The 72089-nt window shown below is 34.9% G+C and overlaps 1 protein-coding gene and 1 long non-coding RNA gene across 2 annotated transcripts; one reads left to right on the forward strand and one right to left on the reverse strand.

Moving 5' to 3' along the window:
• Positions 1-4660: 4660 nt before the first annotated feature.
• On the reverse strand, positions 4661-5687 carry LOC114192460 (thaumatin-like protein 1b). The gene is made up of 2 exons (XM_028082193.1): positions 5605-5687; positions 4661-5490 (listed from the first exon to the last, which is right to left on the reverse strand). The coding sequence occupies exons 1-2, from the start codon at positions 5654-5656 to the stop codon at positions 4814-4816; spliced, it is 729 nt and encodes a 242-aa protein (XP_027937994.1). The 5' UTR covers positions 5657-5687; the 3' UTR covers positions 4661-4813.
• Positions 5688-11361: 5674 nt separating this feature from the next.
• LOC114190056 lies at positions 11362-14209 on the forward strand. Its single transcript, XR_003605762.1, has 4 exons — positions 11362-11732; positions 11835-12259; positions 13848-13872; positions 13948-14209. It is a non-coding gene; the product is annotated as an uncharacterized LOC114190056 (long non-coding RNA).
• The last annotated feature ends 57880 nt before the right edge of the window (positions 14210-72089 follow it).

Consider the following 72089-nt stretch of genomic DNA (forward strand, 5'->3'; position numbering starts at 1 on the left):
CAGATTTAGAATACACACAATTATCAGCATCATTAGGTATGAAACTATCACATAGTAAGCCACTATTTAGTTTTTCATGCCATTGTTTTGGTACTCATTTTAACCCATACAAAGATTTTAAAAGCTTGCATACCTTATTTTCTTGACCAGGGACAACACACCCTTTAGGTTGAGTCATATAGATTTTATCCTCTAAATCACCATTTAGAAAAATAGTCTTAACATCCATTTAATGTATCACTAGCTTATGGGTAGCTGCTAAGGCTAACAAAACTCAAATTGAGGAAATCCTAGTCATAGGGGCAAAGGTGTCAAAGTAATCTATGTTGGGTTTTTGAGTGATACCTTTTGCTACTAACCTTGCTTTATACTTATCTATGGATCCATCTGGGTGATACTTTTTCTTAAAGATTCACTTACAACCAATGAGTTTTGCTCCTTTAGGAAAATATACTAAGGTCCAAGTATTATTTTTCTGAACTAATTCAATTTTAATCTTAATGGCCTTATCCCATTGTTTTGAATTAGGAACACTAGTAGCCTCTAGAAAGCTTGTTGGATCATTTTCAACTAGATAGGTATAAAAGTCATCTCCAAAAGAAGTTTCCTACCTTTGTCTTTTACTTCTTCTCAAAACTTCACACATGTAATCACTAATTTTATCTATAGACTGTTCAGGTGTCTCACAATAGTATTATGTTCAATCACACCACTTTTAAGAACAAGAAACCTATAGGCAACACTATGTTCAGCATAGCCTAGAAACATACAATCAAAGGTTTTAAAGCCTATTTTCCTTTTCTTAGGATCAGGTAACATTACCTTAGTTAGACACCCACACCTATTTAAAGCCTATTTAAGATTAGGTTGATAACCTCTCCACAAATCATAAGGAGTTTTACCAATTTTCTTATGAGGTATCCTATTTTGTAAAATCATGCAGTAAGAAGGGTTTCTCCCCAAAGGTTATCAGGTGCACTAGAACTAATAAGCATGACATTCATCATTTCCTTAAGAGTTTTATTCTTTCTCTCAACTACTCCATTAGACTCAGGTGAATATGGCGGGGTTACTTCATGGATGATTCCTTCTCTAACACATTATTCATTAAAAAAACATATTCACCACCTCTATCTGATCTAATCCTCTTAATTTTCTTATTCAATTGATTTTCTATTTCTGCCTTATACTTTAAAAACACATAAAAAGCTCCATCTTTATGCTTGATTAAGTACACTTTGGTGTATCTAGAATACTCATCTATAAAGGTTACAAAATAATTTTTACCAGCTCTAAACATAGTCTATTTTAAGTCGGCTAGATTAGAATGAATTAGCCCTAACAATTCAGATTGACGTTCTACATGATAACAAGTTTTCTTTGTTATTTTAAATTCTACACATATATCACATTTACCACTTTGTTTATCATGCATATTAATTAATCCTAGTTGTTGCAATTTCATAACATACGGAGAATTCACATGTCCTAGTCTAGCATGCCACGTATCATACGAGTCAACGATATAAGCAGAAGAAGATTCATTAGTAATTTATGAAATATTGAGTACAAAGAGACCTTGATCACAATATCCCTTCCCCACGAAAAAATTATTTTTTATCATTACAATCTTGTCAGATTTGAATGACACTTTAACCCCAACTTTTCCTAATAGTGCTATAGATATTAGATTAACTCTAATAGAAGGCACATGTAGCACATCACTCAAGGCTATAGTCTTCCCAGATGTGAGTTTTAGAAGAAACTTTCCTTTCCCTAGGACAAGAGTTGTCCTAGAGTCACCAAGATAGACGTGTTCTTCTCCATCCCCTACATTGGTATAAGAGGTAAAAGCACTTATGTTTCCACAGATGTGCCTGGTAGCACTAGAGTCTACCACCCACTTACTCACATTGGTCATCAAATTTACTTGTGAAACGACCGCAACTATAGTATCTTCTGCTTGCGTAATTTTGCCCTAGGAGGATTGTCGTTTCTTGCTCTACGCCTGCACTGAGGTGCATGATGGCCATGCTTCCCACATACAAAGCAATTTCCCTTTTTCTTAAAGGTGGGGTTAGATCCTTTGGGACGGGAATTTGAAAAATTACTTTTCTTATTGTGATAAGGTTTATTCTCATACCTTTTTGGTGCAGGTTTTTCTTCTACAATATACGTTTTTGCAAATAATGCTTTGGCCCTTGTAGTAGCACATTCCTGCCTATTGGTATCTTCAACTATAATGTGTGTAATGAGCTTTTGAAGCGGCATCTTCTTGTGCTTGTGTTTCAACTGTTGTTTGTAGTCAGTCCAAGATGATGGTAGTTTCTCGACTAGGAGTTCTAAAACAAACTGATCAGGAAGGATTATGTTTGCTGCTTTGATATCTTTTAGCATCTTGTGATATTCGTTGATTTGGATCTTAATGTTCTTATCTTTAGTCATCTCACAGTGGTAGTAATTCCCTATGATAAATCTTTGTCTGACTACGTATTCAACAGTATAGTTGAGGATCAAAGAATCCTAAATTTCTTTTTCTTCCTTGTATGAATAGGTCATTAGACAATGAACTAAGTAAAGTGTGTTGACATACCTTATTTGCATGACTCCAGTCTTCAACTTGTTTTGAAGGGATATTAGAGTTGGGTTTTGAAGATGTGAGAGCAATAACAACTCCATAAATGTTTAAAAGGGTAGACACATGTTCTTGCCAGCGTCGAAAGTTTTGTCCAGAGAATACTTCGATTTTTGACACATCCGGAAAGGTTTCGCAAAGACCGTTTGAGCTCCGGAAATAGTATTTGGATTCTCCATAGAGGATGAGTTGTTGTTGTTGTTGTCAACCATAAGTCTTTAAGATTGTTATATTAGCTGACAAAATCATGAACACAAAGACTTCCCGAGGCGTGTACATTCACTGCCTTTAAGGACTTATCCACGGTATATTGCGCAAGCCCCTAGGATACAATATGAACTTCTCAAAATTTCTGAGGAACTTAGAAACTTGCAAGATACCTCTTAGATAGAGTAGGTATAAACAGGATATAAGAGAAGAGATAAAAGAAAGAAGATAAGAAAATGAGAGATGAGAAAAGGTTGTGTTTTGGAAGAAGATTTAAGCACCTATTTATAGGTGATGAATGATTTAAAAAATCCATGCTCCGTAGCTAAAGCCTGGTATGAAAAATAATATGCCATAAAATGTGGATGTTGGATCAACTTGTGGAGGAGATCTCGCTGGAACGACATGCACCATCCGAAAAGGAGGGATGCTTTCTAACGTTGCAACAACTGCAATGTTATTATTTTTGCAATACACTTATAAATATTTAAAAATCCTTCACATATTGCAAAATATAAGAGATAGAAAGAAGGAAAGAAAATTCTGGGTTTAAACTAAGATGTAATGCATCAAAGCTAGTATAACAAACTATATGAACTAGTCTTAGATTGATAAACTTAACACACAATGTAGTTGGTATAGTAAGCTATATGAACCAAGGACACTTGATGTGTGTTAGTGGTTTATCAATCACAATAACATATTTAAAGGATAGAAGATTGATTGAATGGAGAAATATGCCAATAATGTGTAACTCAACTCAACTCATCAACTTTGCACTGAGACCGATTTCCTTAAGTTCACTCCATCAAATTTAATATAATTGAACAAAATTGACGATAATTAGGGGACCTATTTGAGCACAAAAAAAATATTAGGACTGATTTGACAAAACTTGATGAAAATTGGGATCAAAAAGGTATTTTAACCATAAAATAAACCATATGTTTGTTTGTATATTTGTAAAAAAAGAAGTTAAAGTGTCTATTAAATCTAACTTCTAAAACTATAATCAAACTAAGAAATCCAATCTAATATAAAATTCTACAATCCTAGGCTATTCTAGAACTAATTGTAAGACTAGCACTAAAATTTCCTAATTAAGCTAAATTTATAAAACTCTACTATAATGCATTCTCTAAACTAAATATAAGATAAGAACCGAGAATTAACAACTTAAATCTACCTAAGAAAATGCAATTACTGAAAAAAAATTCATATAATCATGACTTATGACTTTACTATTTTTATTATTATAATATTTTTCAATATACAAACTACCTAGAACTAGTCATAGGATCTCCTAATAGCATGTAAAACTTATGTAGAAACTACCTAGACTAGCCTAGTTTAACTATACAAATCACCTAAGTAGCAAGTAATATCTGGTGCTTCTTGCTTCTTTCATTCTTTGGTTTTCTTTTATCTTTCTATTTTTCTCTTTATTCTTTTATGAGTATTTTGTCATAACATAAATCATATGTTGTTTGTGTATTTGTAAAAAAAAAAAAAAAATTCAAGGTGTCAATTAAGCACACACACAATTACTTTTCGTATTTTATTTATATTATAATGTTTTATATGTATTGTTGCATCGGTTTGGCCGAACTATTCAATTTTAAATTAAAATCAATGTCTATTTAAGTATGGTAAGATAAAAGCTGTGATTGAATTTTAACATATTTAAAGGATAGAAGATCGATTGAATGGAGAAATAAATGAAAGTAAATTAACGGAATGAAACAATAGTTAGTGATTTAAAAAAAAAAAAAAGCTAAAGAAAATGATTATATTAGTTAAGAGTCTAAAGTGCAGGAATTATAAAAGTTAAACTTTATTGGATGATATAATTGATCGATACAATCACCAAAAGACGTGATTCCTTATTCATCATGAGATGTATTTGTGGGTACACTTATTTTTACTGCGAACGAAGGAAGTGTGTGTGTGTGGATTTATAGTGTGAGGAGTTCAAGGGCAAAAAGTGATGACGTAGTCAGGTCTGTTGGAGCAAGTGAAAGTGCTGTTCTTGTCATCGTAAGCATAGGAATAAGCTTCAGGGCACTGATTCTCGAAGAACTCAGAGTAGCTGGTTGGTGGACATGTCTCAGGCTTGTCGTATGCTCCTTTGCAACAATACTTATCATCTCCGAAAGCCAAACAAGCACTCTTGCAACCGATCACGCTGCCATCAGACCCTTTCATTTGAAGGTCTGCAGGGCAAGCAGCGTTGATGTTGTTCCGGCAAGTCGAGGTTTTGCATTCGCCGCTGCCACCTTGTGGGGCTACGGACATCGGGATGTTGAATCCGTCCACGTTGCTCACGTCGTAGAAATCTTGCCCTCCGTTCTCTGCAACCGTTATTTCTACCAAAGTTGCCGGTGGATTTCCTCCTGCGCCGTTGCACGTCACTTGACCGGAGCCGCAATCTGCTGTGGCGCAACTGAACCTTCCGTTGTTGTTGGAGCATCCTGTTCGGGCCCAGAACCTCCCTGACCATGGAGATGGAAGGTCCAAAGAACTTGATGCTCCTGAGCCCAATTCGAAACCGGTTGATGATAACTGTGCCTTTTGGTCTCCGGTTAGGGTTCCTGGCCATACTGTGTATGTGCACTTGTTTGTGAAAGTAACCTTTGCTCCTTCAGACACTGCATATATACCGAACCCAGTTTATGCATAAACATAAACGAGTCTAACAAGTAATATGAAACATCATCATAAAGCAAACAGGTAAATAAATTGAAAAAATTAGATATATATACCACAGAAGAGGAATGCAAAGCAAAGGAAGAGAGCAACACTTGTGGTCGTCATTGTTGGATATTTGTGGTTTTTCAGGTGCAGTGGTGAGTTTTTCATGTTGGGTTACCCTTGCTATAAATAGGCTACGAGGCTTTGAATCTTCAACAATTGCATTTGTTACGTGGAACAATTCTATGGCATAATGACATTACTATGAGTTAGTCAAGTTGAAGGCTGCTGTCATCGTTGATCATCATAATGTTTTATTACCCGTATACGTTGCGTCTACAAATGTCTAAATTTCTTAATCTTCGAAATCTCCCGTGATCCACGGCGTGAATGTTTTCATAGTTCTTTCGCAGAGAAAATTCCTTCGCCTTCATATTCTATCGTCTATACTTATGCTGAAAGTTCAAATGCAAATTACTAAGGAGTCTGACTCTTCATTCCAGTTTACATTCATATTCTTCACTTTTAATCTAGACCTATACGCATGTAATAGTTTTGGTTATGACCAATTCAGTTAAACTCATACACTAAATAAATGTAGTTTCGAAACATTAGCTACACTCGAATATTAACTACTGTTTTTATTTTCTCTTCATTTTCCACTTCCTCATTTTTCTCTATTTAAGCTTGCCATCATCATCGCACCTCCTTCTCCTCATCTTCTCTTCCTCCACCTCCTCCTTCTTTTCTACCTCTTCTTCCTCTCTTCTTTTCACCCATCTCCCCCTAATATATAAAAGATCCCATCAAACTTGATAGAAAATTCACCTCTCAATGACAAATTTACTCACGAAAAATCCAATCAAAAATCATAATTATAAGTTACCCATGGAATAATCTATTGACAAAATTGACTATCGATTAACTAGTTTCTCTCTCATTGCTCTTACACGTATAAAATGTTTAAATTAGCTCTAAGATTATTTGAAAGAATATTCTAATCTATTTATTGAAAGTCAAAATATTACTTATTAAACATTATCTCTTCATAAACAGATTCTGAAAAAAAAAAGTTTTTAAATCAAATGGTCTTTTATATGCATCTATGAAAACATTCTATGTGATTGATGATTAATTTGATCCTTATTGAATCAATAATTATTTACAATTCTAACAACTTTTCAGAATATGCTTCACAAAGTTTCCTCTAGTAGAAAATGTGAATGCGGGAGAGAAGAAGGAACATCAAAAGATTCCAAATAAAGCTTTAACTACTTCAAGAAAGGAAGGAGAAAAGTTGAAAGCATCAATAAAAGCAATTCAAAGACCAGAATAATCAAATTAAAGAAATTATCAAGAAATTTAGAAGTGCAAATTCTAAATGCATAAAATGAAATTTATAGAGAAATAATCTTGTGAGATATAATTGAGAAAAGCATAATGTAGGCAAATATATATGGTGAGTTTACCTTTTTCCATAGCTTGTGTAATTTGCCTAATTTGAACAATTTTTGTTTTTGCAGATTATATAGCTCAACATTATGCTACGGTGGGTCAAGTTGAGGAGACAAATGATCGAGGCTGTTTAGAAGGAGGGACAAGCCAACGTTTCAAATCTGACCCAGGTCGTAGTGGAGACTCACCAACTTGAGATTTCCATGAAGACGACTGCTCCTTTCAGCCAAAGGGGAAATGGCAACAATAAGAAGAAAATTAGGTTTCTAACCAAGGGTTGCATGCCAGGTTCTTGTTCAGTTGCTTCAAAACCTGGCGATCTTGACGATTCCAGCCTCTACTTGAGGAAAAGCATAAACCTTAATCTTACTGATTAAGAGTTGGAGCTTATTGACGCGATGGAGTGGAATGTCACCATTAAAGGCTTTAATGGATTTTGAAGCGCGATCGATGGTTATGAGCTGGAAGGTAGCTAGTTTGATATAGAAGGAGCTGCTGATGAAAAGAATAATAAGAAGGTCATGAATTGTGTACCTTTAATTGTTGGGGTCCACTCTTATTTATAAAAGACTAATTTCATTTACTTTAGTTAATCCATGGGTTGGACTTCGACTGTGTTCATTTTGGCCCAACTTATCGGGCCTGATTGGACTTAATTTGGGCCCGACTACAAGCCCAATATTCTTTGAGAGTGTTTAGCTGGTTTTTACCTAAGTCATAATAGGCTTGCTAACATATCAACACATTGGACATTATTGTTTCCGTACATTGTTCCACGGATATGGCCATCTAATGGGGTCATGTTGTAGACTAACTTTTCCTACTATGTGGGGTAGTTTATTTGTATATGACTAAATTAGCGATTAGATGCCTTGTTATTCGCAATACCGTTATGTATCTTGCTATGGTGTTCGTGGTATATACTATGTTCAACGATTACTTTAGGTTAGCATCCTTTTGGGATAGCGGCCAATCCGACCTCTGAGAAGAGACTTAAGAGGAGAAGAAATAAGTTAAAGAGGATATCAAACAAAATGGGGCGACTTTGAAGGAAGTCAAGGTTGAGATCTATACTCTTCAACATTATGTCATGGCTTCCATAAAGCTTTAAGGTAGGAAAAACTTTTATATAAGGAGGTGTCGACTACTGATGCTCGCTTTAGTGTCAATCTAGATATATATGACAGTCATATACTTGATGTTGAAGAGATAATGGTTGTTAAGGCTGCTAAGTGTGCAATCGACGATGCTGAGGGTTATCATGCCAATGAGGGGACAGTTAGGGTGAGTCCTTCTCCTACTACCGACCATACTGTTGAGGAAGAGATGGAGAATGAGGAGGATGCAACTGATGAGTAGTATTAGCTTATGTGGTGTTTTGTATTGTAGTTTTATTTGTATTTCAGCTTAGTATATTATGATCGTTTTTTTGCGTACTTGATGAACATAACAAAATTTTCTTTTGACTATGGCCAGTGTTTTTCCTTTTATTGCTTTTCTTCTTTTGCTTGCTTGAGTGACTAGTTTGGTTAGTACAACTTTAATTGGCAAAGGTCTAAGTGGCGAGTTCGACTAGCACTACTTAGATTAGTTGCTAGGAACTAAGTTATGGGTTCGACCAATACTATTTAGATTAGTGGTCGGGAACTAAGTCATGGGTTTGATCAATACCACTTACATTAGTGCTTGGGAACTAAGTAATGGGTTTGACCAATACCACTTATATTAGTTTCTGAGAACTATATTGATGAAGCGAGAATAAAGAATAATATAATTTTGCAGTATCCACTTCTTTATTAATGATATGAGTGTCTTATTAAACCCTAAACCCTGTGAAAAAAAGATCGGGTAAGGAACGAGTACACTAAGGTTACAAATGTTGCACTTTGTTGAATGAAGTAATTAACTAAAATTAAACTTTAAGTGGGACATGTCCCAAGTGTTATGGACGAGTTCACTAGATAGCCTTTCTAATTCGTAGACGCCTTTTTCGATATCTTCAAGTACCCGGAAAGGTCATTCCCAGTTTGCCAAGAACTTGTCATCATGCTTTCTTGCATTGCTTACCATCCGCTAGACTAGATCCTTTCTATGGAATGATCTCGTATGCAACTTGGGGTTGTATTTTCTTGACGCTCTCTACATAGTTGTCGCTTCCTGTATATGGGTTTTTTCTCCTCTTCCTACTAGTAGGTCCAAATTATTATTGAGGTAGTTGTCGTTAAGCTCTTCACTGTAAGGCTCTCATCGTAAGGTCAACTTTTTAATTTCCACCGATATCATGACATCTGTAAGCCCACAAGACTTCTAACAATTCTTTTGGCCATTTACCCTGGGTTGTATCTAGCCTGTTCTTTAACTCAACTAAGATGATCTTGTTGGCGGCTTCTACTTCCCTATTGGAATGAGGGTGCTCGGCCGAACTTGTTTTATGCTTGACCCCAAGGCTGTTATACAAGTTGGCTAAGCCTTTATTAATGAATGTCTTCTGTTGTCAGTAATGATAGTGTGTGGGACGCCATACCGGCTAACGATGTTCTTCCATATGAACCGTTGTACTTGCTAAGCTGTGATAGTTGTTAGGGGTTCTACTTCAATCCACATAAAGAAGTAATCAATGCCCACAAGGAGAAATTTGACTTGGTTTGTACCTAGCATGAAAGGTTCGATAATATCCACCCCTACTTTGAGAAAGGTCGTGGGACAAATATGTTATGCCTCATGGTTGCTATAGATGATAATATTGTGCTTCTAACATGGAATACACTTCCTCACGTACACACCCCACATTACTAAGTTTTTTTTGTTTGATTTTGGGCTAGAATACTTTCTTCTCTGCGTACCACCATGTTTTACTGATCATACAATCCATTAGTGTTTTATTTTTTTATCTTGGACTTGTTTGTTATTTTACTGACTACAACCCATGTCTTATTGTGCACACCATATTTACTTCATGAACCTCACATTGCTCATGCACCCTTATTTTTAGTTTTTTCACTTTTATCCTTTTTTTAATTTAATTCCACCTTTTTATTTTTATTTTGCTAAAAAGAAAAAAACGAAAATATTTGAAAATTATAAAAATACAAAAAAAAAATTAAAAAATGAAATGGTTTTCTTTCTTCTTTTGGTGTCTATCTGGCCACTAGCATTGTATGACACTATTTTTCAAATCATTTAAAAATACCAAAAAACAAAAAAAAAATGAAAATACATTCTAAAAACAAAAATATCTCTTTAAGAACTACATGATCCTTGATTCTCCATTGTGAGATACGTAGGAGTAAGGCCAAACCTTGTTAGGTTCACTTCCAAAAAATGAAATCATTTTCCAAATAGTTTTCTAGATCGTTTCTCTAAAGAACTACATAACCCTAATTTCTCATTTTTAATGAGAATACATATGACCAACACAACAAGAAAAATTCTATTTAGCTACAAAAATTAGTGAGAAGAAATGTTAGTAGCTAATTCCTCTCTAATTTGCGAGGAAATAACAAAAAAATTAAACTGTAGCATGTCTGTAGCAAAATAGCTACAAATTCACCTAAATATTTATTTGTAACTAATTTCTCACTAATTTGCGAGGAAATAACGAAAAAATAAAACTGCAGCGTGTCTGTAGCAAAATAGCTATGAATTCACCTAAACATCTATTTGTAACTAATTTCTCACTAATTTGCGATGAAATAGCGAATAAATAAAATTGTAGTCAGTTGGTAGCAAAATAGCTACAAATTTACTAGAAAATATGTTTGTAGTTAATCTTTCTCAATTAATTTTTTTTAATTTTAGTATAAAAATATATTTTTTAATTTAAATATTAAAAATTATTTTTAGTTTAAATATTTTAAATTATTTTTAAATTAAGTATTTAAAAGTTATTTTAAATTTGAACATTTAAAAATTATTTTAAATTTAAATATTTAGAATTACTTTTAGTTTAAATATTTTAAAATCATTTTTTAAAATATAGTATTATATATTAAAATGTAAATGATAAATATAAATATTAATAAATTAATTAAAATATATAATAAAATAAGAAAGAAAATGATTTTGTCACTAATCTATAACTAACAAATAAAAATTATATTTAAAATATTATTCTGAGGAAAATAAATTTACAAAAAACAATAAAAAACAATCAATATACTAACAGATTATTATGTGAAAATTTGCAATTCGTACAGTAATAACATCATGATTAAACATACACTTAGGAAAAACCATATTTTAGTAGCCATTATTTTCTAACGGTTAAATAGACTGCTAAAATTATTTTTATTTCTGTTAATTTTTTCTTGACCGCTACAAATTGTTTGTATTATTTTAAATTTATCAATTAACTCCTGATCTTTCATCGTCTTTCTTCATTTTAATTATCAATTTTTTTCTCAGATTAACTTTATCATAGTTTTCTCCGCTCATTACTTTTCATTCCTCATATTCTTTAGTTCGCCGATTTCTCTCCACATTCTCTTAATCCCAACGTCGACAACAACCACTGCCATGCCCCTTTTTCGTTGTAGGTTGAATCCACGACAACCACCTCACCGTCGCTGACGACACCAAGATCGTCGTGACAAGTGGTGCAAGGTTAGTAGGGACCGCACCTAGGGAATCAGCTGATTTCGCGAGGGACAATGTGCGCATGGTGGACAATTTCGAGCATGAGGCACCACTTTGGGAACCCTAGATTCGAGCATTTGCCCAATCAACTTCTGAAATTGTCAAACAGGTTAACAATCTGACTTACATAATAACCGAGTTTATTTGTTCCGTATAGAATGAAAATGCAAATGGAACCATTGCCATTGTTGCTCACACCTTAGTTTTGTAGTGACTCAATGGCTGGGTGGTGCGCAATGGATGCGATGGCGCAGGAGAATATTAGAGTGAGGGAAAGGATTGCGAAGACGGAAATTGTTGTGGTGATTATGGGTTTTGAGATTTGGGATTTAGAGCTTCGTTGCTGATCTTCGATTTCGTGTTGGTGATCGCGTTCTATTTTATCGTAACCTTTGAACATTTTCAGAGAATCCATCTTTCTTTCTTACTCTGCTGGGACTTCCAAATTGTCGTTGCTATTATGACTGTGTGCTCTACTAAATTTTTGTGCTCTACCTCAGGTTTTGGGCACGCATTGTAGTTGCTTATGCATTTACCTTTTGGACATGCTATATTTTATCCAAGGAGTATGAAAAAGTTGCCGTAATGAGATTGCAATTTCTTGCGTCAGAAAAACGCCGTCCTGATCAATTCACGGTAAATTTGATTTTTCTCCATTTTAACAATGAACTTTTCTTTGTTTATTGTTGCGTACTTTGGTTCTGTTTTTGTCTACCACACTCACTTTTTTGAGGTTGGGCAGCTTTGATATTGAGACGAAGTTTGGTTACATCTCCATTCTTGTCATCCCCTAAAATCTTAAGGAATCCTAAGCAGTTTGGTTACATCTTTAGCAATTAAATCTCTTAGTTGTAGTAAGTTGAATAGTACCACTACAATCTAAGTGATTGTTACTCGTAATTGGCAATGCTACAGGGACAACATATTTTCTCATTTATGAAGAAGGTACCGGTGGAAAGGTATTGTTGAGTGAATGAAGCCATACATGTTTATTGTACAAGATATTGATTTTCTCTGTCACGCAGATCACACAGAGAAAACAGAGTCCAAATAAGATAAAGAAGAAGTTCCTTTTGTTGTGAATTGTTTCATCCCGCAGAAGCAAAATAACTGCTACATGAAAGTGCATATGGAAACATTATGTAAAAGAAAATAAAGGGCACTAAATGAAACAAAAACCAACGACAAAGATAACATGAATCATCGATAACTCTGTGTTTAATAGGGAGAGATCCAAATCATCAAAACCAGAATTGTTGTGATGTGATTTGGTATAGAGGGAGGAATAAAGATGTGTGTCGGGAGAATAGGAATTATGTGAGACCAAGATAAAGATAACAATTAACAACACAAACTTCTTAGTGCTTTTTAGGTTGTGTTATATTATATTATAAAAATATACAAGGAATTGCAATGGAAGAAAAAGGAAGGATTTAGATAGATTTGTTTATAAAACTCTTGAAAAGCTAGATTCCCGGAGTAGGAAAAGATTGACATGTACAATGATTAACGTAATACTCAGAGTGTTTGCATGCATTAAAAAATGGATTAAATTAAACCATTCACTGTTCAATGATTTAGTTTATTATGTGCAGGTGTTTGCTTCTTTTAAACTAATAGTTTTGTGCGTTAGCTTTACTTCAAATTTTAATTTACTCTCATCTTTATAGTAGTGGGGTATTTGAGTAGTTCTCATGGAGTCCAAATTCAAACCTTATTGCACAGGAAAACAAAAACATTATTAATGTATTCCGATGTCCTTTTTTTATATATGTTAACGTCGGTTTCATTAACAAAACAAGACATGTCCCATGAAAAACAATAATTTTTAGTTTTTGTTGAATGGATTTTTTTAAGCTTACATTATTTAATAGAGTTTTGGTTTTTTTTTTCAATTGTGAGCATTGAATTTTTTTAGTAAATGATATGGCTCTGAGAATATTTTGATGTGTAGTGTCATGTGTGTACCTTCCTTCTCAAAGCTATTGAGAGATAAGAGAGATAGAAAGAATATATTGGGGAATGAAAGTCTCCTATGATTCTGCTATGACTGTTATGCTGCTTTTAGAATAACTGTTACACAATCCATCATCATTTTGATCTTTTAACAAGTTTTGGGAAATTGTAGTGATGGACTGAACTGTTACACTAGTTACATGTTGGTATTTAGATGTGAGATATTTGATCAATCATATTTTGCTTATAGAATTTATTTCTTCTTCAGGCCGGACAACTATCTTACTCACCAGGTTGGTTCCACCTTTTGTACATTGTAATATCTATCTAGAATTTTATTTTGACGTCCTATTTCTTGTTCTCTTTAGGTTTCATAAGCTCGTAACTAGATGCTATTGTCCTACAACAGATGTTGCGCAAAGGGCGTTGAAAGCAGGATTGCATCAATCCCAAATAAAGATTTTTGGTCTACCTGTTCGGCCTTCCTTTGTTAAGCCTGTCCGGCCAAAGGTGTCATTCTTATAGCTATTACTTAAATTATTAGCAAGTTTACTAACAATTCTGTAATTGTAACACAGAATTATGTGCTATATATACTATTAGCAAATGAATGCCTCTGAATTTTTGAAATTCTGTGATAGGATAGTAGGATTAGTAATTTATATTACGTTTTGAAGTTATTGAATTGAAAGTAGATAATAGCCATTTCCATGTCAACAGTACTGCACACTTTTGCTAATGATTTCCTGTAAACTATTTTTCCCCTGATTTTGTTTAAGCGACAGCCAAATGTATAGTATGATACTAAAATTATATGCTTTGGTGTTCTGTGTGGGTTCTCCGATTCTATTACTACAGGCTGTAGTCAAGTATTATAATTTTTAATTAGTGTCCATCATAACAGATATACTCGTAACTAATTGATGCATATATATGAGTGTATTATGTATACTTTAATTGTAAAACTTGGATCTGATCTGGTTCCACTATTATTACTTTTTCATCAAACATACAATTCAATACACTTTATTTTCAAATGATCTAAGGTTTCAGTTAATTGTTTGTTGAAGTGTGGATGTTTTAAATTAGGCTAGTAATAATGCTGTATAAGGTTAAGGCTAATTTTTTGGACAGTCTTTTTGTTGGTAAAAGAACTTTTTGATATATTGTAATGATAAAAAGAACTTTGCATTTTAAAGCCAGTTATAAATATAATTCCATTTTTTTTTCAATAGTAAGATTAACAAGTTAATAATTTTTCTATATTTGACCTTTTAAGGATGAAAAGTTGTTGATATTGCATTCTTTTATCCAATTTCTTTATCTTATGGGCATAGGTTTATGGACATGACTCATAAAAGAGAATGAATAACAGTGAAGTAATTGCAATTAACAAAATAATATTTGTAGGAGATTAATAGAATTGTAATAAATTAACTAATCAATTGTGATACAGATTATTGATAAAAGAATTGCGACAAATTAGCTACGGATTAGTGAGAAAAGAATTGCGACAGATTAGCTACAGATTAGTGAGAAAATAATTGTGACAAATTAGTTACAGATTAGCGAGAAAAAAGTGCGACAAATTAGCTACGGATTAGCGAGAAAAGAATTGCGACAAAGTAGCTACGGATTAGCGAGAAAATAATTGTGACAGATTAGCTACGGATTAGCGAGAAGAGAATTGCGATAGATTAGCTACGGATTAGTGAGAAAATAATTGCGACAGATTAGCGAGAAAAAATTGCGACAGATTAGCTATAGATTAGCGAGAAAAAATTGCGACAGATTAGCTACGGATTAGCGACAAAGAATTTGCGATAGATTAGCTACAGATTACAGATAGATTAGCTACACATTAGCTAAAAATTTTAAAACTTTTTTACTTCAATTAGAGATGGAATAGAGAGGGATTAGCTATGAATTAGCTAGAAATTTTAAAAGTTTTTCACTTTAATTAGAGAGGGAATAGAGAGGGATTAGCTATGAATTAGCTACAAATTAGCTACGGATTATATCCCTCTCTAATTAGCTACCTGTATTTAGCTACGAAAAAATCTCTAGCAATTTTATAGGTAATCTGTCGCAAAACGTTTTAGCTACGGATTAGTTACGGATCAACTACGAAATATTTCGTAGCTAATGTATAAAATTGTTGTACTGCAAGGTCAATCCTTGTCGGGCCCAAAAAACCAAAAAATATTTTTTTTTCTTTTTAGTAACATTAGTCTTATTATTTTTGGGGAAAATTAATATTTTTAAAATCAATCAACTTGCATGTTTAATTAAAGATATCGTCCTCGAGCGGGCGTTGTAGGGTGCTTACACCTTCCCTACGTGTAACCAACTCTAGGACCCAAAAATCTAGTTTTTCACAGACTTGCTTTATATTTATGGTTTTCCATAATTTTTCAGAAATGACTATGGTGGCGACTCCAAATTTCTTTTAAACCCGTTTTATTTTTTGGTTTGTCGTCCTGTCGCGATTTCGGTTGCGACACATTGAGACACATCTCTCTTTCCTGGAAGTCTACTTCACAAGCTTTCAACTTATTTATTTTCAAAAAAATTCTTTATAAAATGCAAAATCATTTTTCATACAGAAAATAATCAACAATGTAATTTTCAAATGGATTACAATTGCTATCCACAACAACCATATGTTCCACATAGTTTTCTGCAACAATTTGTACCACTACAGCAAGTTAAAGCAACCAATGGACCATCCTATAGGGAAGTGATGATACTAATGGGTGAAGTTATAGAGAAATTAGAGTCCATTGATGAAAGGTTGCAAGTTGATCAAAGATGTAAAAATATTGTGCAAGAGTGGTATGAAAATAAGAAAATGTTGTCTGATATGTTGAGGGATGCAAGTAATAACAACTTTATAGAATTACTTGCAACTATTAATACCACCCTCCAATCCCATCAGAGATTTCCTAAAACTCAAGAATTTAACGGACATCGTCATGAAATTTAAGATATGCTTCTAAAGGTTGCCATTTGAGCTGAACAAATGTCTGAAGGTTTAAGTCGGCTAATGAATGATACAATTAGAAAGGTCACTTTGGTAGATATGATGAATATGACATGAAGATGAATCAGACAGATCAGAAAGAGATGATGAATGCTGCCACACAAAGCTTGCAGAATCAGCCAGAATAACCAATAGCGAAATCACATCACATTTATATATTTATTGATGGATATAATGATGATCATAGTAATATGTCTACTGATGGACATATTAATTTTACTAACAATGTTGTTGATGAAGAAATTGGAGATTTTCACACTGATATATCTACTGATGGATATGATGATGCTCACTACCAAAAAAACTCATTTTCTGCCAATTTTGTTTTGAAATATTTTTGTGGGAACTACTTACGAATTTTGTTATGAAAAGAATTGCAAGAAATTGCTGCCAAATTGTTTGCAAAATATTTTGTATAAAAAAAATTTCACAACAAATTTTGTAGGAAATACTTACGAATTTTATAATTTTGTAGGAAATAATTACCCACAAAGGAATTATCTACCAATTAAGATTCTTAGAAAAAATAACAGGAAAAAGCTTCTGAAACTTTCATGATACATTAAATGTTATTTTGCACCATTAATTACTTTTTTGCTTATGGTAATATTTCGGGGTACAATGTCAAGGGTCATAAAATATGTCCTATATGTGAAGAAAACATTGCATCTCATTAGTTGAAAAATGAAAGAAAGATCGTGTATCTGCGCCATCAAAGTTTTTACAAGTTAATCATCCTTACAAAAGGTTAAAGAAAGCATTCAATGGACATCAAGAGAATGATGAAGCACTAATTCCATTAACTGACCTTCAAATTCATGAAAACGTTAATAAAGTACATTATGTATTTGGGAAAACATCCAAGAAGTCATCTGTATCAAGCCCTTGGAAGAAAAAATCAATATTCTTTGATCTTCCATATTGGTCAAAGTTACATGTTAGGCATTGCATAGATGTCATGCATGTAAAGAAGAATGTGTGTGATAACTTGATTGGTACACTATTTATCATTTAGGGAAAGACAAAAAATGGAGTAAATGCTCGTTTGGATTTGGTTAAAATGAAGATCCAAGAAGACTTGGCACCAAGGGAGGTTGGTAGGCATACTTATTTTTCCCCTGCATGTTACATTATCTCCAAACAAGAGAAGATAAGTTTTTGCTTATGTTTAAAGAGTGTCAAGGTACCTCAAGGATACTCTTCAAATATTCAGAGTTTAGTGTCCATGCAAGACTTGAAACTTGTTGGCCTAAAGTCTTACGATTGCCACATCTTAATGTAAAAATTATTACCTGTAGCTATTCGTGGAATTTTACCAAAAATGTTAGACAAACTATAATGCATTTGTGTGCATTCTTCTCTTCAATTTGTAGCAAAGTCATTGATCCTTTAAAGTTAGATGAACTTCAAGCCGAGATTGTTATCATCTTGTGTCAGCTAGAGATATTTTTCCCTCCATCATTTTTTGACATCATGGTACATTTACTTGTTCATTTGGTAAGAGAAATAAAGTTTTGTGAACTGGTATACTTAAGATGGATGTATCCTATTTAACGTTACGTGAAGATTTTGAAAGGGTATGTGAAAAATCAATACTGTCTAGAAGCTTCAATGATCGAAAGGTACATTAGTGTAGAAAGTGTCGACTTTTGTTCATATTACATGGCAAAAGCAAAACCGATAGAAGTTCCTAAGAGATCCTGGTTGAACATGTGTTTTATAAGTAACAACATCTCAAGTGTGAGTGTGGTTAGCAAAGATCGCGAAGAGTTGTTGCAAGCACACCATACATATTGAACAACACAGATGTGGTAATAGAACAATCTAAGAGAACAATCCAAGACAATCAGAGAAATGTCATTTGATAGAGCATAATAGAACATTCATGCCTTGGTTTAAATCTGAGGTTTTGAAAGATCCACAATGTTTTGAGACTTTGATGTGGTTAGCGAATGGGTTGAAATTTGATGTCATTTGTTGTATAGGTTATGGAATTAATAATTGCACATTCAATATGTCAACACCCAATTTCGTCTAGGTGAATGCATTTATTTTGTTAAATAAAATAAAATAAAATAAAAAATATGTTTTTGACTGAAAGTAAGTTTTAAACTTTAATTCTACCATGAAAAAAAAAGGAGAAAAAAGAAAGAAAAAGAAGGGAGAATCTAATTTGTTTTTAATTATCACATCCTTTTCATGAGCCCAAATGTTTTGTACAAACTTTCACCCCCACTGTTTGCTATATACACTCCACACATGACATGTCAGAAAAGGACATTTTATAATATTTGTTTTTTAGAGAAGGGTATAATATGTGATGTGTCTCATTGATTTTTCAGTCAGATAAGATATTATTTTAATAATTAGAAGCAAATATTCCTGATAATAATGCCTTTTAGAGAATGGTACAATTTTAATAATTAAAAGAAAATATTCTTGGTAATAATTAGAATCAATTATATGAATAATATGTTATGATTTGATCAGGATCTTCATGTACCGGAAAATAAATGATTATAGTAATTACAAGCAATATTTTGTTAATAATTATAATCAATACCATTATACGACAATTTAATTTCTATAATATGTTTCATAGGCACCAATTCCTTCCTCATATATTTTATTATAATTAAAGACTAAGATTTCAGTGGTATCCAAGGTATCTATATAAACACAAAACCTCTCCAATGCAAGACACTCAAAAAATTTGATACTTCTCTTCTTTTACGAGAGCACACACGCACGAGAGATCACCTCGCTATCCTTTTAGTCAGGATTTGCTCAATTCGTTGCCTTAAAAAGTAAGTTATTTTTTTCTCCTAATGTTATTCATGTATTGGTGAGCATAATAAAATTAATGGGTTGTGAATCCTAACCCCTTACTCTGTTACAATATCAAGTGTATTGATTGACTTAATATATTGCTAAACGTGTTTGGGGTCTAATGTTATGTAATTTTGGGGCTGAATTCATAATTGATATTGTCGTATGACAACATTATAAACTCATTCGTAAGATTTTAATTCCCCTTTTTTAAAAAAATAAAAATTATAATGTACCACACCTAGCCAAACTCGACCAAATAAGTAAATGATACATACATACCAAAACAGTCAAGTATTCAACCTAGGCCGAGTTAGCCTAAGTCTTATCAGATCTAACCTAAACATCTAGAGGAATAACCTGCACAAGATAACATATAACCAACCTAAGCCGTCAAGGAAAGTAGCCGGCCTAGGCCGACTACTCTAATAGACTCAGTAAGATTAAAGCCCCCTAGTGTTTCAATAGGTCCTAAGGGCCTGGGCTAGGGCCCAAGCCCACTTACAGCCAAAGCCCAAGCCAAGGCCCGGCCCATAGTATAACCAGACATAATTAATGCTCTATAAATACGCGTGGACCCCAGTAATTAAGGGTACGCATTCATTAATCACAGATTTGACCTTTTTGAGAGTTTTGACTCACTTGAGCTTCGGAGTCCCTTCTGCAGGTAACCCCTTATGGGTCCAATCCGACATGTATCGACCGGGAAGAGGCCAACTGAGGAGATAGGGGACTACATGGTAAGGTGACGCTTGTGCCTAACTCATCTTACTTGTTCTCTGCAGGAACATATAAATTATACTTTTTTATATGATTTTTGGATATCATGTCAAGTCTTGGATTTGTTTGATAACTTAAATTTTTTATCATGTTGAATCTCGGATTCCCTTGATAATTAAAAAATATTAAAATTTCAAAATTTAACTCATCATCTCAAATAGTTCATTTTTTTCAAAGAACTACGTTATCTCTGATTTTCCAAATGGAAATACGTATGAGCGAGGTACAATCCTTGTCGGGCCAAAAAAATAAAAAAAATAATTTTGTTTTTATCTTTATTATTTTGTACTTGTATTTATTTTGTTTGATTTTTTGGAAACAACAAATATTTTAAAACATCTATTTTTTATCTTGCATACTTAATTAAAGGGAACCGTCCTAGGACAAGCGTTATGGGGTGCTAATACCTTCCTCACACGTAACCGACTCCAAAACCTAAATTTGGTTTCAAAGATTGTTCTTTTTTAAATATTTTTCTATAGTTTTTCATAATAAACTATGGTGGCAATTGTACCTTTTAAATCATTTTTGTCGTCCCGTTGCAAGTTCGGTTGCAACACTCTATGAAGTCTCTGGCAAATAAAAGCACAGTACAAAATAGTGGAATCAGTCTTGAAGCTAAGTCGCTACAATTTTCTAAATCTAAAGATTAACATCCTGTATTTGGGTCAATGACATACTATGGTGTAATACAAGAGATATGGGAGGTTGATTATACCATGTTTACTATTCCATTGTTAAAATGTAAATGGGTTGACAATAAGAGATATGGGATGTTTTCATTTCACAAATATATGGTTGAACATCATAGTTCATCAAAGGATGAAGCACCCACTAAGAGACCCATCAGAGGAGCCACTAGGTTGGGACAACTCTTAATTAGAAGAGCTAATTGTCAAAAAACACCTATTGATATTGACGTCGACATTAGAATTCCTAGAGGTCATTATGTAGACGTCTTCAAAAGTTATTTAGGAATGTTGGCAGGAGAGAGAATATCAATCCCTACTCCATCTTTTGATCATGTTATTGAAGTTGATCGGGACATGATATGGTAGGATTTTGTGTAACTAATATTAATGTTATTAACCTTATAGTTTGATTTTGTTGATAATATGTTAAATATTATTGATGACATTTTCTATATTGCAGCTAACATTTGATATTCCAAATGTGGTGACACTAAAACACAAATGTTTGTCATCGATGGCTGAGAAATTTTGTGGTTTTAAGACCAAGTTGATGTCTAGGTATGTGTTTGGATCTCAAAAGAATGAAAATCCACTACAATAAAAAAGCTAATTTGCAAGGGAAATTAGCAAGAAAAAAGATTTTCACTAATTTCTTGCTATTTAGTGAGGGATTAGCGACAAAAATAATTTGTAGCTAATTTGCGAGGCAATTAGCGAGAGAATTTATTTCTCACTAATTTCTCGCTATTTAGCGAGGGATCAGCAACAAAAAAGTTTTATAGCTAATTTGCGAGGGAAATTAGCGAGAAAATTTATTTCTCACTATTTAGAGCGGGATCAAAGACCAAAAAAGTTTCGTATCTAATTTGCGAGGGAAATTAGCGAGGAAATTTATTCCTCACTATTTAGCGAGGGATCGACGACAAAAATGATCTGTAACTAATTTGCGAGGAAAATTAGCGAGAAACTTCATTCCTCACTATTTAGAGAAGGATCAGCAACAAAAAAAATTGTAACTAATTTTCGAGAGAAATTAGCATGAAAAATTATTCCTCACTATTTAGCATGAGATCAATAAAAAAGAATCTGTAATTAATTTGAAGTTGATTAGTTATATTTTGGAGAGAGGTAAATCATTCTATTAACAAAAACTATTTGTAAATTTTAAAAAAATTACAAATTCTTTTTCAAAAATATATCAGTAGAAAATCAATATTAATACATACAAATTTTATAATATTAATAATATTAATTAATTTTTATTATATTATATATTATTAGGAAATATAACATTTTAAAAAATTGTCTATAAGAACTATTTACAAATTTTATTATAGAATATGTTTCTTAAAAATGTAATGTAATTTTTTTAGAATTGTTTTGCAAAAAGTATTTACAAATATTTGTTTATATCTTTATAAATTATGATTTAAATTAAAAGGATTATTAATTAATTTACGTTAGTATAAATTTATTATATTTTACTATTTTATTTCTTTTATATGTTTATTTATTTTTAGGTTTTTAAATATTAAATAAATTATTTGTGATACATTGTAAAATATGAATATTTAAATATTACATTGTAAAAGTAAATTATATTTAAATATTTCATTTATAAAATATGAATATTTAACTTAATTTAATATAATATTTACTTAACTTTAGTAAATAGGTAATTTTTTTATAAATAATCATTAATATTAGTTTTTAACTTTTTAATATTTATATAAAAACCTATATAAAAAAATAATTACATAAAAAATAATATTAAATATGAAATAAAAATCAATAAATTGAAAATATAAACTACCGTAACTTTTAATCTTGTATCTTGAGCATGTCGAAGATACAACCCCAAATTTTTAAATCATTGTACAAATAATGAAGTATTCTAAATCATGAAAGCTCAGGTTTTCTGTGAAAAATTGAAGCTGTGAAAAATTGAAGTGATGGAAAAATTGAAGGCAACGATGCAGAGACCGTGGAAGAGAGTGACGAGATGGAAGAAAGATTGGAGAGGTTGCAGATTGACTACGTTGTCTACACCGAGTTTGGTTCCTAATCAGGTTAATTATCTCTCTCTGCCTCTGTTATTTCTCGTTCACCTTCTTGCTTTTCATCGATTGGTTCTTCTTCTTGTTGTTTGGTAGATCGGAAATGAGACGATTTCGGAGCTGTCGAAATCCTGTATTTGAACGGAGGAGTCAGTGTTGTTGCGTTTCGTCGAAGTGAAGGAGGAGGTTGTGCTATTGCCATTACTATGTGAACAACACCAGATTGGGGGATTAGGGCAAATGTTGATTTCGTTACCTTCGCCGGCAATAGGTAATCATTTGTTTCTTTTCCTTGAGTTCTTAGTTTTGTAATAGTTTGCAACAAAGTTTCTTAGTTTTATAATCATCTTAAATTCGTTGAAGTAAGACATTACGATTTGGGAATGCTTCTTTTCTTCTTTGTTCCATAGGTGCAGTGAGAATAAATGTACTATTTCATTTGTTGAAATACTTTCTCACAAGTTTCATATCCATATTTGTCATTCACAGTGAAAATTTAACTCTGCTTCTCAGGTTATTTTAATTGCTTTGTTTTATTCACTTTCTCGATTTCTAGTTCCTTGTTTCTGCAAATTTTGGTGGATTTGCCGTTTGCTATGGATTTCGAATTGCTGAAATGGCTTTCAATGCTGCATCTGAACACGCGTGCCCGACACTTGTGACAGCCACATCAAATGGTGTGTTTCATGGCCACGACTCTTTTGATTTTTCGCTTCCCTTTGCCATTTTGTATATAAGCCTTGTTCTTGTGGTCTCAAGGGAACTGGCATATCTTCTAAAACTTTTAAAGCAACCTAGAGTTATTGCAGAGATAATTGTAAGTCCATTTCTTTTCTTTTAGTTTTTAATCAATATAGGTGTATGTAACATATTTTACTATCAATCTTTACTAATGTTGGTTGTCTTTCTTGACTTTAGACGTCACTGCGTTTCACTTCTAAATGGTTTAATATGAAATTTATTGTGTAGGATGCAATATGATTTGAAACAACGCATTAGTCAATATAAATGTTATTAACTGCGTATTTGTCTTAACACCACAAAATTTATTGTCATGAACTAAGTATATAGTACTGCTGCTATTCACTCACATGCTGTCCTTAATTGCAGATTGGCTTCTATAGGTGTCTTTTGTTTCAAATTTTGTTTCATTAAAATCTCTTGTCTAATGATCCAATTAAATTTACTCACCTTCCCTATGAATTCTATGTGCTGCAATTGCTCATGATGACACTTTTAATTTAATTCTTGGTGGAAACAATATTTGACACTTATCTATAGAACAAACTATATCAGTGCCAAATGAAAATTTGAAACATTAGTTGACAACACTTGCAGGAAAAAAAATTCTAATTATATATTTAAGGAGAAATATGTATAATTAATGTCACAAATGGAAGGGAATCAAATCCCTTTGTGATTTTGTGTGATTGTAATATTCATGTGTATAAGAATAACATTGTTAAAAGACATCTATACTTTAGTATTTAGTCACTACAAGAAAATGCTTCATTAGTAATCAATTTTAATGACCAAAAGTTGTTAGTTACTATAATTACTAATTTAGATACAAGTTTACAAAGTAAAAAAAATCATTGGTTACTAAAATAGTTACTATTATGAATAAAAAAAATTATAATTGGTCACTAAATTGGTTTTTAAAATTAGCTACCATAGTTTTGGCTACCAAAGAAAATTGGTCACTAAAAATTAGCTACCTAAGTTTTGGCTACCAAAATAACTTAGTTACTAAATTGCTCTCTAATTAATTAGTGACAAATTTAGGGACCAATTATAATTTTTTATTTATATTAGTGACTATTTTAGTAACCAATAAATTTTAATTTTATAAATTGGTATCTAAATTGGTCACTATAGTGACTAACAATTTTTAGTCACTAAAATTGGTTACTAATAAGACATTTTCTTGTAGTGAGTGTATTTCCAAGCTAATTTCTCACTTATTAAATGGGGAGATATTTAGATAATAAAATATAAACAAAAATTAAAAAATATAGAACTGTGTATATTAAAGTAAAAATAAATTAAAAATTGAAAGAGAGAACTAATTCATTAAAATGACATAATTTTACTTGTAATAAATTAAAATATAGAATAAATAATATGATATGAAAAATACCAAGTTATATGCGTTCCAGAGTTATAATAGAGGTTTTAGAGTAGGATATAACATTTTTCAAAAAACTTTTTGTTACTATTTTTATTATTCTAAAATATTATGTTTTATGATCAAAATAATAATATGATATATCATGTTTATTAATTGATGTTATGTAACTAGGTCAGCAATAATAAGAGTTCTGAAAATTACAAATGAATAATATTTATATTCTAATTTAAAATTCATTGTGCAGAGCATGGATTACTTGAAAATGCTACCTTATTTCGGTCTTTTCCTGGTAGATCAACAACCAAAGCAATGGGATTTGCATTTGCAGCTGGAACAACAAATCATGCACTTTCAACAAAAGATGATATATATATATATATATATATATATATATATATATATATATATATATATATATATATATATATATATATATATATTAATTTTAATCATGTATGTCAACAATTGTTCTAATTGTTATGATTAAAAGCTTTCATTATGTTCTTGACTTTGAATATTTTGAATATGATAAAATTTGACATGATTCATATAAATTGGGTGGCAATATTTATTATATTTTTATGTAATATTGCTAATTAAATGCATTTTATAAGTTACAAAAATAATAAGAGCATGAAATATGTTTGCTTAATGCAATTTGCTACAATTTTTCCTATATTAGTTAGAGATAAAGTATTACAATTGGCGAGGGATTAGCTAGGGTTTAGCTAGGGACCAGTTTGCTATGGTTTAGTGAGAAATTTGCTACAATCATTTTGTTAGGGATTAGTGAGTGTTTAGCTAGGGATCAATTTGCTAAGGATTAACGAGGAATTTGTTACAATCTTTTTGCGAGGGATTAATTAGGAATTTGCTACAACTAATTTGCTAGGGATTAGCTAGGAATTTGTTACAAATATTTTGCTAAGGATTAGCTAGGGTTTTGCTACAACTAGTTTGCTAAGGATTAGCTAGGGATTTGCTACAAACATTTTGCTAGGAATTAGCTAGGGATTAGCTAGGGATTTGCTACAAACATTTTGCTAGGGATTTGCTACAATCAGTTTGCTAGGGATTAGCTAGGGATTAGCTACAAACTAGTTCCCTCGCTATTTAGCTACCTATAATTTAGCTAAGGTTTGGTGTCCACGCTATTTCCTCATTAATCCTTCGCTAAAACGTTTTGCGAGGGATCAGCGAGAGATTAGCTAGGGATTATTCCCTCGCAAATATGCAAATTTGCTGTAGTGATCCATTGTTGATATACACATGGATTGATGAAGACACATGGGGTTAGTTTCTTGAGCTTTAGACATCTGAGGGATGGTAGATATGTTTATTTGAAATCATCAATTGCTCAACTGATAATTCTGTACAATTTGAACTAATTCATAAAGTAGGTTTTATATGTTACAAGAAAAGAGAAAAAAAGCTCAAATTATAAGTGTTCAAAATAAAAACCCGTACATATTGTCTCCTGGTCGGTATAAAAAATTTGACGAAAAGATAATGTTAGAAAAGAAAAAATCTAGGCCTCCACCTTCTGAGGGTGAAGATATTGAGCCTTATTCACCACCATCACGTCATCAAAAGTAGAAGTTAGCCCGTCTACGCACATCGAGTAACTACATTTCTGAATCTGAACGTGAAATCTCTAAGAAAATTGTAAGATACAATTCTTCTCTAATAACTCATTCGTGTTTTATATTGTATGATTTTTTATAACTTTTTTTGTTACATTACAGGATTCGTTGGTTGAGTAGAGCTCCCAATGAGGATTCACTCCAGAAGGGCGTCATGACATACTTGCTGCTACAATTGGATGTGAGCAGCCTAAACGTGTGCATGGTGTTGGATCAGGAGTCAACATACGCCAATTTTTTGGTTCATCCTCTCGTCAATCTTCATGCAGTCATAATGCTGATTATGAAGAAAAATTGATGGAAAGAATCACTATGAAGGTGAGAGAAGAACTTATGCGCCAATTTGTGAATTATGACATCCGTTCGCCAATGGATCCTCCACCAGAACTAAAGCCATATGTGCCTCCCACGGGTAAATCTTTTTTCTATAAGTTATGAATTGAATAAATGATATTTAATAAAATAATTGAATAACATTAATAAATTATTGACTCTAATAGGTAGAAGCAGAAAGAGGAGTTGTTTAGCTCCACCCGGGGATGACATGGACGACACTTATTCATGTTAGCTATATATTTGGGATGGTACAGAGAAGACACTAGTGGCTTGTGGAAAAGTATTTGAGGCAACCATAGTTCTTCATGGCATGGAGTTATCAGAGGATGAGGTTAAGGTCACGGTAGAGGAGGTTCTCGTGCCGTTTACTTTAGTTATTGTGCTAACATATGAGGTATATATTGTGGCATAGGCATTCTAATGTTTCCTCGCCTGGCCTAGAGATTTGGTTGATTCTGACCCCTTTGTACAAACTCTCAAACCCACCATATACTAAATTTTTATGTTAACATGTTTATTATATTCAAACTTAAATTATATTCCATTTTAACTTAAATTTTATTGATATAAGAAAATCCTTAATCAAAGAAGATTCCTCTCTCTTCGAACGATCCTCTTGGTGCATTACTCCAACTTGCTCAAATCATAGATGATAAGCCGATGCATGTTCCTTGGGATTCTATCATTTTTAGGAGAGACCTTGAGATCCCACTTTATTTGCATTCCCAAGATGTCTTGGAGCTTCCACGGGGACAAGAGGAAATAAATATTACCATTTTCAATTATGGATGATGTAAGTCTTTTAGTCATTATATATAGTTATTTGATATATTTATCTATTTACTTATATCAAATCAATTTTATGTTTATGTATCTATCTGGTGTCACTAAAACTATAGGGCTAAATGATTTATATGGCTTTGTAGACCCCCAACTCATTCTTGAATTCAACAAGTTTGATGACACCCAAGCATATGTGACCAAATGCTTTCAATGCGGAAAAGAAATTTATTTTTTCCCTTATATTGTTGGGTAAGTCATTTTTGTTAACTTCTGAATATAATCTGTCATTTTAATGCATAACAATGAATTTATTTTCTTCTTAGGCGTCATTGGCAGTTACTTGTGGTTTCCCTAAGGGATAACCTTATTATGTGGTTTTGCTCTTTGCATCGCCCTTCCCCTAACCATCTTAAATAAGTGATAAATTGATAAAAACCCAATGTCAATCTTATGAATATGACATGTTATATAAAAGTATCCTAACTTATTCCCTTTATCATAGTTTAATTGTTGGACATAACATATTGTTAGGGAGATCAACGACTAAGGCAAAATGTCTTGCATGGTGTTCCCTCCAGGTTTGATATTTCTATCCATATACTTATAATTGTTTGATTTAATTTTCTTCCTTAATTAATTGTAATGTTGTTGATACAATGTAGTGTAATTGACAAACCAGCTCATATGAGTGGGGTTACTGTATAATGCAATGGATGACAGCCATTATGCGTGCTCGTATTACAACTAATTGGGAAACGGTAATATATATTGAAATCAAAACGAATACTTTACAGCATTGTCTTTCTATATACTAACTTAAGTTAACGTCTTATATAGCAGACATTAAAGAGTCTTGCACCAATTCCCACGAAGCCCATAAAGTATGGTAAGATAGCATGTGCAAAATTTATAATTCAGATGTACAATAGTATTGATTAGAATATGTATTTGGATTGATTTCCAATTGTCTTTTAAATGTATTTGGATTGTGGATGTTTCATAAAATATTTTGTTTTGGTTTGTGCTGGTTTCTGAAAAAAATATGCAGGTTTAAATGTGGGAATAACTATAAAACAGAAAATGTATTTAAAAAAAATAGTATATTAGGCCTTGGTTCTTACCATAACCAAGGAAAAAAGGTGGCCTATGGCTTCGATCACTCTATAATCGAGGCAAAAAAGTGCCTTTATGGCTTCGGTTCGCACTCGAGGCCTCGGTTTTAAAACTGAGGCAGAATATCAAAAACAATTGGGGCCAAAAACCCTTACTACACTAGTGAAAGAACAGTTTCAATCAAATTTTACTTTTCCTAATCATGTCTATTCTGTTATCTCTTCACCAAATTAAAAGTTTAATTAATTAAAAAAAAGTCTTGACTAATTTTAATTAGAATAATTACCATTAACCAAAGTAAAGTCTCAATTATTGGTAAAAACTCATTTAATCACATGAAATTTTCTAAACAAAATCAAAATAAAGTCTCAATTAAATTAAAAAACCCTTGGACTCATATGATCAACATGTATATAAATTTAAAATCATTACTTTTTACGTGATTCAAAGATAAAATACTTAGATGAATGAAAACCACAACAATAATAAAAAGAGTAAAGAAATTATTTCTTTCTAACCTCAAAATCCATAATGAAATTACAATGGAACCAACCTAAGAAGCTTAACACTCCATGGAATGCAAAATAAAATAAAAATAAAAAAATGGGGAGAAAAAGAAATTAGGCCCTCTTAAGGGTTCCTAAATTCCGAAGTTCTGAGTTTCCCTTTTTTTGCTTCCCCTTGGTTTCTTTATATAGGCTTTGATTGAACTTGAATCTTATCTTTCTGTTACTAAAATCTTTTATCTTTTGCTATAATATCTTTCAAATAATTAACCAATTTTATCAATTTCTAAAATATTTGGAAGATTTTATCTATTGATAATTTGAGATATACTAAAGATAATTAATTAAAAATCTTTAATTAATTATTCAGCAACTTAATTTCTATTCAATTTCCAATTCAGCCTTTGTAGTTTGACCATTTGACCAACTTTGACAAGTTTTCAATATGTTGACCCAGTTTTGACCATTGTCTATCCATTGAGAGGCTGACACATGACAACATATGGTTGGCCATATTTGAAAGTGGTGGATTGATAACATGGCGTGATTTTGTAGCTTTGAACAATTCAATCTCACACCTTTAATGAACCAAATTTAACTTTAGCTGTATCAACAAACGTTAGGATATCCAAGAATATTTTATGCAACTAAAATCACTTTTAAGTCATTTTTATCGCACAAGTTCAATAAATCCGATTATAAAAAATTCCAATTAAATTATCTTTCAAGAACAAAATTCAATTAAAAATTCATAAATAAACATTAAATGAAGACGAAAAATATGCATTCATCCATTTCTTGCTATCAAATAATAAATATGCCAAATCAAACACTATCTAAGTGATTAGACGATACGATGACGTGTATATCAAACTTGGTACCAATACTTTCGTGGAAATTGAATTCTTTTTGCTAAGGTGGTATACGACGACTATTGCTTTCGAAAGAAACCTCTTCAAAAGACCAATCTCCATTCTTTCTCCTTATAGTTACACCATAACTCTATATCAAACGAAAACATAAACTTTCTCTCTCTCCGACATCATTTGCCTTTTTCCTTGAAATGGCTTACATTCTTAGAACCCATGCGCGTTGTCGTTGCTACACATTGCCTACCACCTCACCAAACTGGACTTCCTGATGGGCTTTTTTGTTTTTGGCTTTTAACCCTTGGCTTATGAATTTTGTTCCTATAAATAAGGCTTTATGCCTCTTCATGTAAAGTCAAGTCACAACGACCACTTTCATCAGTAACAACTCTTTTCTCTTTTCCTTTTGAGTCTTTTTCTTCTCTGCCACGCTTTCGTTGTGTTTGTTGTTTTGTTATACCGAGCTACTCATTTGCAAAAGTCTTTATCTCCTTGCAAGGGCATGATTTCCAAGATGGTACCAGAGATTTTCAATTAAAAAGAATCGACTCCGCTGGTTTACTCTGATCTCTTCTTTTCTTGTTTCTTTTATCTATTTCTTTCTTTTCTCTTTACCCGTTATCTTACCATCATGACTAAGGAAGAAAAGTCTGAAAAGAATTCTTTGTCAAATGAGAGTTATTTGTACTTACATCCTGGAGAGAATCCAACCACTTCCCTTGTTTCACCTTTGCTAGATTCAGGTAGCTACCATTCTTGGAGCAAATTTATGCTAACAGCTCTAAGTGCAAAAAATAAGCTCCAGTTTGTCAATTGCTCCATGACTGAACTAGAAAAGAATGACCCTGCACACGATTCTTGGATAAGATGCAATAATATGGTAGGTTCCTGGTTAGTACATTTTGTATCACCTCAGATCCAATAGAGTATTTTGTGGATGGAGAGTGCTGAAGAAATATGGAATGATCTGAAAGCACGTTTCTTTCAAGGAGACCTTCTCCGGATATTTGATTTACACATGGATGCAGCTCAATTGAAACAAGGTGCTCATACTATTAGCGAGTATTTTACCAAGCTTAGAATAATATGGGATGCACTAGAGAACTTTAGACCAAACCCAGTTTGTAGGTGCAAAGGTTCTTGCAAAGTATCAAAATATATAGCACAAAGAAAGTCAGAAGACAAAACAATGCAATTTTTAAGAGGATTAAATGAGCAATACGGTAACATCAAATCTCATGTTTTGTTAATGGAGCCTTTGCCGTCCATTTCGAAGATCTTTTCCTATGTTTTACAGCAAGAAAGACAATTGATGGGAAATAACATGATTTCTAATCTGGAAAACAAAGTTGTGGCTATTGCTACAAATGTTACAACCTGTTTTTTTTTTTTTTTGCGGGAAAGGTGGACACATGGACAAGAAAAATGGGTTCCCAAATAATAAGGGAGGAGTAAAACACTATAGTCATTGTGGCAGAAACGACAATATCGTAGATGTTTGCTATAAAAAGCATGGCTTTCCACCAGGTCACAAGGTCCTTAACACCAAAACCAAATCAAGTAATGACAAAGTAGATGATGAACAAGAAGTCAAATTCACCCAGTGATGAAGGCGTGACCAACCATGATACCTCCATAGAAGCTCCCTCAAGAAGAATCACTAGAAGCATGTCTAGAGAGGAGTCTTCTATTCGATCACCTTTATCTTTGTTTAGCATCACTTTAGTTTGAATTCCCTAAGTTGGTCTTTAGTTGACTAAATTTGGTTGACTTGTTGACTTTGACCCAAAGTTGACATTTGACCAATATTAGATTAACTTAAACCAACATGGTAATCTTTGTTTGTCTTGTTTTGTAGGTAATTAAGAGAAAGTAGAGCATGCTAGGTGGCACATGGTGATTAGAGCACATGGATGATGTGGAAGAGAGAGGAAAGCAAAAAGCATAAAGTAAAAGCAAAAGTAGACATGTACGTTGTCTCCTTTTCCCTTTTTGGTTTATTCTTTAGAAGGCTACTTGGTCTCCTCCCTCTTTTGGCTTAGAATCCTCATGGAAATGCATCCACCAACCACATTCCTTCACTTGGCCGAGAATTACCCTAGCTTAGGTTTTTAGGGTTTGTTAGTTAGTCCTTTTCATGTTTTTGTATTTGCTAAAGGACCCCTATGAACTCCTATTTAAAGGGTGTTCCTTGTCTTGTAAAAGGGTTGATCATTTGTTGCTATAAACTTTGTGTTTCAACCATCATTTTGTCGTGAGCTCTCCTTTCCAGAAGCGAACTCACCTTTGCCTTATCTTGCTTGCAAGTGGCGGCACCATCATTTATCTCTAAGGTTTGGTTGGCTTAGATCCCCCCTATGAGTGTCGTGCTTCATCCATTACTCATCTTCTATGCTTTCCATTTTTATTGTTTCTTCTTTCATTTTGTTCTTTAAGTGTTTTGAATCTGTTTGTGTTAACTTGACTCCAACTCTCTTCTTCCTTTCATGAGCTTGAGAAATGAACCTTCACATCTAGATAACTTGTTATCTTAATGTCTAGTGGGAATTTTCAAAAATCTTTCTTAAACAACTTCACCATATTCATAACTCTAAAAAAAACAAGATAATCCTTCATCATTTGGTATTAGAGCCTGGTTATCTTGAATATGGTGTTTTTCTTGTGCTAACCTTTGTTTTGGTGGCTTGTTTGGCTTGGAGACCTCTCGGCCTTGTGGTGTTCAATATGGTGTGCACATAATTTTTTCCACTTCACTTGAGGTTAAAGTATCCAAAAAATCTATTTCTTGATATATGTTGCTTGGTGAAGTGAAAACATGAAATTTTGGTGCTTATTTTTCCTTTGGCCGAGAGCTTGCTAAGTTGTTACCATGCCAAATTTTTTCTTCACATGTTGAAAGTCTTCTTAAAATGTTCCCAGCTACATTTGAGTCTCTTGTGATATGCTTATTTGAGTTTTCTTGTCCTTGTTTCTAAGTATTCGAGCTATTGCATGAGATCTATGCTTTGTATTATTGTATGCTCCTTAAAATTGATTTTGACCTAATTTTTAAGGAACTAAGTGTCCAAGACACCCTAAAATATCCTTCTCATCATCTTAAGTACCTAGTTTTGAAAAGAAAAAGTAATTTTCATGGCAAAAATTAGTTTGGCCGAAAGCTAATGTGTTGTTCGGTGAATCCATTTGGCCATTTTTACTAGGTGTTATGCTACCAAATTTTATACTTAGATTTTGGGTGATATTGGCAAATTAGTTCCATGCTTTAACTTGGTTATGATCTTTCTTTGTGTATGCATCATTGGAGGTATAATCTTGGCTTGTTCAAATGCTTTCCATGGAGTCTTTAAAAGTGTTTTTCATTGCTTTAGTCTTGTTCAAGTTTTGTCTTTAAAGCAAATTTCCTTAGAAGTTAAACTTTCTTGTTTTTGAGTTTTGCTTGCTTGTCTTTAGGTAATCTTTGTTTTGTCTTAGTTGTTTTCATTTCCTTGTTTTCCTATAGTGTTGTGGTCGAGCCACTTGTTTTGCTTTTGAAAGGTTTTCATCAATTTCAAGGTGTTTTCACTTGTTTGGAAGGATTTTGAGTGCTAGCCTTGCTTGTGTGTTTTGGGAGTGTGATAAAAAACACTTGGGTGCTTGTGAATACCACACTTAGTCTCGGGTTTGGCGTGTTTTATTGTCTAACATCTTTCTTGTCTCGGTTTTTGGTGAAGAGGAGGAGGAATCGACTTCACCTTATTCCCCTCCCATGGTGACTCCTATGGCCCAAGAAAGTGAACAAATCACCCTTGCCAACATCCTACGTGACATGGAAGTTAGTAGAAGGGAAACTTTTGATCAATTGAGGACGGATAGGAGACAAAGTGAGATCTTCCTTCAAGAGCACATCCAAACACTTTAGCTTAGAGAAGATGAGAGGAGAAAAAGGAGATCTTCTTCCGAGGACTCTAGCCATGGTGGAAGAAGAAGAAGGCACGACCATGATGGTGGGGGAAGGCGCAATCAACTCCCACAAAGACAACCTCCACCAATCAAAATTCCAAAGTTCAAGGGGGAGAATTGTAACATCCCGTCAGGATATTACTAATTTATAAATAAATAATTGGAATAAATAAGACAACATAATTAATAATACCTCATTTTCCCAAAACGCAGGAAAATTTAAAGCTTTATTTAATTGCTGATAAAAACTTAGAACGTTCATCACATAAATTAAAACCCAATGTTATTAAGTTACCCATCCGGGTTTACAATTATTTCAAAACAACGTAATACAAGTAAAAAGTTTCCCCAGATCAATCCCCTCTCCGCGCCTAAGCTGCACCTGAGCCACCTGCATCATCAGCATCTGCTCCCGTGTACCGCGTACACGATCATCGCCACACACACGCAGATAGGGTGAGCTTAGCAGATAAAGCACTTATATATAAATACAAAGCTATTACACATATATATAAATCAGTAATCATAAACATATCATCACTTTAAATTAACTTCCCACATTGCCCTATATATATATATTTTTTTATTCTCTCAATTCAATCTCCAATACGTTTATTCGTGTTCTACTTCGTCTGCTAATTACTTCAAGGTGACTTGCTGCCATACCTATCGGCCACAACCGACAGAGCACGTGCGGGAATACATGCTACGGATCATACACCGCAACGCCAGGTAGAGTTCCCACATACGAACAAAGTTCGTATCGTCCCAAGACTACCAAACTCGTCAGCCAACAACTGAGGAGGGCAATCTATCTGGACCCATCCGTACTGGCCACAACCAGCACACTCATACCGGCCACACTCGCCAACCCGAGCCACAACTCAAGGGTTCCTCGTGTTCGTCCGCCATCCCGAGCCACAACTCAAGAGATGCTATTCCGAGCCACAACTCAAGGAATACCACGTGCTTAACCCCTATCCCGAGCCACAACTCAAGGGATACGTTCCGAGCCACAACTCAAGGAACTCCAGCAACCTCACCTCTAAAGCACTACCAGAAGCCTTGTAGAACACCTTATGAAGTCCAACAACTGGGACTTACAGCAGCTAAACCGCCTGGCGGGGGACACGTACCGCTAGGCGCCACAGCTTCCAGACCGCTTGGAAGCTATGATGAGTCGAACCTTGGCTCACATTCAATAATTAACTTTTGGGGAATTTAATATTATTTTTGCGCTTACAAATTTGATATTAGTTGCATCAAATTTATTATTAGATATTCTTGAGTTTAATAATGCAAGTGTAATTTAATTTAGGTCCTTAAGGGTGTAAATAATGAATCTTTTAATTCATAAATTAAGTCCCAAAATAGGAATTTTGGAGAGAAATAGTTCAGGTACTAAATGCACCCCCAATTCTCATGTTTACACCCCTTTTTCAAAATGGAATATCTATTATTAAAATAAAATATTTCTAGGGCTAGCTGCACCCCCTGATTTCAGGTTTACACCCCCTTTTGTAATTTAACTTTAAATTTCTGCTTTGCACCCCTCCTTTTTACTAAGCTGCACCCCTAATGTCACTTAAACTCTAGTCCACCAGATTTCGCCACGTGGCAATCCTCCACTTACTAAATCAACCAATAAAATTTTGCCACGTCCTCAATCTCCCACTCAATAAAATAACCAATCAAAACGTGACACCTCATCACTCTCTCTCCTTCCCACAACCAAAACCCTAACCCTAATTTTTCCTTTTCTCTCTCTTCCTCACCAACACCATCCCGCAGCCGTCATCTTCCATGGCCGCCCCGACCACGTCCGACCACCGTAGCTCACGCCAGAATGCAGCTCCTGCCAGACTACAGCCACCACGTCGCGCTCGCGCCGGAACGCCGCCACCGTTGCGCTCCAACATCTCAAACCTGCCACTCCCGCGCCGCCGTGACTCCAGCCGCTGCGTCTTCTTCCTCGTGCCTCCATCACACCTCCATCTTCTGCAACTCTCGGGCCTACATCGCGCCACCATCGCGCCTCCATCGCTGCACCATACTCGAGCTCCTCCATGCTTCCTTGCGTCAGAACAACGTGCTCTTTCATTCACGTCGCCGGCAACCATCATTGTTGCGACACTAGCGAGTCCTGCAGTAGCCAACGCGAGCTCCGTTCCGTCGTTCTCGCGCCTCCATCGAAGCCATGGAAACCACCACGGGTTCTCCATGGAAGCCACCACGAGTTCGCGCCTGCACCTGCGCCCTCGTCGCGCTCACGTCAAAACTGCGTTGACCCCGTTCACTCTCGCGCCGTCGTGGACGGCATCGCTTCCATGGCAGCCACCACATCGCACTCGCGCCTCCTTCTTCCACCACCATAATCTCGCCTGAACCACTCACGACCACCAAACCCTAATGGGGAGAGAGACTTCCCTGACACGTGGCAATCTCTCAATGGCTGTCAAAAAGTCAAAACTGGTCAACTAGTCAACTTTGGACAAGACTTGGTCACAGTTGGTCAAACAGACTATGTGTCACTATTTTTGGCAGGTGGTTCCTATGTAGGAACCCTAATTGGCCTAGCAAGGAAAAGACAGTCTGGCAGCAGTTCCCTACCAACTAGACTAATTCTGGAAATTTCCCAGAATCACAAACTTAAAAAAAATGGAATATACAAATCGTACATAATCATACCAAATTCAGCATACCAATCAGAATTAAATTAATCAACGCCAGAAATTACCCTATTTAGCATGCCATTCAAATTTAAAATAAAGTTAACGCGTAAAGCTCCCCTAACCTGGTTCCTTAGCTTAAATTAGAACAATTGATGAAGCTCTCCCTTGATCACCAATGGCCACCCCTGTTTCCCCTCAATTCTGTCTCCAACTCCCTCACGTCAGCCCCTCTCACTCACCCTTGCCTCTGTTTTTCTAAGTCTAGGTTCAGCCTTGCCAAAAACTTGCCTAAACTCTAACTTTTTTCCTTTTAAACTAGTACTTTAGGTTACTTAAAAATATTAAAACGAATTTAATTTCATTTACCTTTTAATAACCCTCCATCTCTCATCATGAATGAGAATGCAGCCCCCCCCCCCTTTGGCCGTTCCCATTGCCTCTGTTAACCTTTCCCATTTCCCTCTAAAGTCACCATTAGCAAAATAAAAACAAGCATAATTTCCATTTAGCCTTTCCAAGGTTTGAACCCATGACCCCATTGTTACCACTCAAATGCATAACCATTTCAACCAATCATGTTTCATGCTAACCATCGCAATTCAAATATCATAACATACAAGAACATGTTTACATAGATTTAAATAATAAAACAATAACACAAAAGTTAGCATACATAGGACTCGAACCCAAGTCCTCTCACACAATCAAAGTACTCTCAACCACTTGAGCTAGTACTTTTCCACGTCATACCAACCATAATTTAATGTCATAATTATTTCCCCTCCCGTATTTATTAATTAATTATTTAATTAATTAATTAAATTCTACGGGTCTTACAATACTCCCCCCTTTTTAAATTTTTCGTCCTCGAAAAAGAGAACTAACCAGTGAAGAGATGAGGATAGGACCGCCTCATGACATCGTCCATCTCCCATGTCATTTCTTGAGTTGCCTCATCCCACAGGACTTTTACGGTTCTGATTTCCTTCCCTCTGAGCGGTTTTGTTTGAGAATCGAAGATTCTCACTGGTCCAACTCCCACTATTAGATCCTCACGTACCTGAACGTCGTCCTCCTCTTACACAAGTGTAAAACTTGCAATGTACTTCCTTAACTGTAAATCCTATATACAAGTTTGCCAAGTGCGGTGGTAAAGCGATCTCATAGGCTGCTAGACCTATCTTTTGTGTTATCTGCTAAGGTCCAAAAGAATTTTTTTTTTTTTTTTTTTTTTTTTTTTTTGAGTTTGATCGTTCTTTCGTTGCCAGTAATTGGAGTAATCTTGAGAATCGCATTCTCTCCATCCTTAAACTTCCACGACCTTCTCCCCATATTTGCATACAGCTTTTGTCTGCTCTGTGACGCGTTCATCTAGTCTTGGAAATAACAAGATTTCTCTGTGGTCTGCTACAACAACTCAGCCTAATAATCGCCAACTCCCAATCCAAGTATTCACACATCTAAATTTTGCCTCTTTTACCACCCACCGCCTCAGATAGTCCGATTCTTATCTTGATTAATACTTCACTTAAGTGGTTTAACTTACTGGTTTCTTCTTAGGGATCTACTAAAACTTGCAATCATTATAGTGTTTACACTAAGTCCTCATCATCAAGTTTTTTTTTTTTTTTTTTTTTTTTTAGTATCTATTCCTCTGCTCCTCTTTCTTCTCATTCCCCGCGACACCATCCGATTAGAGAGTATTGACACCATCTCTTCCTCAGGTACTAATGCGATAAAGACTTCACCACTCCAAAGTGAAATTCTAGCATCTACTTGATAACGAGTCTATGACTCTTCCCCCATCTAGATGCTCTACAGCTATTCTTCTTTGGTCTTTGCTAAGTAACTCTAGTTCACACGACATTCTGTCCTCACCTTTCTGCTCCATTTACCATCGATACACCATCGTCGATTTGTCTCTTTGGTTCATCGAACACTACCTTATTGAGTACCACACTGTTCCAGCATGAGATTGGAAAATAACCTATCCATTCTCGTGTTGGTGTCCCATTCTCACAAAAGAGTCAATTCCAATTAACCTTGAGTATAAATTCTTCGATCATCTCGAGACACCACCAAACCCAAGTATTCCGCACTTAGCCGCAACTGTAGAGTAAACCAACATCTCACTACCAATTCCCTCTTGCCGAAAACTAGAACCTAATTCTCATAATGGCGATACCAAGGGGTATCTAATCTCGATTAAAACCAAAACGCATACCCCAAACACCACTTTTATGCCTTGTATCTTTTTAATTATTTACTTTAACCGATCCAACACCAATTAGTAGAGACACTCCTTCAGCTACACAAGAGTTTTCCCTTTTCCTTTCATCCTCCCTTGTGCCATGACCTTACCAACTGCCTCATTCCCATAAGAACAACTTAACGAAGTACTTCTTCTTTCGATACTTGAAACTGTTCATCTCATGCCCCAAGTCAGACCTTTCTCTCTCGTGAGCCACCTTACTTAGGACATCCATTATACTCCTGACTTAAATTATGGTTATTGCCGAGAATATTTAACTGCCTCTCATTGAGGTTGACCGGCATAAAACCTTGAACATACGGTATTCTTACCACGTGATTGGTTCTCCCCCTTTCTTAGAACATTTCCTGGTCGACCTAACCTTTCAAGCTCTACCTCAACTTTACCTTCCGCTGGAGATTCTCACTTCCTTGTCTCGACCCTTTTAGTTTAGCCTTAGCCTCATACGTTTCACTACTTTCCACTCGTACCTTTGACTCATGTTAGGATGTAGTACCAATTTGACTTCTCAACTTTGCTGCACAAGCATGCACTGAACACCTCTCCATATTCTAACCTTTGAATTTGATTCCTCTCCCAAAACTTTTGGTATTCGTTCCAAGAACCTATTCTTGCCCTCAGTTTAACGCGATGTTTCTAAACTCCTTTAGTGATTTTCGCCTACAAATCCACAATTTAACTTCACTCGTACACTGATACACAACCTTCTGCATATTCGTATCTTCGGTCAAGAGGCTACCTTAAAGGCCCTACACTAACCCTTGCAAGGCAAACAGGTCAAGTTTAACCTTGAATCTGCATTCCTTTGCCACCATAAATAACAAACACATACCACATGAGTGCAAACATAAAAGGAAAAGGTATAGGAGAGAAACTCAACCTATAACTTCCCTCTCTTTTACCAAAACCTTTAGAATTAAGAAAGGAAACTATCTCTGATATAGTCATGAGTGTGCACCCTCATCACTTTACCAAGAAATTTTCTGTTCTTAATGCTTCCAGTTTCACAACTTTACGTAGTCCGCAATCAATAGTATGATCGATAAACTGCAAATTCATTCCTACACGATTTCGCAACCGAAACACGACAAGCTCACTCCCCAAGGCCCAAAAATCATTTGAAAACCATTGCTCTGATACCAAATGTAACATCCCGTCAGGATATTACTAATTTATAAATAAATAATTGGAATAAATAAGACAACATAATTAATAATACCTCATTTTCCCAAAACGCAGGAAAATTTAAAGCTTTATTTAATTGCTGATAAAAACTTAGAACGTTCATCACATAAATTAAAACCCAATGTTATTAAGTTACCCATCCGGGTTTACAATTATTTCAAAACAACGTAATACAAGTAAAAAGTTTCCCCAGATCAATCCCCTCTCCGCGCCTAAGCTGCACCTGAGCCACCTGCATCATCAGCATCTGCTCCCGTGTACCGCGTACACGATCATCGCCACACACACGCAGATAGGGTGAGCTTAGCAGATAAAGCACTTATATATAAATACAAAGCTATTACACATATATATAAATCAGTAATCATAAACATATCATCACTTTAAATTAACTTCCCACATTGCCCTATATATATATATATTTTTTTATTCTCTCAATTCAATCTCCAATACGTTTATTCGTGTTCTACTTCGTCTGCTAATTACTTCAAGGTGACTTGCTGCCATACCTATCGGCCACAACCGACAGAGCACGTGCGGGAATACAAGCTACGGATCATACACCGCAACGCCAGGTAGAGTTCCCACATACGAACAAAGTTCGTATCGTCCCAAGACTACCAAACTCGTCAGCCAACAACTGAGGAGGGCAATCTATCTGGACCCATCCGTACTGGCCACAACCAGCACACTCATACCGGCCACACTCGCCAACCCGAGCCACAACTCAAGGGTTCCTCGTGTTCGTCCGCCATCCCGAGCCACAACTCAAGAGATGCTATTCCGAGCCACAACTCAAGGAATACCACGTGCTTAACCCCTATCCCGAGCCACAACTCAAGGGATACGTTCCGAGCCACAACTCAAGGAACTCCAGCAACCTCACCTCTAAAGCACTACCAGAAGCCTTGTAGAACACCTTATGAAGTCCAACAACTGGGACTTACAGCAGCTAAACCGCCTGGCGGGGGACACGTACCGCTAGGCGCCACAGCTTCCAGACCGCTTGGAAGCTATGATGAGTCGAACCTTGGCTCACATTCAATAATTAACTTTTGGGGAATTTAATATTATTTTTGCGCTTACAAATTTGATATTAGTTGCATCAAATTTATTATTAGATATTCTTGAGTTTAATAATGCAAGTGTAATTTAATTTAGGTCCTTAAGGGTGTAAATAATGAATCTTTTAATTCATAAATTAAGTCCCAAAATAGGAATTTTGGAGAGAAATAGTTCAGGTACTAAATGCACCCCCAATTCTCATGTTTACACCCCTTTTTCAAAATGGAATATCTATTATTAAAATAAAATATTTCTAGGGCTAGCTGCACCCCCTGATTTCAGGTTTACACCCCCTTTTGTAATTTAACTTTAAATTTCTGCTTTGCACCCCTCCTTTTTACTAAGCTGCACCCCTAATGTCACTTAAACTCTAGTCCACCAGATTTCGCCACGTGGCAATCCTCCACTTACTAAATCAACCAATAAAATTTTGCCACGTCCTCAATCTCCCACTCAATAAAATAACCAATCAAAACGTGACACCTCATCACTCTCTCTCCTTCCCACAACCAAAACCCTAACCCTAATTTTTCCTTTTCTCTCTCTTCCTCACCAACACCATCCCGCAGCCGTCATCTTCCATGGCCGCCCCGACCACGTCCGACCACCGTAGCTCACGCCAGAATGCAGCTCCTGCCAGACTACAGCCACCACGTCGCGCTCGCGCCGGAACGCCGCCACCGTTGCGCTCCAACATCTCAAACCTGCCACTCCCGCGCCGCCGTGACTCCAGCCGCTGCGTCTTCTTCCTCGTGCCTCCATCACACCTCCATCTTCTGCAACTCTCGGGCCTACATCGCGCCACCATCGCGCCTCCATCGCTGCACCATACTCGAGCTCCTCCATGCTTCCTTGCGTCAGAACAACGTGCTCTTTCATTCACGTCGCCGGCAACCACCATTGTTGCGACACTAGCGAGTCCTGCAGTAGCCAACGCGAGCTCCGTTCCGTCGTTCTCGCGCCTCCATCGAAGCCATGGAAACCACCACGGGTTCTCCATGGAAGCCACCACGAGTTCGCGCCTGCACCTGCGCCCTCGTCGCGCTCACGTCAAAACTGCGTCGACCCCGTTCACTCTCGCGCCGTCGTGGACGGCATCGCTTCCATGGCAGCCACCACATCGCACTCGCGCCTCCTTCTTCCTCCACCATAATCTCGCCTGAACCACTCACGACCACCAAACCCTAATGGGGAGAGAGACTTCCCTGACACGTGGCAATCTCTCAATGGCTGTCAAAAAGTCAAAACTGGTCAACCAGTCAACTTTGGACAAGACTTGGTCACAGTTGGTCAAACAGACTATGTGTCACTATTTTTGGCAGGTGGTTCCTATGTAGGAACCCTAATTGGCCTAGCAAGGAAAAGACAGTCTGGCAGCAGTTCCCTACCAACTAGACTAATTCTGGAAATTTCCCAGAATCACAAACTTAAAAAAAATGGAATATACAAATCGTACATAATCATACCAAATTCAGCATACCAATCAGAATTAAATTAATCAACGCCAGAAATTACCCTATTTAGCATGCCATTCAAATTTAAAATAAAGTTAACGCGTAAAGCTCCCCTAACCTGGTTCCTTAGCTTAAATTAGAACAATTGATGAAGCTCTCCCTTGATCACCAATGGCCACCCCTGTTTCCCCTCAATTCTGTCTCCAACTCCCTCACGTCAGCCCCTCTCACTCACCCTTGCCTCTGTTTTTCTAAGTCTAGGTTCAGCCTTGCCAAAAACTTGCCTAAACTCTAACTTTTTTCCTTTTAAACTAGTACTTTAGGTTACTTAAAAATATTAAAACGAATTTAATTTCATTTACCTTTTAATAACCCTCCATCTCTCATCATGAATGAGAATGCAGCCCCCCCCCCCTTTGGCCGTTCCCATTGCCTCTGTTAACCTTTCCCATTTCCCTCTAAAGTCACCATTAGCAAAATAAAAACAAGCATAATTTCCATTTAGCCTTTCCAAGGTTTGAACCCATGACCCCATTGTTACCACTCAAATGCATAACCATTTCAACCAATCATGTTTCATGCTAACCATCGCAATTCAAATATCATAACATACAAGAACATGTTTACATAGATTTAAATAATAAAACAATAACACAAAAGTTAGCATACATAGGACTCGAACCCAAGTCCTCTCACACAATCAAAGTACTCTCAACCACTTGAGCTAGTACTTTTCCACGTCATACCAACCATAATTTAATGTCATAATTATTTCCCCTCCCGTATTTATTAATTAATTATTTAATTAATTAATTAAATTCTACGGGTCTTACAAGAATGATCCAAACCTCTACATTGAATGGGAGCAAAAAGTGGACCAAATCTTTACTATTCATTTAGTTAGTTATCAAGAGCAAGTAGACTTAGTAGTTTTAGAATTTGAGGATTATGCCATGACGTGGTGGCATCAATTATGTATGGACAATATTAACCAAGAGCCACCTGCGGCCTCTTGGATGGACATTAAAACTTTTATGCGCGTTATATTTGTTCCTTCCTACTATAGGAGGGAGACTTTTTTGAAGCTTCAAAGGCTTCAACAAGGTTCCATGTGTGTGAATGAGTATTTTAAAATGATGGACTCCATGCTTTTCAAAGTAGGACTCCAATTTGAAAATGAAGAAGAAAAGGTAGCTAGATTTGTGAGTGGTCTTAAAAGAGAAGTTCAAGATGTAGTTGAGTTGTATGAGTACCCTACTCTTGACAAAATTTTACACTTGGCCTTAAAAGTTGAAAGTCAATTGAAAAAGAAACAAGAGGCCAAGAAGAGTACTCCTTACAATGACTACTACTCTAGGACTTGGAAAGGAAAAGAAAGAAAATATGAGAAACCTTCTTCCAAAGACCACCCACCTAAGACCAATGCGTCTAGAAACTCCCATGAAAGTGCAAACTCTTCCTAAGGTTCAAGAACTAGTTCCATAAAATGTTTTAAGTGTTTGGGATATGGTCACATTGCTTCAAATTGCCCAACAAAAAGGAACATGATCTTGAACCCTAAAGGAGAGGTTGAAAGTGAACATTCTTCTCCCCTCTCCCCAAAAAGTTCTTCCTCCCACACTTCTTTCCAATCTTCAAGTGAGGATGAAATCAAACCCAATGAAAGAGGTTTGTTGGTGGTTAGGCACATGCTAGGCCAAGTGCCTAAAGAATTTGAAAACCAAAGAGAAAATATTTTTCACTCAAGGTGTCAAATCAACAACAAAACTTGCTCCCTCATAATTGATAGTGGAAGTTATGTCAATGTGACTAGCACAAGGGTTGTGGACAAGCTTGGCTTGAAAACCATCCCTCATGCCAAGCTCTATAAGCTATCTTGGCTTAGTGAGGAAGGTGAGATCAAAGTTATCAAAGTTGACAAACAAGTCCTTATTAACTTCTCCATTGGAAATTACAAGGATGAGGTGTTATGTGACTTAGTACCTATGGAAGCAACTCATATTTTACTAGGAAGGCCCACTACAAAAAAAACTAAAATTACCGACGGAATTTTGTCGACGGATATACTTTTGTCGGTAAATTTGAATTATCGATGGATTTTACCGACGGATTCTTAAATTTTAATTACCGACGGATTTTTTTGTCGGTAAAAGAAGCGAAAATTTCACACCCAAATTTGAATTACTGACGAATTTACCGATGAAAAAATCTGTCGGTAAAAGAAGCAGAAAATTTCCTGTCCAAAATTTGAATTACCGACGGATTTGTCCATCGGTAAATCTGTCGATACTTATATAACTTAAAATTCGTCGGTGAAATTCGTCGATAATTTAATTTTTTTTATCGACAAATTTACCGACGGATTTATCTGTCGGTAAAAGAAGCGGGAATTTTCGCCCAAATCTCCTTATAAGAAGACGAGAAGAAGAAGAAAAGAAGGAAAAGAAGAAGAGAAGAAGAAGAAAAAGAAGGAGAAAGAGAAGAAGAAGGAGAAGGAGAAGAAGAAAAAGGAGAAGAAGAATAAGGAGAAAGAGAAGAAGAAGAAGAGGAAGAAGGAGAAGATGAAGATGAAGGAGAAGAAGAAGAACAAGAAGAAGAAGAAGAAGACGACGACGGCGGCAGCGGCGGCGACGATGGGGGCAGCGGCGTCGACGGTGACGGCGACGGCGACCACGAAAAAAAAATGAAAAAAAAATTGAAAGAGGGAGGAGGAAGAAATTGAACAGTGCAACAAATTTACTGATGGATTTTTTGGTAATTACCGACGGATTTTTCTGTCGGTAATTACTGGCAGATTTACCGACGGATTTTTTCGTCGATAATTATCGACATATTTACCGACGAATTTTTCCGTCGGTAAAATTTTACCGACAAGCATTTTGTTGACATATTTTTGACCGTCGATAATCTGTCGATAATGTTGATTTAGCGACGGATTTTGACCATTACCGACGGATTTTGGTCCTCGGTAATATTGATTTTTCTTGTAGTGGCCATGGCAATTTGATAGAAAAGCTTTTCATGATGGCCATGCCAACAAGTTTTCCTTTAGCTTCCAAGGCAAAAAGATTACATTACTACCTCTTTCACCAAGAGAAGTCAATGAGGACCAAATTCAAATGTTAAAGAAAAGAAAAGAAGAGAAGGCGCAAAAGAAGGCGCAAGGGCATAACAATGAGTCAAGTAAGAGCATGATCTCCCTCAAAGGGTGAAAAAGGTAATGCTTGCCCAAAAACCTATTTTCTTAGCTTATCCTAGTGAATCTTCCCCCTCTTTCCAAAACCCTCACTCTAGATGTCCCCAAGACTTGTCATTAGTCTTAGATAAGTTCAAAGATGTTTTTCAAGAATCTCCAAAGGGTCTGCCACCCCTAAGAGGTATAGAACACCAAATTTATTTTATACAAGGCTCATCTTTGCCTAATAGGCTAGCCTATAGGACTAGTGAATGAGTTGTTAGAAAAGGGGTGGGTGCAACATAGCATGAGTCCTTGTGCAATGCCTGTTATTCTTGTCCCCAAAAAGGATGGAACATGGAGAATGTGCATAGATTGTAGGGCTATCAACAATGTAACCATCAAGTATAGACATCCCATTCCTAGGTTAGATGATTTAATTGATGAGTTACATGGTGCAACCATATTTTCCAAAATAGACTTGAAGAGTGGGTACAATCAAATTAAAATTAAAGAAGGTGATGAATGGAAAACCTCTTTCAAGACTAAGTTTGGATTATATGAGTGGTTAGTCATGCCTTTTGGCTTGACCAATGCACCTAGTACATTCATGAGACTCATGCACCATGTTCTTAGAGAGTTCTTAGGGAAGTTTGTTGTGGTGTACTTTGATGACATTCTCATTTATAGTATGTCTCAAGATTACCACTTGCATCATTTGAGGAGTGTGTTAGAGACCTTAAGGAAGCCATCCTTATATGCTAAGATGGAAAAATGTGTGTTTGGGATGGATCATGTGATCTTCCTAGGTTTCAAAATAAATCAACATGGGGTCCATGTGGACCAAGAAAAGGTGATGGCCATCAAGGATTGGCTTCCCCCAAAGAATGTGAGTGAGCTTTGGTCCTTCCATGGGTTGGCTAGTTTTTATAAGAGATTTATGCCAAACTTTAGCACCATAGTTGCCCCTCTCAATGAATTAGTCAAGAAAGGTGTGGTCTATAAGTGGGGCAAAGATCAAGAAAATGCTTTTGAAACTTTAAAACAAAAATTGATCCATGCACCACTCTTAGCCCTCCCTAACTTTTCCAAAACTTTTGAAATTGAGTGTGATGCATCCAATGTAGGTATTGGGGTCGTGCTTCTCCAAGAAGGACACCGCATAGCCTATTTTAGTGAGAAACTCAAAGGGAGTCACATTAACTACTCCTCCTATCAAAAAGAGCTTTATGCTCTTGTGAGGACTTTGCAAACTTGGCAACACTATCTTCTTTCAAAGGAGTTTGTGATACATAGTGACCATGAGTCACTCAAATTTTTGAAAAGCCAAGACAAGTTAAACAAGAGACATGCTAGGTGGGTAGAGTTCTTAGAGCAATTCCCATATGTCATCAAACATAAGCAAGGAAAGGCTAATATTGTGACGGATGCACTTTCAAGAAGGCATCCCCTCCTTTCCATTCTTGAAACTAAATTTCTTAGTTTTGATCATATTAAGGAATTGTATCCAAAGGATGTTGATTTCTCCCCATTCTTAGTGAATGCCACCAAGGGGCTTACAAAGACTTTTACCTTCTCAATCAATATCTTTTCAAGGGTAAGAGACTTTGCATTCCCCAAGGTTCTTTAAGAGCATCACTCATTAGAGAGGCACATGAGGGAGGTTTAATGTGGCATTTTGGGCCAAATAAGACTTTGGAAGTCTTAAAGGAGAATTTCTATTGGCCTCACAAGAGGAAGCATGCAGATAAGCATTGTAAAAGTTGCATAGCATGCATGAAAGCCAAGTTTAGAGTCCAACCCCATGCTCTTTATACCCCCTTGCCCATCCCTTCCAAGCCTTGGGTTGACATTTCTATGGATTTTGTCTTAGGCCTCCCAAGGACCTAAAAAGGTAGGGATTCCATTTTTGTGGTTGTGGATAGGTTCTCTAAGATGGCCCATTTCATTCCTTACCATAAGATTGATGATGCAACTTATATTGCAAATCTTTTCTTCAGGGAAGTGGTGAGACTACATGACCTACCTAGGTCCATTATGAGTGATAGGGACTCCAAGTTCCTAAGCCATTTTTGGAGAACTTTGTGGGGTAAACTTGACACCAAGCTTCTTTTCTCCACCACTTGCCACCCACAAAGTGATGGCCAAACCGAGGTGGTTAATAGAACCTTAGGGCAAATGTTGAGGTGTATGATAGTGCAAAATATTAAAGAGTGGGAGGAACTTCTTCCCCACATAGAGTTTTCCTATAATAGGGTTGTGCATTCCACTACTTCTCATTCCCCTTTTGAGGTTGTGTATGGGTTCAATCCCCTAACTCCTTTAGACCTCCTTCCCTTACCCACTCATGAGGCATGAACTTGCCAAGATGGTGAGGCCAAAGCCAAGTACATCCAAGACTTGCATTTGCAACTCAAGGAAAACATTGAAAGGAGAGTTAAGAAACAACAAGAGGATGGTAATAAGGGAAGAAAGGAAGTCATCTTCCAAGAGGGAGATTGGTATGACTTCACTTGAGAAAGGACAGATTCCCTACTCAAAGGAAGTCTAAACTTCTCCCTAGAGGGGATGGCCCCTTTCAAGTCATTAGGAGGATTAACAACAATGCTTATGAGTTAGACTTACCCCCAAGCTACAATATAAGTAACTCATTCAATGTTTGTGATCTTTCTCCTTTTGATGTAGGCTTTAAGAATTTGTAGTCGAATTCTCTCCAAGAAGGGGAGGATGATGAAGGCGTGACCAACCATGACACCTCCATAGAAGCTCCCTCAAGAAGAATCACTAGAAGCATGTCTAGAGGGGAGTCTTCTATTCCATCACCTTTATCTTTGTTTAGCATCACTTTAGTTTGAATTCCCTAAGTTGGTCTTTAGTTGACTTATTTTGGTTGACTTGTTGACTTTGATCCAAAGTTGACCTTTGACCAATATTAGATTAACTTAAACCAACATGGTAATCTTTGTTTGTCTTGTTTTGTAGGTAATTAAGAGAAAGTAGAGCATGCTAGGTGGCACATGGTGATTGGAGCACATGGATGATGTGGAAGAGAGAGGAAAGCAAAAGTAGATATGTACCTTGTCTCCTTTTGCCTTTTTGGTTTATTCCTTAGAAGGCTACTTGGTCTCCTTCTTCTTTTGGCCTAGAATCCTCATGGAAATGCATCCACCAACCACATTCCTTCACTTGGCCGAGAATTATCCTAGCTTAGGTTTTTAAGGTTTGTTAGTTAGTCCTTTTCATGTTTTTGTATTTGCTAAAGGACCCCTATGAACTCCTATTTAAAGGGTGTTCCTTGTCTTGTTAAAGGATTGATCATTTGTTGCTATAAACTTTGTGTTTCAACCATCATTTTGCCGTGAGCTCTCCTTCCTAGAAGTGAACTCACCTTTGTCTTATCTTGCTTGCAAGTTGCGACACCATCACTCATATCTAGGGTTTGGTTGGCTTAGATCCCCCCTATGAGTGGCGTGCTTCATCCATTGCTCATCTTCTATGCTTTCCATTTTTATTGTTTCTTCTTTCATTTTGTTCTTCAAGTGTTGTTGAATCCGTGTGTGTGTTAACTTGACTCCAACTCTCTTCTTCCTTTTATGAGCTGGAGAAATGAACCTTAACATCTAGATAGCCTTCTATCTTAATGTCCATTGGGAATTTTCAAAAAGTTTTCTTAAACAACTTCACCATATTCATAACTCTAAAAGAAAACAAGATAATCCTTCATCACCCAGTAAAATATCAGGCTTTGATGGCCTTGATCAAGCATGGAAATGATTCATAAACAACCAATAACTCCAGTCACATTTGTAGCATCTTGTTTAGTATAGTTGAATCAGGTAATATCCTTTTTTGCATCAAACCTTTAAATAAAGAAGATAAATGGATTCTGGATTCAGGAGCCACTGAGCATGTTACGATGAATATTCAAAATTTTACTACATATCAAGAAGTAAAGAATATTAAAGTGAATCTTCCCAATGATAATTGTGTTGTTGCCACTCATAAAGGGGATGTGAAGATACATGATGATATTATCATGCATAATGTTCTTTTCATACCTGATTTCCATTTTAATTTGATATCAATCTCTAGACTTATAACTGATTCTCATGTTCACATTGTTTTTACTAATTCTGAATGTTTTATCTAGGATCAAACGAGCATAAGGATGATTGGTTCAGTTAAATTTTGTGAAGGATTGTATGTCCTGACTATTTTGTATGATTTTAAGAAATCTGTAAACTGTGAATTTTGTAAATAGTGGCATTTGGCACAAAAGACTTGGTCATTTGTTTGATAAAAGATTACAATTTCTTAGAAATAAGCATGATTACATTGAATCTGGGAATGAACATTGTGATATATGCCACATGTCAAAACAAAGAAAGCTTAATTTTTCTAATAGCAAATCACGTACTGATAAATGCCTTGATCTCATTCATGTTGATATTTGGGGACCCACTCCCAATCCTTCATTGCATGGTCATCGATACTTTCTAACTATCATAGACGATTGTAGCAGATTTTGTTGGATTTATCTCATGCATAATAAATCTAAAACTAGGATGCACCCTACCAATTTTGTTAATTTTGCTGAAAACCAATTTGAAAGCAAGGTAAAAGTGATTAGGAGTGATAATGGGCATGAATTTAAGATGGAAGATTTTTTTGAACTCTAAGGGCATTATACACCAAACTACATGCATTGAGACTCCCGAGCAAAATGGGATTGCTAAGAGAAAACACCAGCATTTATTAAATGTGACTAGAGCTCTCATCTTTCAATCCAAACTATCTACCTGTTTTTGGTCATATGCCCTCATGCATGTTGCATTCTTAATTAACATCACTCCTAGTGCCTTTCTTCAAAATTGCACTCTTCATGAAAAGCTTTATGGAAAGTCTTATAATTTCATAGATCTTAGAGTTTTCGGTTGCTTATGTTACATACAAACCATATTTGCTAAACGTTCAAAATTTCAGCCTCATGCTAGATTTGGAATATTTCTTAGGTTTCCTCTACATACAAAAGGTTATCTAGTCTTTGATTTAAAAAATCATGCTATTAAAGATTCTAGAAATGTTTTGTTTAATGAAAGTATTTTTCCCAGCTGTTACAATATTGATAATAATGATGTTGATCACAATGATGTTTGTCTACCTGTTAGTCAATCTTATGATACTGTTTTAAATGATAAACATGATAAAGAAATTATCAATAAAGTTTCTGATTTTTCTGAAATCAATATTGACCAATCTAGAAATACTTCTAACCTAAGAAGGTCCAATAGACCTAGGAATATACCCACATACTTACAAGAATATCAAATTGATTTAGCTCTTGTAAAAACTACAAAATATCCTCTTCAATCTTATGTCTCTTTGTCCAGATTATCCACTAAATTTCAGAATGTTATTTTGAATATTGATAGCAACAATGAGCCGAGATCTTTCAAAGAGGCTATCCAAATTCTAGAATGGAAAATAGTCATGGATGCAGAACTATCTGCATTTGACCAGAATAAGACTTGGACCATTTTTGACCTTCCCTCAAATTGTACCACTATAGGCTGTAATTGGTTTTTAAGCTAAAGCACAAGGCTGATAGGACCATTGAAAGGCATAAAGCACGCCTAGTAGCAAAGGGATTCACACAACTTGAAGGGTTGGATTTTCATGACACATATGCACCTATGGCAAAGCTTACACCAGTCCATTTTGTGCTACCTATTTAAGTTGCAAAAGATTGGAAGTTAATCTAATTAGACGCCAATAATGCATTTTTGCATGGGGAACTTAATGAAACAATATATATGGATCTTCCTCCCATAATGACTAGCACTGAAACAAATCAGGTATGCCTTCTGCACAAATCCCTATACGGGCTACGCCAAGCAAGTCATCAATGGTATGCACAACTTTCTTCTTTTCTCTTTAAACATGACTTCAAACAATCTTTTGCAGATCATTCATTATTCATTCAATATGATCATGATAAAATTACCATCATCCTTGTGTATGTTGATGATATCATAGTGACTGGGAATAGCCCTGAAAGAATTCAAAATATAACTATGTTACTTAATCAAGCTTTCAAACTGAAAAAACTTGGAGATTTGACTTATTTTCTCATATTTGAAATAACTCGTAGTAGTAAAGGAATAAATCTTTCACAAAGAAAGTATACCATTGATTTACTTAATGAAACTGGCATGCTAAATTCTTCTCTTGTCAGTACACCTATGAATTTTTCTACCAAGTTTCATGCAGATGGAGAGCTTCTGCCTGACCTAACTGTCTATCGTAGACTCATTGGCAAACTAATATACTTGGCCAACACCAGACCAGACATCACATATGTTGTGAACCATCTTAGTCAATATGTTTCATCACCAATAAAAGACCACCACCAAGTTGCCTTCAGAATTTTACGATACTTGAAAGGATCTGTTGGTCAAGGACTCTTCATTGATGCCAAAAATGATTTCCATCTTAAAGCATATAGTGATTCAGACTGGGTAGGCTGTATTGACTTTAGAAAATCTATCACAGGGTATCTCATCTATCTCGGTAACACTCTGATTGCATGGAAATCAAAGAAAAAAACTATTATCTGCAGAAGCTCATGTGAGGCAGAATATCGAGCCTTGGCACAAACTGTTTGTGAAGTATAGTGGATAACTCATCTTCTACACGACATTAGCATTCCCATGCTCTAGCCAGGTACTATATACCTCTGCCATTAAAATTGCTAACAACCATGTGTTTGATGAATGTACGAAACACATAGAAGTGGACTGCCACACTATCAGAGAAAAGGTCCAACAAGGTCTCGTAAAGCTTCTCCCCATCAGAACCAACCATCAACTTGTTCACATATTGACCAAAGCGCTTCCTCCTAGTATTTTTTTCTCAGCTAAATTCCAAGCTTGGTAGCCATAATATATACTACAAGCTTGAGGGGGGGGGGGGGGGGGGGGGGGTCTTAGAACCCATGCATGTTGTCATTGCTACACGTTGCCTACCACCTCACCAAACTGGACTTCCTTTTGGGCTTTTCTGTTTTTGGCTTTTAACCGTTGGCTCTTTCTTTTTATGACTTTTATTCCTATAAATAAGGCTTTATGCCTCTTCATGTAAAGTCAAGTCACAAAGACCAATTTCATCAATAACAACTATTTTCTCTTTTCCTTTTGAGTCTTTTTCTTTTCTGCCACGTTTTCGTTGTGTTTGCTGTTTTGTTATAACGAGCTACTCGTTTGCAAAAGTCTCTATCTCCTTACAGGGGCATGATTTCCAAGATACATCAACCCCATTGATATCTCTGAGATACTCGCTTCCTCCAATGGAAGAAAAAATGAAATCAAGTTGTTGATTGAACATTTCATCAACCTTGAAAACTTTGAGAAAAGTATAAGCAGAAATTTCTTTTGTGGCCCTAGAAAATCTTTCATGAGATTGTTAGAGAATTTTGGAGGAACATAAGGTTCAAAGGAAGCATCGACATTATCACAATTGTTCTTCATACTAAATTCACCTTAAATCCAAAACCTATCTTAGAAGCTATAGGATGTGGGAATTAAGCTAAGAAGTAACTTGTGTTTGGAGGTGAAGCTCGCAACTAAAGAAAGGGAAATTGGGACTTCACATGCACTTGCTTAAAAAGTATATGTTGTGTAAAGCTTGCTACCAAATGATCTGGAAAAGACTGAACCAGAAAGCTACACCTGGTAACGGTTGTGAAGAATCCCATTGGACACTTTGGAAGATATGCAACACCTTTCTATAGTTATATCAAACTAGAAAGACAAATATAGCTAGATACTTAAAAAGAAGATGGAACATAAGAGCTAGAGACACACATTTCGTAGATTTTCATTTTTCAGCAGTGATGTAGATTTTCTTTGAAATTTGCAAGGAATTCTAGACTGCATAGCTAGCTAGAAGACATTGCGCTTCAAATCAGTTGTATTTTAGTTTAGTTTTTGTTGATTCATTGTCTAAGAACTAGAAATATAGTTAATAGATTGTGGATTCAGTATTCTTTTGTAACTTTTGTGATTTAATCCTCCCATTACATGTTTTCTCTTTAATTTTACTGATTGTTTCATCTAAAATCTTTGTTCGAACATGTTCTTCTGCATTTTCCATCTCAATTCAGTTTTCCTTTTTTACTTAAGTTTGAATTAGGTTTGCTTTTATAAAATGTTGAATTAAAGTATGTGCAAAGTAATTACATTGATTTAGTGAGCACACAGAGACCAATTCTAAATTCAAGACGTACATAGTGACTCTTAAACATCAAAAGCAGAACCTAGACCAGCTGAGGTTAATATTTGAGTTGATTGCTCTTTTTGTTATTTTCTTTGTTTCATTTGTTCTTCATCAATTCATCATTTTCATTCATTCCAATTGTGAAATTGTGTTATATTTAGGTTCTGCATAACCCCATAAGTCACCAAAACTCTTTTTGTAGATATAGAATTAAGAATAATGATTTCTAGATTTGTAGTTAATTTTGTTAATTAGGGTTCTTAGATTAGAAATCATTATTACATGTTTAATTGTTAAATTCTCATTTTTTTATTCTTAGTTATTGTTATTTAGTGATTTTTATCATCAATTTTATGTAATTGACTATACGTATAAAATGCATCGTTCATCCTTACATAAGCGAACACATTCATTTCATTTTCTTCTTTTCTCTGCATTTTAGTTTGAATTGTGTGATTTATATGTTTATTAATAGTTTTAATCATAGATTTTTGCTGTGTTTAACATTAAGAATATTCCATACATGTTCATTGTAAAATTCCACTCAAGTTCTTAGAAACATTTCATAATCTTAGAGATTCACACTATTAGAAATTCCCATATTACATGGGATTTTTCTTGTAAATTTGTTAAAAAATTTTGCAAGAAAAGACTTTTTTCTGCCATTTTTTCTAAGAATTTTAATTGGCAGGTAATTCCTTCTTGGGTAATCATTTCCTACAAAATTATAAAATTTGCAAGTATTTCTTACAAAATTTGTTGCGAAAAGTGTTTTATACAAAATATTTTGCAAGAAAATTGGTAGCAATTTCTTGCATTTTTTTTTCACAACAAAATTTGTAGGTATTTCCTACGAAAAAATTTTCAAAACAAAATTTGTGTCTAATAGTATTATAAAGAAAAGATGGGGTTTTGATATGCAAAAATAGATAACAAGTATCTGAAAGATTGTAAAAATAATAATATTAAAATAGGTCAATTCCATTACTTTTTCAAAATAGATTCATTATTGATTATCTAAAGATTATTGTTAAATTAATCATTGTTGTAAATTTGCAAATTAATCAATGTAAAGTTCCAATTAATTTGTTGGCATTTTTACTTTTAACCAAACTATAGATTATCCACAACAAATTTAATCAAAGTACAATCTCAATCAAATTTTACTATGTCTAATCATGTTTATTCCTTACTCTCCTCACCGAATAAAAAGCTTAATCAATCAAAGCCAGATCTCAATTATTGGTAAAAATTTATTTAATCACATGAAAGCTTCTAAATTAAATCAAAGCAAAGTCTCAATTGAATTTAAAAACCCTTCAACTCATTTGATTAGTATGCATATAGATTTAGACACTTTGCTAATTAGCTAGAATTTAAAATCAGTAGTTTTTATTTAATTCAAAAATAAAAGGCGTAGTTAAATGAACACCTTAGAATCCATAATGACATTAGAGTTGAATCAACCCTATAAGCTTAGCCTTCCATGGATTGGGTGGAATACATAATGAATGAAAGAAAAAGTAAAAATGCGTGAAAAGAAGGTGAGAAATGTGATGGATGGCAGCTGCACCAAAACTATAGTTGTTGATGCTTGTTCTCTAGTTGCACATGGTTGACGGTGGTGAACACTGACGATGGAGCTTGGTGATTGAACGACATGGACGTGGGTGGAGAAGCTAAAAATGTTTGGTGTTATGGTTCTATTAAAGAGTATGCTAGATTGAAGACGATGATGTGATAACATCTGATTGGTTTGATTTTTTGTGTTAGGATGCTGCCATATGGCAACATGTGATTGGAAAGATTTGATAGTGGTGGATCATGACACTTGGAAGCATTGGATTATAGCTAATTATGTGAGTGGTAGGAGGGTTGAAGATAGAAAGATATGGAGGTGTAATAGTGAAACTTGATTGCATGGCTTATTGTTGAAAAAGGGGAGTGTATAAGTAAATGAAGGGGTATAGGACACAATTTTCTAGAATTTGTTGATTTTGGCCTTATTCTAGAGGTGTTTGTAACTTTAATCAATTTACTTTTACACATTGAATGACCTAAACTTAACTTCAGCTACATCAACAAATATTAGAATATCCAAAAATAATTTATGCAACTAAAATATACTTTTTAAGACATTTTTATTTCACCAACTTAATATGTCTAATTATAAAAATCCTATTTAAATTAATCTTCGAAGCACAAAAATTCAATTAAAAGTTTAAAATTAAAGCTTAAATAAGGTCAAAAATATGCATTCATCAATCCCCCACACTTATCCATTTACACTCTTGAAAAAATATTAATCTTCTAGAAATCAATTTACCGTGCACATACAAATGGAAAAGTTCTATTTTTCACACAAGAGTTAATCTTTTGAATTTACAAGAAAATCAAATATGAAATATATCACTCAAGTTTAAAATGTATATTTTCTTTCCAAAATTTGCTCAAGTGTTTTAGGTTGTGTTTTCACTTAAAATACCCATATAAGTAAACATTCTTGATATTTAAAAGGATTCTAATATTCACAAACTTTCAGAAAAAACATGCAATAAAAGATCATGAGAATTTTTTACAAGTTATAATGAGGTCAGGGCAAAGGTAAGGAAATTTTTTAGTATTTTTGATTTTTTTTGAAGCATAATTTGAAAAACAACTATTTTTCTTTTAACCTTTGAGAAAGCAAGTATTTTTCTTTGAGAAAGCAATTATTTTTCATTTTTTCTAATTTTTTTTTTCGAAACTTTTTCATCATCATTTTTTTCTTTTGCCATTTCTATTATTTTTGGGGTGAGGATCACACCCATACACTTTATTCCTTAGCCATTTCTAATACAATATGTTAGCTTTTGGTTTTGCAATGGACTTTATAAAAAGAAAAAAGATCTTAATGGCTCAAAAGGGGCTATCAACGATTTAGTATTAAAGTAGGTTTATTTGGCCAAGTAGCTAGAAACAAGAAATGCCTCAAAGATATCATACCATGCATATCTAACTAAGTTGTAAAACAAATAACCAAGCTAAATATTGCATAAAAAAAAATATAGGAGCAAGTCACTCAAGAAAAATAGGAATGGCATATGAAGGTCCATCCTTTTCATTAAGGCTAAAACTCACAAGGTCAAAATTCTTTCACAAAAAGATTTCATCAAGTAATTTTCAAATCAAATCAATTAACAAATCATAGAAACAATCCACTCATATAAACATGACTCCTATTTTCCAAAATTATGATCGTCCCAATTATTGAATCAAGTCCTAAAATCCAATGCAAATATGTTTTATTGAAAATTTGTAATTAAACAAAAACAAACTAGCATAAAGCAAAAACAAAATCAAAATAGGGAACAAAATAAATCATTTCCCCACACCCCCACACTTTATCCATGCATTGTCCTTAATGTATGCAATATAGAATGCAAAGAAAAAGTATGAAGGGTACTTACCTCTTCAAGGTGGAAGGTATAATAGAGAAGTCAAGTTCATCACATCCATCGTCTTATTCAACATGTTGATTTTCATTGAATATTCGAAAACGGTGTCCACTAACTTTGATGAAGATTCTTTCTAAAGATTTCTTGATATTCACTACTCCATAAGGAAATACTTGTGTAATAATGAATGACCCTTCCCATGTGGAATGCAACTTACCACTCATGTTACCTAACTTCGATTTGTACAATAACACCTTTTGCCTTACCTGGAATTCCTTTCTTGCAACAACCTTTTGGTCATGGAATTTCTTCTTTTCTCCTTGTAGAATTTTGAGATTTAAAAGGTTGTGAGCCTAATTTTCTCTAGTTCTTGCAACAGGAGTTTTTGCTCTTTCCCAGCTTCTTCCAAGTCCAAGTTGCAAGCTTTCATAGCCTAATAGGCCCGATGTTCAATCTCCAAAGGTAGATTACAAGCATTTCCAAAAATAACCCTAAAAGGTGACATGCCTATAGGTTCTTTGTAAGTCGTCCTATGTGCCCAAAGTGCATCATCCAATCTTGTGGCCCAATCATTTTTGGTAGGCCTTACCAACTTCTACAAGATCTTGATCTCATTGATAGAGATCTTAGCATGCCCATTAGTTTGAAGGTGATATGATGTAGCAATGCAATGTTTCACCCCATATTAGTTCAACATGTTCTCAAGCAGCTTATTATAAAAGTGGATTCCTTGGTCACTAATGATGGCTCATGTATCTCAAACCTACAAACAATGTTAAACTTGAAAAAACTCATGACAACTCAATCATCACTAGTATTTATAGTTGTGGCTTCAACCTACTTGGCGACATAGTCTACAATATATAAAATATAAGTAAACCATGAAAAAGAAGGAAAAGGACCCACAAAATAAAACCCAAAATATCAAATATCTCACAATATAACATGGGTTGTTGAGGCATCTCTTCTCTTCTTGAAATAAATCGGGTTACTCCTTGACATTGCTCACAATTTTCATATACCATTTGTGTAACATCCCTGTCGGATATTACGGGTTTAAATAATAAATAAAAATCTCATTAATTATAAATCCATTTCCTAAAAACGCGAGAAATTTCAAATAATTTATTTCATAATAAAGATAACTCTAAATTCAAATTTCTCAAAATTCAATAAAATACAAAAACAATCTCATAATAGTTTACAACTTTGATCCAAACAATAGATGATAAAAACTCAATAAAACTGTTCCCATGAGTTTTCCCCCACTCCGGCTCTAAGCCTCACCAGATCCACCTACAACATCATCTGCTCTCGTGTATCGCGTACACAATCATCGCCAAACACAAGCTGATAGGGTGAGCTAACAAAACAAACATATATATATATATATAGCACAATTATATATATCACACAATCAAAATAAAGGAATTCCTTCCTTTGATTCCATACCACATGGCCACAACCATCTACGTCTTCTAGTGAGTACCTCAAGATGTCTTGCTGCCATACCTATCGACCACAACCGATAGAGCACATGCGGGAAACCATGCTACGGATCACACACCGTAACACCAGGTGGAGTTCCCAAATACGAACATAGTTCGCAAAGTCCCAAGACTACCAAACTTGTCAGCTAACTACTGAGGATGACAATCTATCTGGATCCATCCGTATTGGCTACAACTAACACACTCACACCAGCAATACTCGTCAACCCGAGCTCAACTCAAGAGTTCCTCGTGTTCATCCGTCATCCTGAGCACAACTCGAGGGATGCCATTCTGAGCCACAACTCAAGGAATGCCGCATGCTTAACCCCTATCCCAAGCTTAACTCAAGGGATACGTTTTGAGCCACAACTCAAGGAACACCTGCAAGCCGACCTTTAAGATATCCTAAAAGCCTTATAGTTCATGCACATCATAGCAAGCACAACACCCTTGCTTCACGGTATCCCCTGGCACAACACTCTAGGCACCAGGCGCATCAAGCCTCTAAACTGCCTGGCGGGGGACACATACCGCCAGGGGCAAACGTGCCTCTGATGCCCACGCCTGCAGTTATCGTCTGGCAGGACACTCCTCACCGTCAAGCGCCACGCGTTCCAGTAGCCACTGGTTTTGAAACTACCGCCTGTTGACTCCAAACCTTCTGCCAGGCGATACATCAGTAAAGCGAGTTGTACTGCTTATCCCCCTGTAGCCTGATTTTTTTCCCAAGTTCGTGCAAGTGCTACAACAAAATTTCCACCTCTATTCCCATAACAATTCCCTGTACCCATGTGCTACTTTCATATACATATAAGGGTATCCCCAACTCCAACCATGTTATTTCAGCCATTTGCCACAAAGTTATTCCCTTCCAAGGGCTCTAAAACAGTTAAGTAACATCCATGTGTTCCCCACCTCAAACCAGTACATATATATACATATATATATATATATATATATATATATATATATATATTCGTGTATGGTACTGACAACACTTTAATATTTACATTACCTATGATAGCTCCCTGTAGTACCCCTTAACATTCCATAAACTCTTTTATACGCACATATGATCAATTCACTTACAAGATAAACTATGAAACCAGCAATTGTGCATAACATATATCTCTTGCTAATGACCTTTAAATAAAATCTCCACCGTTCAAAGTGAAAACCTACATATTATGGACCACCTGTCAAAATTTTACCTAAATCAAACGGTTAATGAACCAGGATATTCAGTTTTACGAAAACTGCGCAAACAAAAAAAAATGGTGGCACCTAGCACCCAACAATAAGGAACCTTGCGCCTGGCGGTACAAAGCCAATGTCGGACGGTTCTGTTTTGCAAAAATACGAAAAACAACCCCAATATTCTTCTTTGCTCCTGCGAACCTCAACCCATTCAAAACAACTTTGAGTTCATCCAATTTATGACTCTATAAGATCTGATTCCATCTTTTAGGATTCCAATTCATCTCTAACACTTCCCATACCCGAATTCATTCATATTTCTATTTACATTTGTGTCATTTTCGAAATCCCCAATTCATCAACCCTAAGATAACCTTATGCGATTTTCATCTCAATTAAACCCCAATTCCATGAATTTCCAATGAAATACGAGATCATACATAATTCATACATTTACGAATAAAAACATAAATTATGGGTTTAGCTCTCCTAACCTAGTTTCCTAGCTTAATTTGAGCTTTTTGTGAGTTCTCTCTTGATCAATACCATGTCAAATCAATGCACAACCATTCAACCAATTCATGTTTCATGATAATTTATATAATTCTATGATTATATTATCACTCCTCATGATCCAACATATTATCAAAATAATAATAATTAAATAATACACAAATGGTGTACATAGGACTTGAACTCAAGTCCTCTCACACAATCAAGTACTCTCAACCACTTGAGCTAGTACTTTTCCACGTCACATCAATCAATATTTAATGTCATAAAGGCTCCCACTACCCGCATTTATTAATTAATTATTTATTTAATTAATTAAATTTCACGGGTCTTAAACTTTGTGCATCCTTAAAGATGGTAGGCCAATACAACCCACAATCCAAAAGGTGATGAATGACAAAACTCAAGCACGTAAGGTATCTCTATATCTAGAAAACATAAGAATGGTTTTCCCCACACATAATACTTTGCCTCACTTTTCAGCTTCTTTTCAAGTTTGTAGAAAGAGAGAGGAATAACAGAAATAACCAAATAATTACCAATGTCAAAGTTTGATGCATCACACATATACTCGGATGGTAATGTCATTTCTAGTGGTTGGATGATAGGAGTGGTGGTGAACACCCTTTATAAGGTATCAAAGGCATCCCTACACTTCTCTCCAAAGTCAAATGGTATGTACTTTTGGACTAAGTTGGAGAAAGAATTAGTTATCTTGCTAAAGCCATGAATAAACCTCATGTAAAAAATCATGCATGTCCATGAAAAGATCAAACTTCTCTTACAAAAGAGGGACATAATAACTGTGAAATAATATCAATTATAGTAGGATCTATAAATATACCATTTCCTAGAAATAATGTGACCTAAAACTATACCTTGTTCTACCATAAAATGATAATTTTAAAAATTCAAAATAAGATTAGTTTCCTCACCTCTTTCCAGGAGCACTACAAAGGCCAAATGACATTTTTCTATAAGTATATGTATCAAAAGGATAAGTAAAAGTGATTTTACGTTGATCCTTCAAGGCTATACTTATGTAGGTTTACTTTTTACTTTATGAAATATGGTGTTGAGAATATTAAGAAAACCTAAAGAAGATCCCAATTGGATATTAAGATAGCAAGCTATCTAGATGTAAAAGTTCACTTCTAAATGTTCAATAGAAGGAGAGAAGTCATTTGGACAAGAAAATGAAATAAAATGGATGGAGTACCATGAAAACCGATTAGATATTAGGAAAATCAAGTAGAAAATGGAAGCATAAGAAGATGATAATGGAGCAAAGATGATCAATAGGGGGGCCATAAGGCCAAAGGATAGCCTTTCCTTGGAGGAGAAACTCACAGAAACGGTTGACACAAATATGTGAAAATACTCAAATTGCTCAACTCTTGTACATGTTTAGGAGCACCCCTTAAATAGGGAATTTTACAAGCCTCTAAGCAAAAACAAAAAGTCAAAAAGGTAGTTAAACAATTACAAAAACCCTAGTTTCTAGAAGATAGGTTAAAATGTACCACCAAATGATGTGGAATGTGGAATTCCATGTTGATTCTCAACCATGTGTGGTGAAGGGGCAACAAGGTACACTTGTACCACTAAGGTATAAGTTACTTTATGCTTTTATTTTATGCTTATTACCTTTTCTCTCTCATCCACCTTTCCATGTGGTCCAACCATGTTTTGCCATGTAGGAATGTCTTAAGCCACCTTCATTTGTGATCATCTTGCTCTGGTCATGCTTAACCTATAAAATAAACAAGGAAAGACAAGTAAACATGTTGACTTAGGTCAAGTCAACTCTAGTCAATAAGTCAAACCTAGTCAAAGGTCAACAAGTCAACTACGGTTAATCCAAACCAAGCCAACTTTAAGGAATTCAACATAAGAAAATACTAAACAAAGACAAAGTAAAAGAAATAGAAATCTCCCCTTTAGTCATGCTTCTTGTGATCCTCCTAGAGAGTTTTAATGGCATCATGTGTGGTTGATCCTTCGTCATATACAAATTTGAAAATATCCAAAGAATCCATCTAGAAAGCAATAATGTGACTTACCTACTAATCGCTTTAACATCTGGTCCATGAATGGAAAAGGAAAATTGTCCTTTCTAGTGACTTGGTTCAGTCTTCTATAATCAATACAAACCCTCTAACTATTTTGAATGACCCTTTTAGTAATCCACCTCTTGGAGATACCAAGTATTTTTGACTTTTGTGGATGAATTAACGAGCAAGATTTGGATGTATTTGTTGAAGGAAAAGAAAGAAGCATTTTATTGTTTTGAAAAATCATGTACCTTATCTGAAAGGAAAACTAAATGGAAGGTGAACATAATAAGGATCGATGGTGGTGGTGAGTACAATTCAAAAGAATTCAGTGAGCTTTGTGTTACTAAAGGCATAGAACATGAAGTGACAACCCCCTATACACCACAACACAATGGTTTGGCCAAGAGCAGGAACAAAACTTTGTTAAATATTTTTATTTTTGAAATGGTGATTTAAGCCAAGAAGGGGGGGGGGGTTAAATTGGTTGTTTAAAACTTTTTTGAAAGCATAAAATCCCTTTTAATTGAATCAAATAGACTGGAGAATTAGAATGTAAAAGTTACAGAACAATACACTTTCAATCAGTCAAAAAATAAAACAACTAATTTGTTCTTGAGCTATGAAACCATGGATTAAAATTTCAAATCAGTCGGTATAACATCCCGGTCGGATATTACTAATTTAAATAAAATAAAGTAAAATAATATTAAATATGCCATTATTTCCAAAGTTCTTTTCCAAAACACGTGAAAATTAAAACCCTAATAAAATGTCTCGAAATTCAAAACCATAAATTAAACTCCATGTTTACATAATTCAAAATTGATCAACTAAATGTTTACAAAATAGTCAAATATAGTCTATAAAACTTTCCAAGCTATCCCCTCTCCGGCTCTAAGTGTCACTAGCTCCACCTAAAATAACGTCTGCTCCCGTGTAACGAATTACATGATCATCACCAAACACATATAGAAAGGGTGAGCTCATGTAACAATATAAACATATAATTATTACATAGAAGTTCACCCCCAAATTACTTTATTTCAACCAATGCTTAAACAAGAAACCTTATTACCCTAAGGTTTCCAACCCACAATTTCTTGACCATGGACCCAGGATATATATGCTTCCACGAACATGCCCACTCGTGGTCCTGCTTTTACGAACCTCCTTGCTCATAGTCAAACTCTACGGACCTCCTCGTCCATTGTCCAACACACGTGATCCAACTGCTACGAACATTCCCGCTCGCAACATCCCTCAAGTGTGAGCACGAAACATACGAACCTCCTCGCTCGTATCCTCACACGAGAGCACATAATATGAACCTCCCCGCTCATATTATCATGTGTTCACCACCAGCCATGAACCTAGCCGCTCATGACATAGTCAAGCATCTCCTGGTCCAAGTCCACATCGCAACACATTAAAATGAAATTAAGAAAAACACATTGCCCTATACAAGATACAAACTCAAGTTGGCCATAGGGATTTAAATGCTTTCATGAACCTGCCCGTTTGTGGTCCAACTCTACGAACCTGCCCGTTTGTGGTCCAACTCTACGAACCTATCCGCTCGTAGTCAAACTCTACAGACCTCCCCGCCCGTAGTCCAACACGCGTGATTCATCCAGCTACGAACCTCCCCGCTCGCAGCTGTAACATCCCGACTGGATATTACGAATTTAAATAATAAAATAATGAAGTAAATAATAAAAATTCATTTATTATAACTGATATTCCCAAAACGCGGGAAAATTAAAAACTTTTATTACTTTCACAATAAACAAAATTTCATAAGTATAAATAACATTGTAATTATCCAAAGTCCAAAATATTCATAATTACAAATTATTTGAAAGCATAAAAACTTCATAAAAATTCTGATAAAATCTTCTCCCAAAACTATTCCCGCTCCGTCTCTAGGCCTCACCAGATCCACCTGCATCTCCACCAACACGAATCTATCCTCCCTCTCACACTGTCATTACGCATACGACGAGATGAAGCCATTCACGCATCTGCACGCAAGTTCTAATCGTCACAGATCTACAGCAGTTCAAACCAGACTGAACACCACCACGTTGTCGCTGTGAGCCTCGTTAGAAGCGCATTCTGTGTCATCACAAACCCCCTACGGCAGCCTGCTGCCATGAGGAAACCCTAATTCTGGAAAAAGAAAGTGCTGCCACATGTCTGCTCCTCAATGGACAGTCCAAAAAGTCAGACTGGTCAACCAGTCAACTCTGAGCAAGGATTGGTCAACCTAGGTCAATTTGTCTATTTTACGTTATACTTGGCAAGTGGTTCCTCTATAGGAACCCTAAATGGCCTAGCAAGGAAAAGATAGTCTGGCGGCAATTCACCACCAACCAGACTAATTCTGGAAATTTCCCAGAATCACAAACTCTAAAAAAATATATATATAAATCATATGTAATCATACCATACTTAGCATGCCAATCAGGCTTAAACATAAACTTAACGCGTAAAGCTCCCCTAACCTGGTCTCCTTTGCTTAGAACTTTGAAAATTCTCCCTTGATCACCAATGGCCCTCTTTGGTTCTTCTCAACACTCTCAATCCTCACAAACACTCAATTTTCGTTCTCCCTTCTGCAACCACAGTAACAGCCCACCAAAACCCTCTTTTTTCCCTCTAATTAGCCTTTTAAAAGTGCTCTTAATGTGGTTTAATGGTCTAAAACGAAAATGCAATTAAACCATGGTTAATGTCATTTAATTTGTTGTCTCATGATGGTTTTCCAGCCCTCCTTGGCTGCTAGGGTTTTCCTCTACCCTCTCATATTCAATTCAAAACCAAAAATAGCAAAAATTAAAGTTTAATTTGGATTCTCCAAGGTTTGAACCCACAACCATGCCAATGCCAAATCCATGCTAAACAACCAAGCCAATTCATGTTTCTTGCTAACTAATATAATTCACATATTATATTATTACACAACATAATTACACATATTATTAAAACAATAATAATTAATTAATACATAAATAACATACATAGGACTTGAACCCAAATCCTCTCACACAATAAAGTTTTCTCAACCATTTGAGCTAGTACTTTTCCACATCATACAAATCAGAATTAAATACCATAAATGTTCTTCCTACCCGCATTTATTAATTAATTAATTAATTAATTATTTAATTATTTAATTTTCACGGGTCTTACAACAGCAACTCGCAAGTGTGAACACAAAACATACGAACATCCTCGCTCGTATGCTCACACAAGAGTATCACTAATATGAACCTCCCCGCTCATGTTAACCACACGTTCCGTCACCAATCACGAACTAACCTGTTCGTGATACGGTCAAGCATATCCCAGACCAAGACCAACACAATAAGCCATGCATCCAACAATTCAATTCTCAAACATCCAGTAACAAAAATACATATTCATATACTTCATTTACTCAAATTTACCACATCATAGCTCATACGTTTCATTCAAGTATAAACACACATCTATCCCATTATAAATTCATACAAAATCATCAAAACAAAGTGTTATACCCAATGCAATCCTGAACAACCAAACAATATACAAACCACGAAGAACACATAACCATTGTCCAAAAATACCGCACGGACAATAAAATAGTAATAATGATAATAATAAAAATAACAACAACAATAATAATGATAATAATGTTCCTGCAGAAGACAAATAAGATAAGTTAGGCACGAGTATCACCTTACCATGTAGTCTGCCATCTCTTCAGTTGGCCTCTTCCCAGTCGATACATGTCAGCTTGAACCCAGGAGGGGTTACCTGCAGAAGAGTCTCCGAAGCTTAAGTAAGTCAAAGCTCTCAAAGAGTCAAATCAGTGATTAATGAATGCGTACCTTTAAATGATGGGGTCCATGTGTATTTATAGAGCATTAATGACGTTTGACCATTTCATGGGTTGGTCCTTGACTTGGGCTCTAGGTGGGGCTTGCGAATGGGCCAGGGCCCAAACCCGGGCCCTTAAGATTTATTGAATGCGGGGGCTTCTATCATACTGAGTGTATTGAAGTGGTCGGCTTAGGCTGTAATCTTACCGGATATGCTCAAGTAGTCGGTTTAGACCGACTGCTTGCCTTGATGGCTTATGTTGGTGATATGAGGTGCAGGTTGTCCATTTAGACGTTTAGTTTAGGTTAAAACCGATACAAATTAGGCTAACTCGGCCTAGGCTGAATACTTGGCGGCCTCGATATGCGTATTGTTTACTTATTTGGTCGAATTTGGCTAGGTACGGTACAAATAATAATAATAATAATAAAATGAAACAATAAAAATAAAAATAATAATAAAATGAAATGAAATGAAACAATAATACTAATAAGATAAAATAATAATAATTAAATAAAGCAATAATAATAATAATGATAATAAAATCATAAATAAAATAAAACAATGATAATAAAATAATATAATAGTAATCATAATAAAATAAGATAATAAGAATAAGAATAATAATAAAAATAATAATAATAATAATAAAATAATAATAGTAATAATAGTAAAATAAAATAAGAATAATAATAATAATAAAAATAATTATAATTATAATAATAGTAGTAAAATAAAATAAAATAATTATAATTATAATTATAATTATAATTATAATAATAAAATAATAATAATATTATTAGGGAAAATAATAATAATAGTAATAATAATAATAATAGAAATAATAATAATGATAAGAATAATAATAACAATAATAGTAGTAAAATAAAATAAAATAAAATAAAATAATAATAATAATAATAAGGGTTAATTATGTTTTTCGTCCCTCAACTATTACTAATTTTTGGTTTTATTCCCTCACCTAACGTTTGTACTATTTTATTCCCTGACGTTTTGAATTGGATGGAATTAGTCCTCAATTTTAAACTCCGTTAATTTCAATTGACATTTGTCAAACGGAATGACACGTCCGGATCCCGTTTTCAGTTGACTTAATTGTTTTTTGCATGTGGTTATTTTTTTTGGTAACGTGTGAGAGTTTCTTCCGCGCCCTGCTCCACTACTGGCACTACCACAATGGTTCCTTCTTCCTCAAAGTCTATGGCCACCACAGGCGCGCCTCCCAGCGTTGGTAGCCGGCCTGCTCCTTGGAAAATGATAAGGATTTTGTGGCAGATGGACTTTTGCCTAAAGAAAATCTAAGATTCTCGGCTTTCTTCGAGAAGATTACCATTTACTTGGCCCCGCCATCGTCCTCTCCTACGCAGCCGTCGGCGTTCCAGTCGCCAGCGGCTCCTTCTCCTTCCTTCCAATCGAGCTCGGTGACTTCCTCGCCTTCGTCGTCGCCGGTAACATCCTGCTGGAGGTTCAAACCCAGGTGGAGAATGAACGACGTTTCTCTAAATATAAAAAAAAATCATTGTTAATTGTAATTTATTGTTTCTCTAATTGTTTGTGTCTGAGAATTGGGCGAAAGAAGCTTGTATTATTGACTAATAGTTAGTTGAAGACTTAATTTCAAAAACTATGATACAGTGTATAAGTTAACACATCGGTCATGAACGATCTGTGCCTTGACTTATAGATGGTGCAAGGCGCTTTGTTTTCAAAGGCCTTTTTTTATAGTTCAAGGCGCCTTGTACTTCAGCCAATGCACCATGACCTCTATAGTTCTACATTTCTAATTCTAATTTCTGTAAGATTAAACTAAAAAAAAATACATGAACCAGGAGACAATTAAAATTGAGGGCAAGAATTAAATTGAAGTTATATAGATGTTGAAAGGTATTAAGTTCACCACCTGTTTCATAATTCAAACCATATGCAAAAGGTTAGTACTTAGCATTGCGTAATGGAGCAGAGAATGAAGATCATGTTTAGGAACTCTTATTCTGAGAAATAAACACCACCATTCATTAGTGGCTACATTTTAGAGCATAAGGGTGGCTTGGGAATTATAGTGACAGAGCATAAATGTTTATCAGAGACTTTCAATAGAGAGGTTTTAAATTCAGAATTCAGAAATTTCCCATGTGCTTCTAAGTAAATATGGAGTGCTTACCACCTGAAATATCTCTAATAGTTTTCCCAATTGGTGGGCATTCTGCTTTTCATCATTCACCCCGTCAACCATTATGTATTCAATCAGTATTTTCTGCAGACTATAGTCAATAGCGAAATATTAAAGCCTCCAAAATCACTGAAAATCGTTAACAAAAGAAATTAAAGATGCAATCACGCTCTTCACAAGCCAGAAATTTCCAGTATTCAACATTGTTGGTAAAAGAAATTATTTAACGCCCTTCTTTATTTTTCAATTTCCATAGTCATACAATAGAACCCAACAGGCATCGTCCATTTAAAATTCCAACACCAACACAACACAACACCACAAAAATAGAGTCCATAACCAATGAACCCATCATCACTCTTCACTATCAACAATCAATAACCACACAAGGAGAGAATGAGTAAAGAGAGAAAGGTGTTCTTCGGTTGTGAAATCTCTAACGAGGGCATTGGTGGCAGACGACACTGACTAACGTGGAGGCCGTGGTGGTTGGGAAAAGAGCACGCGGAAGTAAGCACAGAGGAGGTAAACCCTCGCGTAAAAGAGAGAAATTGAAGGAGGAGGCTCGTTGCCAACGTCGGCAAGGCGTGCCAATGGTGGGTGTTGCGGTGGTTGTCTGTGGCGGCCATAGACTTTGAGGAAGAAGGAACCATTGTGGCAATGCCAGTGGTGGAGCAAGGCACGCAGAACAAACCCTCACACGTTACCAAAAAAATAACCACATGGAAAAAAAATTTAAGTCAACTGAAAACGGGATCCTGATGTGCCATTCCGTTTGACAGGTGTCAATTGAAATTAATGGAGTTTAAAATTGAGGACTAATTCCATCCAATTCAAAACGTCAGGGACTAAATTAGTGCAAATGTTAGGTGAGGGACTAAAACCAAAAATTAGCAATAGTCGAGGGATAAAAAACATAATTAACCCTAATAATAATAAATGTGTCGTATTTAGAAGAAGAATTCTAAACACGCACCCTAGAAGTCAAATGCAACTAAACCAATTAATTAAATACCAACCCAAATTGATAAAATCACCTCTACAATCCCCATTTATAAATCACTTTCTATGACTATTCCCTTACCCTTGTATATAATATATTAAAAATTACTAATTATACCACATCCTAATTTTTATAAGAAAACCTAATCTATTATTCTAAAACCATAACTACAGCATACCAAAAGTTTAGTCACTACTGAAGCTTAATACCCAAAAGTTGCAAGTCATATATAATATCAAATACAACAAAACAAAAGAAGGAAAGTCAACACCACTTATAACATTCTTTATATATATATATATATATATATATATATATATATATATATATATATATATATGTATGTATATTTATATTAAAACAAACTATTTAGTATAATCGATACTCTGCACCAAAGTTGATAATTTGTTTCCCTTTTTTTCTTTTATATTATATAAATTACTATATGTTGTACGTTGTGAAATATTCTTCTAAAATATTATAACCTATCATAGATATAAAATTCTAACACCATATAGTAAAACACAAACCTATTTTTCCCATGCATCATCCGCCCCAATTAAAGAAAACCCCAATGCATCCATGCTATAATCAATTTCGTATCACTGAATTTCATCAATCACATGTTTAACATTCAATCGAAAATTAGATCATACAAAACCACCATTACACACACACACACATATAAATAGCGATAGTTAATTTTGTATTTTGTGTCATTTTTAACCGTCGTATTTTACTGGACCAACGATTTCCAAAAGTGTCGTAATTCTTGTCGTCACAAAGTATAATATGACAATTTTAGATGAACCACCGCAACAACCGTCATTTTATACTATCTAATACAATGACATTTTGAAGAGGTAAATAACGTCACTTATAACTAACATAATATTTTTACTAAAATACAAATTTAATAAAAAAAATGATGCTTAGAACTAACATCATTATCTTTATATTATAACATTTTTAATTATCACTATTATAATTAATTCTCAGATAAATTATGTCATTATCAAGTGTTTTAATTTAATATTTAATTATTTATTATGTTTCAGCACATTTATATTTTCATAATTCATTAAAATTAATTTTTGATGGTAATTTAAAGTATATAAAAAATTATAACACTAAAAAAAGAAATTAACAAACAAATTGGATACTAATGTAAAGTATATCTTACTAATAAATGGATAAACCTCATTCTTAATTTATGTAAATGTAAATGTAAAAAAAAAAAAAAACACATCAAATCTCTTTATAAAGTGATCTTCATAAAGCTTAAAGCTTCTAAACTCTTGAAAGACGTTCCAAATCAACTTGAAGGACATATTGCTAAGGAGCAAGTAATTGACACATGAAGGCTCCATCTTAATCTGATGCTTTCTTCAAAAGGTAGTGGAAGTTCCTTGGAGTAACTTTCCGAAAGTTTAAAGTACAAAACAATGCTCATACCTTCACAATCAGTTTCTCCTAAAAAAGTGTACCAAGATATAGTGAACCTAAATTCTGCAAAACAAAAAAGTATAAGAATATGCAACAACAATTTTATATATTGCTCTATTGTTGAAAATATAATATTAATGAAAGAGTTTAATGTAGTGAGATGTACACTTTCAATTAAATCCACATAAGATGTACCCTTAGTTCAAGCTTAAGCTCCGCTGCATTCCTTAGTACCTTATTTATATGTATACAAGTGCTTAACTAAAATATTGAAACCATGTGAAAAAAAAAAAGAAATGAAGCAATAAATAACAATAAATCCATACTTACAAAATAACAACCCTGTAAGATTGTTTACTTGAAGGGATGAGAAATGTTCCAACCCATGGATATACTTTGACTAGTCTTGGATTTTTTTATTGGATTCGAAGCAACCTCCTAAAAGGTGTTGCATTAAGCAAAATGACATTTTTACTAAATGAGGCTTACAA

The sequence above is a fragment of the Vigna unguiculata genome, chromosome 7, assembly GCF_004118075.2.
Source record: "Vigna unguiculata cultivar IT97K-499-35 chromosome 7, ASM411807v1, whole genome shotgun sequence".
NCBI lineage: Eukaryota > Viridiplantae > Streptophyta > Magnoliopsida > Fabales > Fabaceae > Vigna > Vigna unguiculata.

Excerpts from the sequence above, each read along its gene's own strand:
- LOC114192460 (XM_028082193.1), bottom strand. The coding sequence starts at position 5,656 with ATGACGACCACAAGTGTTGCTCTCTTCCTTTGCTTTGCATTCCTCTTC. Across the intron at positions 5,491-5,604 it reads CTTTGCATTCCTCTTCTGTG|TGTCTGAAGGAGCAAAGGTT; the intron begins GTATATATATCT and ends GTATATATGCAG.